We start from the raw sequence: 58,452 nt of genomic DNA, 5'->3' as shown, positions 1-58,452 counted from the left end.
TTGAAAGTAGATGAACACATAAAACAACAGGCACAGTTTCAACACAGTGGTTTGTTTCTATGTTAACTGCTGTTCTCGGGGTTGTCTAGCGCTTGACTCTCAGATGCAGTCCTTGTGTGGACCAGTGGCCTCAGCATCCCCTGGTTAGTAACGTTCCAGGTCTCTGCCCCCACTCCCTGGACCAGGGTAGCCAGAATTTGCATTTTAGTACTGTCTCCTGATGACTCATGTACCCATTGAAGTCTGAGCAACACTGGCTTCCAACACACTGTTTGGGACACCCTGGCTTTGTCCCTTGAGGCCTTGGCTGAGTGGTTTGTGGATGAGTGAACACTGAGTCTTCAGCTGGGATTCCTCCATATGCCAGCATGCTGCCCAGCAGTGGGAGCTGCCAGGCTGGTTATTTAATGAGTTTTATGATACATTAAATCTTCCAGACCTCACGGCAATTTGACCAATAGAGAAATAACTTTTTTTAAAGGTAGCCCAAAACAAGCCAACTCAAGCGAGTAATGGGATTAGCATGGTGAAATCAGAGTTGGACCACGTGAGTTGCCCTCCATCTATCACGGCTGCTGTCCTCACGACTGATTATGGCACATTGTTTCATCAAATTAAACACCAAAGGGATGTTGTAAAGGCAGCATATGGTCCCCATTCAGAAGTGGTTAGCTTGGCACTGCTCAAGCAGCCCTGTCAGGCTCCTCTGAAACCTTCTAAATCCACACGGGGAGGCCATTTACTTTTGCAAAACACTGTCTCATAAAAGTGGCTGCCTTTCTTTGTGGGCTTGCCATTGTTGGAAGTGGGGCCAGGATGTGGGACATGAAGCCTAGGTGGAAGGGAGGGAGGGAAGAGAATCCCACGTTTCTCCTCCCAGTCGGGTACATCACACATCGGTCACAGTGGAGGATGTGTGCTCACTCCTCCTGGAAAGATGCTGGATGCTGAGAAGTCCCTGGTCCCTCCTCTCTAAGGAGCAAATGAGATTGAGGGTAGGTTTTAAAATGAAGACAAGAATAATTGCACGTGGTTAAAAGATCTGCTGAGAGGGACCGTGTTTTCTCCAGCAATCGTGAGTGGAAGGAGGGAAGGCTTTGTGAAGGAGTCGGTCGGATGAAGGCACATGAAAAGTTTCCAGCGGTTTAGATGGAACCGATCTATGATGCACAGAAGTATGGTCTGGATGCCCAGAGAAAAGTCATTAGGCTGCATTAGGAGCACTGTTTGGTTGCTGTTTTGCATTGATGTGGCTTCCCTTCCCTCCAAGGAGTATGATGCTCACCAAGGTGTAATTAGCAAAAAGCAATCCTCACAACGCCCCCCCCCCTCCCCGAGCTCCACTGGGATGGGGTCAGACAGCCAAGGCACCATTAGCCACCTCCTCTCACCTTCTCAAAGTGTCCCCCAAATAAGATGGGTCCAGCATCCTCAGTGCAGGGAGTTGGAGATGTCACAGGGCACTTTGCATTTTCTGGTTTGTGGATAGTCCTTTGTGACTCCTGGTCACACAGTTGTCCTCAGACCCAGCGGAAACACCAGATTCACAGCCTTAATCTATCACCACTCAAAGGCAAAAAGAATCAATAGAGCCAAGGATCTTTGAAGGGCAACTTCAAAGAAAAGGTCTGTATTATTGTTGTTGTTGTTGTTGTTAGAAAGCAGGGCAGGATCTGTTTGTAAACATTTTTCAAAATTGATTTTTTAAAAAATGAAAGCCATGAAAATTGATGTCTTATCAATTGTCCATTTTCTGTCCAATAGTAACCACTATTACTGGTATGTTGTGTGACTGGGAACTGATCTTACCTGGTACCTGATCAGCCTCCCAGTGGGTACTGGGATCTTCTAGAAGTGCTGAGAACAATCTAAAATCCCCCTGGCCCTTCATCCGGCCAGAACACCTGCCAACTAACACCTACTTTCTTCCAGTCTCTAGGAAACAGTGGTTTTACCCGGACTCATTTGCCTGCCTCTGCTAGGATCATATGGTGTCACGCTATTTCACCCGTCATAAAGTGTACCTAGTGGAGTTCATGTACTTCCTATGAGTAAGCAAAGCATAATCAATAACTAGGTAGCCAGGACAAACAAACTCCACAAGAGTAACATGGTATGGCCTCAGACAGAAGTCCAAATTATTTTCCTTAACCAAATGAAATCTTCACAATTTTGAATCATCAGGAGTAAAATATTGATATAGTTGTCGTCTGCTGGAGAAACTGTGATGCATCAGTTGCTTCTCTGTTGCTGTGATAAAACATGTTGCCAAGGCAACTTATAGAAGGAAAGATTTACTTGGGCTTCTGATTCCAGGGGGACAAAAGTCCATTGTTGGGGGATGGAAGGGCGGCGGCAGCAGGCACGGCCTCAGGGACTGGATGCTGAGAGTCCACATCTTGACTGGCTAGCACGAGGCAGAGAGAATGAACCAGAAGTGGTAGAGACTTCTGAATCTCAGAGTCCACCCCAGTGACGTACTTCTTCCGGCAAGACTGTGCCACCCAGACCTCCCCAAACAATGCCACAAATGGGGACGGCCAAGTGTTCAAGTGCCTAAGACTATAGGGAGACATTGCTCATCCAAACCACAACGGAATAAAAGGGTGTATTTTAAGAAATACAATTTTAAAAACTTAGTTCACACTGAGTTAGAAATGCCAGCATGATGAGATGCCATTGTAAAAGCAAGGGACTTTTACTTCCTCTTTGGATAATGTGAGCGCCTTCATTACAAGTTTAGAATATTATGAGTCTGTCACTTTTACTTTTTAGCAACCTGGTGGCCAGGTTGCCTCTGGGGTAGAATCTACTAGGTGGGCACACATGAGCAGCCTTTGCTGAAAAGATGGCTGTGCTTAGCCAATTTAAATGACCTTAATCAACGTGTAACCCTGACATCCTGGCCACTTTGGGACCTACTGTAGCTGAAACTCGGCAAACAAGCAACCTGCTGGGGGAACACACCTGGGCTGAGCTATTTTTCGGTATCAATTTAGGCCCAAACACTGATGCAATTTGGCCCTCTTTAGAGCTGGCCTGCATCAGCCACTCTCCCCCGTTAATTAGCTGGAGCTATAAGATGTTGCTAATAGCCACACCGCTTGTAAACATGTTGCACAGGCCCGGCCCCTGAAGATCCCCAGCTGGTAAGTGGTATCTCAGCTGGGGCTGGCAGCGCTTGGCTCTCCACCAGGGAGCAGCCACAGGCACAGCCTCCGTGCACAATCAAAACATTGCACCCAGAGGGCATCTTCTTTGTCAGCCTTCCCAGTGGCTCTGTGGCCAGGATGAAGAAGTGGCAAGACCACACGGCTGTGGCTTCATGCCCCCCCACACACACTCTCTGTGCTTGAAGTGGGTTTTTTCTGCCTTGTGTTCAGTCTTTGCATCTACTGATATACTGGGGAAGGTGGGTTAGCCAGGGTTCTTTAGAGAAACAGAGTCAGCAGCGTGCTGTAACTATAAAGGGGGGTTTGCTAGCCTGGCTTACACAACTGGAGGCCAGGTAGTCCAATGACGGTGTCAGCATCAAGAACCTTCTCGGTCTACGAAGCTAGACGCCTCAGGGCAGGAGGAAAGCAGCCCCAGTCCAGTGCTGAAGACTTGGGAGGCCCTGGAGAGTCGCTGGTGTGGGTAAGCGAGGAAGGCTGAGGAAGGAGTCACCCTCGGCAATGGCAGTGGCAATCGACACCTTCTCTAAAGAGAAGAGGGCCAGGGAGTCGGCTCCTCAGGTAAGAGCACTTACTACCAAGCGTAAGGCCTGAGTTTGATTCCTGGAACCCACGTGGTAAAGGGGAGAAGCAGCTGCCCCAAGTTCCCTCTTTAGTGCGCACGCCTGCACACACACACACACACACACACACACACACACGTAAATGCATAAATAATGTAATTTAAAAAAATAGTTTGGGGCTGGAAAGATGGCACAGTGGTTATGAGCACCAGCTGCTTCCCCAAAGGACCTGAGTTCAATTCCCAGCGTTTACACGGTGCTTCACGACCAACTCTAACTCCGTTCCAGGGGGTCTGGTGCCCCCTACTGGCTTCCAACGGCACCAGGCACGAATGTGGTGTACAGACAATAATGAAGGCAAAATGCTCACACGCATAAAATAAACCTAAAAAGCAAAAACACAAACAACAAAAACTAGTAGAGCTGTATGTGCTATCTAGCTTCCTCTCTAGTTCCGTTCCATCTGCGTCCCAGCCTGATGGACGGTGCCACCCACAGTCACGGCGAGGCTGTCCTACTGAGATGTTACACTGAGTGCCAAACATCTCTAGAAACTCCCTCACAGCCACACCAACGAGTGTACTTTAGGAATCTCTTAGCATCTCTCATTCTAATCAAACTGACAACCAAGACTTTCCACCACAAAGGTGGGGTAGGCATGGAGTCAGCGTGGGTACAGAGGCCTGGAGTCAGCGTGGGTACAGAGAGGCCTGGAGTCAGCGTGGGTACAGAGGCTGGAGTCAGCGTGGGTACAGAGTGGCCTGGAGTCAGCGTGGGTACAGAGAGGCCTGGAGTCAGCGTGGGTACAGAGAGACCTGGAGTCAGCGTGGGTACAGAGAGGCCTGGAGTCAGCGTGGGTACAGAGAGGCCTGGAGTCAGCGTGGATAGCTAGCTCAAATTGGTCCCAGTTTCAGTACTGAAAGTCCCATGGCCGAGGAAAGCCTTCAGCCCAGGACAAGACAAGATGGTTGGGTATCCTCTCTACCTGGAGACACAGATGGATATGGTTGAACAAGACCCTAGACCCTTATCCAACTCACTCACAAGCCAAAGCCAGAAAGGTCAAAGAGAGAGAACATCATAGTACTCTCCATCCCCTTACATGACAAACACAGGCACTGTCTGGTAAAGCGGGTAAAATCACCAAAACTGCTACGTGCAAACCTGTTCTAAAGACAAAGGACTGGGCCCAGAGTGAGAGGCACCGCCCCTCGATGGGGTCTTCCTGCTGAGTAGCCCACTGCCGTGTACTAGACCACACGGATGCAGTCATCTGAACGACAGGACTTCATGGAGGATCAATACGCCCATCTGATAGGCGGGAAAAACCAGCTCACAGAGACGAAGGGAGTGGCCTATGACGGTAAGAAGTAGACTTGAAGAGAGGCTCCTCTTCCTGAAAGTCCTTTATAGTGATACAGCCCCGTCGAAAAACCACAAATGCCTGCTGCTCCCAACCAGTGAGAGTAGCAGCTCGAAGATTTCCCTCCTTGGTGTGATGCTACCATGGTCAGCCGAGGGACCGGTGCCCGGCCGACCCAGGGCTTAGACTAGAGACACGCAGGGGCTCTCTTTTCTAAGCTGCCGGTGTCTTGTTTCCACCAGAATCAGAGTAGAAACTCACAGGGACAGAAATACTACTGTCCGGTGTTCTGAGCCCAGGACACACGAGCCTAACCCGTCAAAGGTTTTCAGTATCTATTTGTCAGATGGAGGGAAAGGAAGGAAGGGAGGAAAGGAAGGAAGGAAGGAAGGAAGGAAGGAAGGAAGGAAGGAAGGAAGGAAGGAAGGAAGGAAGGAAGGAAGGAAGGAAGGAGCTCAAAACTCAACATGGAAATGTGAAGTAATTTATATATTTTTATTTTGTGGCCTTTTAAAAAAAAAAATCCAAATCCAACTGTGGAGGATGGAGCAAAGAGGGCATAAAGTTGCATCTGCCACAAAACTTTTAACCAGGAAAATAACTGGACAAGCTCCTAAGCAGGTCTATAGGTTTTGAATTTTTGCAAATCAAATGTTCTTAGTTATACTAATGGGGCATGTTATGTAAAGGAATTCTTTTGTGGTTCCAGCGACAAAATTCTTAGAAAAGTAATAGTGACCACAAAATCATTTTTCAAAAAAGCTTGAAGGCGGATGATTTCATGGTCAAATCCAAGTTCTCCCCCTCTTTTTGGATGTGGCTGATATGCACGTTGGATGCTCAAAACAAAACGATTTTTTAAAGTAATTTATTAATAATTATTTTTGTTTCCTAATTTTACAAAATACTTCTTGTAAAATCAATATCAAATCACTCAAACATCTTGATGCTGATTTTCAAAATAAACCTTAGGGTCACTTCAAACTCATCAATATTGTGTTAAATGAACAGCTTCTAGAAATGTGTCTCTGGTCAGCTTATGCCATGAACATTATCTTTTTAAATGTTATCAAATACAGCCCCAGGCCTTACAACACATTTTACACAAAATGTGAACCACTATACACAGCAGACCACAAAGCAATGCACTAGATTTAGTATCGGATCAGAAAGGAAGCTTAACCCATGGAATGCACGTATACGCTTAATGATCCGGGAAGAAACTCTCTGCTCAGATTGCTCTGCCCTCTGCAGTAGATGAGCTGTTAAGACAGTGATCACATGCCTTCTTTTTATGGTTTCAAGAGGTCCTAATGCCATGAAGAACTGATGAAGTCTGTGCCGATTTCAAGGCAAACAGTTCCTCAAGTAGCCATGAGGAACCGTGCCTAAGCCAGGTTAGCAGATGCAGGAAAGCCAGATGAACTTGGCCTCTTTGGGCTAGTCTTTATCTCTCTGGAGAACTACGGCTAATCCTCTTGAACAACTTCAAATACTCGCCTTCGACACCCATGGCCCTCCATAACAGACACGCGCTTACTTCCTGCCAGCAGGTGACCAGAAGCCACAAAAAGGTGTGTGTGGGAGAGCTGCCTGGCTCCAAGTCCCCACCTCATCCATCGCCAGGATCCATCCTGTCACACAGCCCACTGCTCAGAGGCAGGGGGAGGTCTAGCCTGTAGAGAGGCGGGGAAAGAGAGAGAGAAAGAAAATGGGGGTGGAAGGAGTCATTTAGCTAATCAGGCTGAGAAATGATCAACTTTATTGTGTTCATAGACAGGAAGCATAGTGATCTTTGTAGGACTGACTTCGTAACCGGGCGTTTTATTTAGGTTCCTTAGTCTTCCTGACAGTTTTTCAACACATTTTTATGGATGTCAGAGACTTATAATGATGTCATCTATAAATAATTATCTGTCCATATCTGTCGTGGGTTTTATCTTGTCTAATTGCAATGGATAGTACTTATAGAACTAAATCAAATAGCAGTCTCCACAGTGGCCAGTTACATCTTGACGATAGGAAAATGCTCCTAGCACTTCAACAGGAAGTACTGTAATAGATTTTTAACCACTGTGTTTACATATGCCCATTCCTAATTTAAACTTTTAAGGTAAAATAAAGGGCTGTCAGATTTTGACAATTAGCTATTTGAGCTTCCAAATATAGAATGAAGGGATTTTCTTAAGGTGGTAAGTGATGGTAATGGGTTTCATAATATTAAACATCCTTGCATTCCTGGGGGGAAGCCCACCTCCCCAGGCTCCACACAAGGCTGATATCCCAAGTATCACTGAGATGGCACAACTGGAATTCGGGCTAAGCTGGTGGGCCCAGCCTCTAATCCCTGGTGCCCACCTTTCTGGGCCTTTGCTAGTCTACAGAGCCATGACCCTAGGAGGAAACCCCTTGTCATGTTTAGGCGCTTTCTTATTAGTGGTCTCAAAGTGAGTAGACCCAAGTACAACTACTTTACCCTGTGAAAACCCTAACTCTAAAAACTAAAGGACGTCAGCCAGCTCACCGCGGTATGGAACTATAAACCATACATTAAAAACCACACTGACGCTGGAGGGGACTGCTCAGTGGCCTTCATCCCCCCTTCCCCTTCCCCTCCGCAATACTAGAACTGCCTTATGTTTTGTAACAATTACAGTAGAGGTGAGATTTTGTTTTGTTCTTTGAATTTTCAATCAAGTCTTTAAATATTATAATTTAATTATTGTTATGTGTATTAGTGTTTTGCCTATCATGTATGTTTTGCCATGTACATGCTTGGTGAGGCCAAAAGAAGGTGTTGGACCCCCTGGGACTGAAGTTAGAGATGGTTGTGAGCCACCATGTGGGTGCTGGGAATTGAACCCAGATCCTCTGCAAGAGCAGCCAGTGCTCTTGATGGCCGAGTCATCTCTCCAGCCCTGCCCCCAAGTCTGTCCCCGGCTTTGATGAGGAGTTACTTTTTGTAATGCTTATTTTGAAGGTTACATCTTCATTTCATCAAGTTCATATAGTTGACGTTTGCCCTATGGCTGGTGAAGGTGAAAAGGACATATCACAGAGAAAGAGGGAGAAAGAGGAGAGGGAGAGGGAGAGGGAGAGAGAGAACAGTCTTGGATATGAGAGAACTTGAATTCTGTCCTGCTTTTCTCCAAGAGTGTAGTCTCTGTCCCTTAACCACTCAGAGCCTGAGTCTCTACATCTACAAAGTAAGGTGACTACAGCCCCTCCGAGCCTCCGAGGGCCACCGTAAATCAAGAAGGCTGTTGTGACAACTGTCTCTGAATTGCTGAAACCATACAAGTGGTATTTATGATTAAGACCATTTCCAAATTTTTGAAACTAAAAATAAAGATTCTAGTGAATATTTTCAAATATATAGAAATATATAGCCTTCAATGTCTTCAGATTCTTTGCCAAGGATTCTGGCCAGAGGGAATCACTGATACTGCACTTGAGCTTAGCCGAAGGCCCAGAAGACATGCCAGCAGAATTACTGAATCAAAAACCAAACATTTTTACGGTTCTTAAATCCCAATTTCTTCCTAATTTTCAAATGGATTGAACCGATTTACATTACCACTGGCTTCATGTGGATGTAGCCTTTTGCCAAAGACTTTCTAGGCACTCTCCAGCAGAATCTTGATGTAAAACATATCATCTAATTATGTAAGTTCCTGCCACTTGCCCGGTCTGATCAGTGGTGAAATTTGAATGCTGTGTTTCCTCATGAAAAACACAGCATCAAGGTCACTCTTAAAAGAGGGCAGCTTCCCCAAGGAAGAAGAAAGAGCCACTTAAGTATGAAAGCATTTACAGGCCTCGATCATCCATGTTTCAGCTTCCAAGCTGGGAACGCAGCTTGGTGATAGAACACTTACCTACCAATGCAGGGCTCAGGGTTTAATTCCCAGCGGGGGGGGGGGGGGGGGGGGGGGAATTATATGTGAAGACCAGTAGCCTTGTACAATTTTTTGAGCGTGGTACTGAAATTGTAACATTGGAGTGTTAGCATTTAGATATACTTAAAAATAGCATTAGAATGACAACCCTCGGCTCATATTCCACCAGTGTGATCTCACTTTAACTTATTCGCCCTCAGTTGCTTCATTTGTGGAAGTGCAGTATTGTCTTCCTCACCAGGCTAATGTGAGAAAGAAAACATGTTTACAAAGATGCTTAATGCCTCAAAGCACTTGCATTGCCCACTTCTTATCCTATCTTGTTCATTTTTAAAATTAGAATTTAAGATTTATTTTTTAACGTGTATGAATGTGTCTGTGTGTGGATATGTGAACGCAAGTGCAGGTGCCCATAGAGGCCAGAGGCATTGGACCCCCAGAGCTGGAGTTACACGTGGTTGTCAGGTCTTCTGCTACAGCAGTACGTTAGCCACTGAGCCGTCTTCCCGCCCCCTTGAAATGATTTTTTAAAATTTAACATACAAGGTAATGGGTTTCATTATGGCATTTTCATGCATATATCATACACGTCATCGTACCTTGTTATTATCTGTCCCCTACCCTCTCGCTGGTCCCCTTAACTGACCACCCTTTCCTTGATGGTGCCTTAATGAGTCGTCTTGCATGTAGAAATACAGAAGTTCAGTAGAATCCTATACCTTGGACAACCGAATTTGTGCAAACCGTGTTAGACCTGCTGGGATCATAGAAATCTACAAAAACAGTGCCTTACTTTGTAGGTACAAAGATGGCTAAACACAAAGCAGACGGTGGTGGCCCACACCTTTAACCCCAACAGAGGCAGGCAGATCTCAGGGTTGAGGCCAGCCTGGGCTACGTGGTGAGTTCCAGGACAGCCAGGGCCACACGGAGGGGGGAAAATGGCTAAACATTATGCCAGTTACTTTTCTTACATCTCACAGGACCCTCTAGGCTGTATGTGAGGTCCAGGCCCCGGTTTATAGAACAACGCTGAAGTTTAAGGAAACGCAGACCCTGAGGTGCCATGGGAGTTCAGGCCTGTCTGACCACAGAGCCTGAGCTCGTTCAGTGGTATATCCTGCCTTCCCAGGAGACACAGGGTGGGTAGACAATTTTGGTTGGGTGCTGTTTTGTTTTGGTTTTGTTTGTTTGTTTGTTGTGGTGTCATTGATTTTTTGTTTGTTTGTTTGTTTGTTTTTTGTTCTTGGTTTGGGGTTTGAGTGTTTTTGAGATAGGGAGTCACTCTGTATCCCAGGCTGGCCTCGAGTTCACAGCAACCCTCCAGCCTCAGCCTTCCGGATTCTACAATGGCAGAATCTGGATTCTATAATTCATGCCTGGATGGAGGAGCATCTTGAAAGGCAGAAGTCTGCCCACAGTGCTTGTGGTGGTGGTGGGGGGGATCAGGCTGTCGAGGACCAGCAAGCTCGCTGCTCCACAGACAAGGGAGTGGGGTGCTCGGAGCCCACTGGCCTGGTCATGGAGCTGAAGTTCTATCCAAGGAAGTTTGTTTAGAAACGTGTGTTCCCGTCTACACGGCACATCAGCGGAAACGAGATAAACTTCCATTGCTTACTGCTTCCCTTGGGGTAGACAAGAAGAAACAGATGTAAACACGCTTTGCTATTTGAGCTAATCAATACAAACAGCGTGTTTGTTCAAACAAATTGACAATTTAATGCAGCTTTAAGGCCCTTCATCTTTTAAGCCTTCTGCTGTGGTGTACTTGATAAAAATCTGAAAAAAGCTAAGTAGCAACCAAGAGAGGACTTTTCAGGTAAAAATGAAATTGTTCTTTCCTACTTAAGTGCAGAAATTTCACTTTTAGATTTAAATTCTGTCTTTTAAAACACACGGTTCATATAGATTAGTAAACAAAAATGTCAGGCCTGGACACCTTCCCGTGGCTTTTTGGTCAGGGAGGCGACAGAAGCCATCAAAGCGGTCATTTCTGTTGGTCGCCCACCAGAAGGAAGTGGCGAGATCTATTCAAAACACCACATGCTTTGAGAAGTCATGGCGGAAGTTAGCCGGAAGTTTTCCCTTGCCGTTTAGCTCTGGTGAAGGCTGCTGGGGAATGAGGGAAGCCATCCGTGGCCTTTCACAGCTGTGACCCCCACAAGCTACAACATCAACCTCCCAGATGAGACATATCCACTGGTGAAATAGTGTCGTAAAAAAACTGTATGTTTTCCTGATTGGATGTGAGGCTTGCTCACCAGGATAGAATTCAGGTCTGGTGTTAGAAGCCTGGTCAAGAGCTGTTGGAAGTCGCAGAGGGGAACCTAGCACTGGATTCTAAATGGACATGGTATCAAACTGTCTTCTTACTCGTTAGGTTTGCACACATATGTCCTTGGTAAGAGGAGCTGCTGTTTGCAGTGGGTCAGAGTTGAAGCTGATTTTCTTAGGGTTACTATTACTGTGACGAAACACCGTGACCAAAAAGCAAGTTGGGAAGGAAAGGGTTTATTTGGCTTACACTTCCACATTGTAGTCCATCAGTGAAGGAAGCCAGGACAGGAACTCAAACAGGGCAGGAACCTGGAGGCAGGAGCTGATGTAGAGGCCATGGAGGGGTGCTGCTTACTAGCTTGTTCATCATGGCTTGCTCAGACTGATTATATATTTTTTTCTTTCCTTTTCTCTTTTTTTTCTTTTTAGACAAGGTCTGACTATATAGCTCTAGCTATACTGGAATTCACTCTGTAGATCAGGCTGGCCTTGAACTCACAGAGATCCTCCTGTCTCTGCTTCCCCAGTGCTGGGTGGGGCTAAAGGTGTGTGCCACTATGCTCAGTTTTAGCCTGCTTTCTTATAGAACCCATGACCACCAGCCTAAGGATGGTACCGTCCACAATGGGCTGGGCCCTACCCCATCAATCCCTAATTAAGAAAATGTCCTACATCTGGAACTTATGGAGCTATTTTCTTAATTGAGGTTCCCTCCATTCAAATGGGACTCTGGCTGGTGTCAAGTTGACATAAAACTAGCCAAGACACTAATATACACACCTGGCCACGGCGTGGAGTGTAAGTGACTGTTGAATATTGGTTCTAAATGAGATGGCTCTATCACCCCCTTCAAGGCCCAGAGAACAACCTGGAAGACAGAGCAGGGAAAAAAAAATGTGAGAGCTGGAGGATGGGGGGGGGGGTGTTGTGAAATACCATCTTCTAGACATGGCGTGACTGTTGTCCTCATGAACTCACAATAGCTGCGATTACCTGGGGAAGAGCTGCACAAGATGGGACCAGCCGTCCCATCATGGGTGGGGAGGAGCTCATGGGGGCCCACCTCTCCTTGAGGTGCTAGTGGTAGCTGAAACTTTCCTTGGTGGTATAAAGGCTGGGGAGTTGCTGTGAGCACTCTGGTAAATAGCCTCCACCCGTGTCCATGCACGCAGCCCCAATTAAATTCTGTGGTCACCAAAGAATAAAGAAGCCAAAAAACAGGCAGAAAACACATGAAAACAGGAAAGGACCTTGTCGGGAAGAAGAGGGAGAATGGATGGACGAAAGAGAGTAAGGAGTGAGTGTGTGTGTGTGTGTGTGTGTGTGTGTGTGTGTGTGTGGTGTGTGTGTGTGTCAAAATGCATGGTATGTGGGTGAAATTGTCAGAATTTTTTAAACATATGGTTTGTCTAAAAGGAGCTTTATAACCTCTCACAATTTATCATTAGTTTGTGCTTCTTCCCCAAATAGGCATCAATATCCAAGATCACAAATCTTCCAAGTTAAACGTAACATGCTCTGTTGTTGATACATTCATTTCAGTATAATATTAAAAAGATCATATTTGAGCTATGATTCTACGTGGGCATTTAATAGCTACATAATTTGGGATCTTTTTCAAAATAGTTTCATAAGTTTTTTGTGGCTTTATGTTCATTTTGTATGTATGAGTGTTTGTCTACATGTATGTCTGTGTATTATGTGCAGTGCAGTTCCTGAAGAGGCCACAGAGAGTGTCAGATCCCCTGGGACTAAAGTTATCGGCGGTTGTGAGCTGATGTGAGGATTCTGGGAACCAAACCCAAGTCCTCTGCAAGGGCAAGTGCTTTGAACCACTGGGCCACCTCCCTAGCCCCAAGTTACAAGTTTTTAAAAGATGCCCTTGAATTGTAGCTCATTCCCCATGCAACGAGACACTCTCTGAGGATGTGATTTTTCTCTTCCTTTTCACAAAAAGGAAACCAAAGTTACAGCAAATGAATTTGAAATATGTTTACAATGCCGGTTTTTATCCTATTCCTCCCCCCCCACCTCCTTTTTTCTTAAAGTTTTGTCTTCTCTTGTCCATTATTTCTCCAATCCCCCACAGCAGACGAGGCCTCTCGTTGCTCAATCTGATTCTGAAATATACTGAGATGTTTCATGTTTCATCATCAGTCTGGACCTGCGCATGATTAGCTTCCTGTAAACTGTCAACAGGGCAGAGGACAATTATACAAGTTTGCACCAGGATGAGGCTGGGAAGACAGCTATAAGGCGGCCTTCTTACATTTCCAACCACCATCAGGAAAGGGTGGCTGAGTCGGGACACCATAAGCACCCCAAAGCCCCTGGGCCTGCGAGCAGTATCCCTTCTGGGAGTTTGGCTCAGCAGCCTACCCAGAGCAGGGAGCAACCCAGGAATCCATGGAGCCTTTGAAACAACTGATTGTTTGCATTTCTAACATTTTCCCTCATACTTCGAGCACCATCGAATTACACGGAAAAGAGCAACAGCCTTTCGCAAAGAAGCGTGGCTGTGCACGGCCCGTCGTTCTAAACTTTGCAGGGTGGGAATGCGGCGCTGATGACTGAGGCTGCGTGGGGAAAAGCGGAAGTAACTGCGTGTGATTGCAGCCATATTGACGGCATTGAAGCAGAACGCCAAACTGGCACCGAAACTCAAGTACGCGAGCGTCCCAGAGCCCTCTGGGGAGAAATCAGAGCCCGGAGGGCAATCTCTCCTGCCAGCACGAGGCTCTGGCAGGTTCATCCGGATCATTTGGCATGGAGCCCTTTCTATCCATCTGCCAAGAGGGGTCTTGGCTTTCCTGCGCAGCTCTAAAGCGGTGGTGGTGCTGAAGTACAGGCAACAGGTAAATGAGGTGGAAAATTTGCCCGGGTCTTAGACGCACCTCCCCAGTGTACACACACGCCTATGTACATTCCCGACATTTCAAGTTGCTAACTACCTGCCTTTCTGTTAGTAGTGTTTCAAGCCTCCTCTCTCACACCAGTGTTAGGTGCCTGCAGTTACGGCTCACCCACAAAATCAGGGGGACAGGGATGGAAAGTGGAGGTACCCCTTTGCATGCCAAGCCTAATGCCCCAATGGCAAACCAGGAGTCATGGCTCCAGGCCCTCCAGGAGTTCGTGCCCCAGCCTCCAGCCTTCCGTGTTTGTCCTTTGGGTTTGGGCTCAGTAGAACTGCTTATGTTTGCCTGGTTAGTACACAGTAGCACCAGACCCCAGAACCATCTCTTGATCCAGTGTCTGTCCACCCTCTCCTCCCCCCTCCCCCTTGCAGTGAGCTAAAATCAGTTGCTTCTCTGGGATTTCGTAATGGTTATAGCTACTGCACAAAGAGGAAATGGAAAAATAGGAAGTGACCACACGATGCATCTGCTGCTCTTGCTACTCCTTCCTCTTCTTCTTCCTCCTCCTTCTCTTCTTCCTCTTCTTCTTCTTTTCTCTTGAGTTCTGCAGTTTTCACAGAACAGGTGAAAAGGAACGTTTTCTGGAACATCTGTGTTAGAGCTCTTCACCCAGAATGCGGCCATTTCCCCCTCCACATTCTTTATGTTTACATCTATCTATCTATCTATCTATCTATCTGTCTGTCTATCTATCTATCTATCTATCTATCTATCTATCTATCTATCTATCTATCTATCATTTATTTGTTGGTTTTGGTTTTTCCAGACAGGATTTCTCTGTGTAGCTCTGGCTGTCCTGGAACTCACTCTGTAAACCAGGCTGGCCTCGAACTCACAGAGATCCGCCTGGCTCTGCCTCCCAAGTGCTGGGATTAAAGGCGTGCACCACCACTGCCCAGCTGTTTTGTCTACTTCTTATTGACTTCTTAATGCTTAGCTTCACCTTCCACACCCTTCCCTCCCAATTGCAAGGTCCTCTTATTTATGTGCATCAGTGTGGGACCCTCTTAGCCAACCCAAAAGTCATTTTCTTGTAAACATCTGGTAAGAAAAAATATATATAAAATACTCATGCAACTGATTATCTTTCAGTTGACAAAAATCACATTTTTAACATTTAATGATAAGCCACAAACAACAACAAAGTAAACTGTGTAGTATGACCCCATCTGGACTAATTTTTAAATAGCATCACCCCAAAACTGGATCATTTCTGGGTAGTGACATCATCTTTGGTAGTGAGATCATACACAAATATTTTCAGGTGTTACTTGGCTTCCTGAGATAAAGACTCACTATAAAGTACAGACTGATCTCACACTCATGATCCCCCTGCCTCTGCCTCTCAAGGGCTGGAGTTATAAGCATGTACCACCCCCCATTCCCAGCTTGACCTTTCATATTATCATGTAACACGTTCACTTGTTTTGGTCAGAAGTTGAGATCAGAATGTCTTTGTTTCTTCACATTAGAGACAAGGCTTCTCACAGAACCTGAAGCTCATGGTGTTGACCAGACTGGCTACCCAATAGGGCCGGCCTCTCTGCCCCTCAGGGCAGGGTTTCCAGGCACAGGCTGCTGGGCCAGCTTTTCTGTGGGTGCTGGAGTCTGAATTCAAGTCTCCATACCTGCACGATAATTACTTTATCCACAGAGCCATCTCTCCAGCTCTTGTGTTCTCAGTTTATATTTCTTCCTATTTTCCAAATTGTGTAATAATGAGTAATTTCGTAGTAGCCAAAAGAAGTTTGATTGATAAGATGACAATATAAAATTAGTTGATAATGATGATGATATAAAGACTAGTATTTGCTGGGCTTTTTTCTCTTTGTGGTGTTGGGGATTGAACCTGGGCTCTAGTGAATGCTAAGCAGGGTTTTACCACAGAGCCACACCTCTGAGGTATTTCCTATGTGCTTGGTATTGTAGCAGACACACAGCAGACATTATCTCCCAACCAAGGCTATGAACGAGGATGGTTATCTTATTACTTCGGCTGTACAGATAAAAGAAGCAAGTTCTTGGGCAGCTGAGGCAGGAGGATCAGGAATTTGAAGCCAGCCTGGGCTACACAGGGAGACTTGGTCTTATAAAACAAACAAATGAACCAAGGTCAATATTAGATACAGAAATCAAATCAGGCAGTCTCTCTCCAGAGTTTACCAATTTGAAGACATTTATTGATAAGGGAGAAAATGCTCCTGGTAATTAAAATAATGACTATTTTTTTCATCCTGAGAAAAAAATTAGTGTGGAGCTTGTATGTGGGAATAGAATTAGGGATGATTATATTTTTTCTTCCAATTTTTCTAATAACCACAGGTTATTAGAATGATAAAATAACAAAATAGGCAGTGATATTATGGATTAATTCATAAAACAAACAACCACATAAAACATTTTAGTTTAAAAAAAAACAAGAGCTAGAGATAGCCCAGTAGTAGAGCACTTGGGAGGCCCTGGGCTCAGTGTCTGGCAACACACAGGAAGGGCAGGAGAAAGAGGAAGAGGAGACTAACAATACAGCCCTTCTTACACAGGTTGGCAGTGCCATTTTGTGGTGTTAATGATGATTATACATTGGCAGGACATGGTGGGACACCATGGTTGGGTCCCAACGCTTGGGAGAGGCAAGAAGATCTCTGTGAGTTTGAGGCTAGCCTGGAGCCTGGTCTACATGGTGAGTTCCCGGCCAGCCAGGGCTATACAGTGAGACCTTGGTTCTCTCTCTCTCTCTCTCTCTCTCTCTCTCTCTCTCTCTCTCTCTCTCTCTCTCTCTCTGTGTGTGTGTGTGTGTGTGTTATACAGCAGTGGAACAGCATTTCTTCAGAACCCACCAAGGACCTCTGTGTACACAGCAAGATTCCAGCACACGTTTCAAAGTAGTGTTGTCTCCATAGATACCAAGAGATGAAGGTGGCCATGTGAAAGGGATGCTCTGCAAAGTTCGCTTTTTCCTCACGTCTGTTTTTTTTTAATTTGTTTGTTTGTTTAAAGAAGAGGCAAGATAAGCCTCCTGTGAGGCGAACAGTCCTCCTCACTGAGTCGTGCTCACACCTGAAGCAGCAATGCATTTCTGTCACAATCCAGATTGTTCAAGACAAATGCACGAAGAAAGGAAAAGAAATGCCACTTTCAATCAGGAGTTTAGATACTCCCTCCTAAGGGTGCCCGCTCCCAAGACCTTTCACTGAGGTCAACACTTAAAATCATACCCTCCACTAAGGACCAAACTCTCAGCTTCCCTAGTTGTACGTCAGCCTCGAGGCATCTCGAGGGGGGAAGGCATCTTCTAGATAAAGAGAAGCCGCACAGTTTCTCGTTGGGCTTCTTGAGTGGAAGCAGCTGCCTGGTGCCCGGTGTCCTTTCGAGGAGACCACCACCTTGTCAGGGAGCCTGGGCGGCCAGTCTGGTCTGCAGAGGAACACTGCCATCTAGTGGGAGAAAGCAGCGCTTCTAGTCTCGAGGTTGAAGGTTTACATTCCAGCGTTGCTAGGAAAAGTTTTTGTCTTCTTTTTACTTCAAAAGTTGCACTTCAGTGAACCTATGAAAATGTAACCGGACACTAACCCCTTATGGGAATTCCTGAAAACATAAGGTAGACAGGAAAGGAGCTGGGGCCGGGGGATGGATTGAAGTCTCTGAGCATCACAGTTGGTCATGATGACTCTCCCGTGACCACTTGGTTCTCCATCCTAAGTCCTTTTCAAAGCCTCCTCTGGGCAGCCCCATGGACTCCGGTTTCACAAGTGAAGACCCCAAGGCATATCGGTACGTAGAAGTAGCAAAATTATTTACTCAAATAAATAGATACCTAAATCATAATTAGTTACAAATAAATTAAAAAAATAAATTGTGATAAAGCAAAACTTTAAAACTTTGGGGGGAAATATAAAAACTGCCCGTATAACTTCTCAAGCTCAGATCTCCCTGCGTGCATGATAAACAGTCTACCCACTGAGCGCCGCCCCAGCCCCCAACTCGTTAACCAGTCATTCATCTTTTAAGTGTCCACCCCTTTGTAGTTTTTAAAAACTAGTGTTGGAATTCCCTAATGTTCTGTCTTCGTATTTTTCTATCAGTAACAGGGGCAGCATGTAGGATTGCGGTTCATCTTCCACAACAGATAACACGTTCCGCAGATGTATGTTTTCTGCCACGGAGGATGTGGCTCCTGTGACGGTTTTGCCACCCTATGGTGCTCTTCTTGACTTTATCAGCCAGTGTCACACAGTTGCAGCATTTCCTGCCTTGGCAGGTGCCCTTGCTGCAGGACTGGGGTGTTGAGGCCCCGTGGCGGCTGACTCTGCACCAGTGAGCAGTGTCCGGAGCCGTTACAGCCACCTAAAGCCTTTCATCTCTAAATGTTAGAGATTGGTAAAAGAGAACAAAATCTCTTTTTTAATTGTTGCTATCATATATGAATCATATATAATAATGAGTTTCATTACGATACTTTCATACATGTACATATTATATTTTGATTTCTCCCTATTATATATACATACATGTGCATAATTATTTACATAATATAATATAAATAATAACATAAAGTACAATCATACATTTTTATCTCTCCCTCTTACCGCCTTTAACCTCTTCCCCATTCCTTCCAATCCCAATCCCCTTCCCCTTCCCAACTATGCCCCTCCCGTACTGTCGTGTGTGTGTGTGTGTGTGTGTGTGTGTGTGTGTGTGTGTGTGTGTGTGTGTCCCAATGAGCGTCTTCAGGGCGTCTTACAGTACCTGGGTGCAGGTTTGTTTACAGGAGATGGGCACTTTACCAGTGGCTACACCACTGAAGAAACCGTCTCTCCACCCCCATCAGCTGTTGTCTGTGTATAAATCCCCAGGGTGAGACCCTGTGAGCCTGTGCCCCATTCATCACAGGGTGTTGCAGGTGATCACAGCTGCTGTGAGCTTAAGTGAGTCGACACTCCGCAGTCCCGTGTGCCCGGGAGTCCACACTCCACAGTCCCGTGTGCCCGGGAGTCGACACTCTGCAGTCGCGTGTGCCCGGGAGTCCACACTCCGCACTGCTTCCCCGCATCCTCCAGCTCTCATGTGTATTCCACCCCTTACTCCCCCACAGTCCCTGAGCTGTGGAAAGGGTGGCACGGATGTTCTTTTAAGGGATGGGCATTTAATTTTGACTCATTCTCCATCCTTTGACCAGTTACGAATCTGCACTATCACAGCCCAGCCACACCAAAGCTTCTCTGACTGAAGCCGGAGCAGCATCAAGCTCTTGGCACAAACATGGCTGTCAAAGGCATTTGACAGACACCATGAACAACAGCAGACTCCCCCCTAGGGCCTGTGACACCCCAGCAACAAGTCGCCCCCGTGGCAGAGCTGACTGTTTCCCCAACAGGCTTGTCGTGACTGACTGGCCTGTGTAGTCACTTACAGGGTCCACACCTGAGGAAAACTTTGACGACAGTTCCCAGCAGCCTGAGTCTGGCACTATGAAGCCTAGACAGCATGGAGGCTAACCCAGCTCCAGGTCTATTCTTCTTATTTTAAAGATCTATTGTATTTATATTTATACATATATGTGTGTATGTGTGTATGTATGGTTGTATATGTGTATGTATGTGTATGTATGTATATAAACTATGTATATATTGTGTGCATGTATGCGTATGTACACATGTATGTATGTGTGTATATGTGTGTCTGTGTATGTATGTATGTATGTATGTATGTATGTGTGTATATGTGTGTCTGTGTATGTATGTATGTGTGTATGTATGTGTGTATATGTGTATCTGTGTATGTGTGTATGTATGTATGTATGTATGTATGTGTGTGTATGTGTGTGTGTCTGTGTATGGATGTATGTATGTGTCTATGTGTATATGTGTGTGTCTGTGGATGGATGGATGGATGGATGGATGGATGGATGGATGAACACCTGTGTGTGGGTGCCCTTGGAGACAACTGACTACAGTGTATATGTATGTGTATATGTGTGTCTGTGTATGTATGTGTGTATGTGTATGTGTGTATGGATGGTTAGATACCTGTGTGTGGGTACCCTTGGAGACAACTGACTGTAGTGTATATGTATGTGTGTATATGTGTGTCTGTGTCTGTATGTATGTGTGTGTGTGTGTGTGTCTGTGTATGGATGGATGGATGGATGAACACCTGTGTGTGGGTGCCCTTGGAGACAACTGACTGCAGTGTATATGTATGTGTATGTGTGTCTGTGTATGTATGTATGTGTGTATGTGTGTGCATGTGTGTCTGTGTATGTATGTATGTGTGTATGTGTATGTGTGTATGGATGGATAGATACCTCTGTGTGGGTACCCTTGGAGACAACTGATTGCAGTGTATATGTATGTGTGTATATGTGTGTCTGTGTCTGTATGTATGTGTGTGTGTGTGTCTGTGTATGGATGGATGGATGGATGAATACCTGTGTGTGGGTGCCCTTGGAGACAACTGACTGCAGTGTATATGTATGTGTGTATGTGTGTGTCTGTGTCTGTATGTATGTGTGTGTGTGTGTCTGTGTATGGATGGATGGATGGATGAATACCTGTGTGTGGGTGCCCTTGGAGACAACTGACTGCAGTGTATATGTGTGTATGTGTGTGTGTGTATATTGTGTCTGTGTATGTATGTATGTATGTTTGTGTCTGTGCATGTGTGTATGGATGGATGGATACCTGTGTGTGGGTGCCCTTGGAGACAACTGACTGCAGTGTATGTGTATGTGTGTGTCTGTGTATGTATGTATGTGTGTCTGTGTATGTATGTATGCGTGTGTATGTATGTATGTTTGTGTCTGTGCATGTGTGGATGGATGGATGAATATCTGTGTGTGGGTGCCCTTGGAGACAACTGACTGCAGTGGCCATTGCCCGTACTAGAAAAGCAAATCTCTTACCTGAAGGCAGCTTCTTAGGAGTAATTCAGTCAGAATGAGAAGGGAGATGGTAAGTCACACAGTTGGCCTTTCCACCCTCTCTCCTGACGGAGCCCTCTCACCAGACAGGAAACTGCCTTGTCTGGTTGTATTCTACCAGTACCCACTTATGGCAAAGTTGCCTCTTCGTGTGTCGTGGATAGCACCTGTAACAAGAATCAGCGTTTCTACTAACACGTGGAAATGTCCAGCAGCAGCAGCAGCAGGCAGAAAGTGCGTGGACATTCACGGAAAGGAAGGAAGTTTTGGGACAGCAGGGGTTAGGTCTACCCGTGAGAACCACGTGTCACCAGTAGGTGGCAGACTCGGTCAGACGTTCACAGTCCTGCCCGGCATTCCCGGGTGGCTTGCTCCCCCAAGGTTTGAAGCAGTCTGGGGGGATGCTCATGGTCCAGGTGGTTGGACAAAGACGAGGACGTGGGTGTTTCACCAGGTGAGACATGAGGATAATTGGAGAGGTGAGGCACACCTGAGGACGGTACCACTAGCAGCCCCCATGTCCGAGGCTGCAGTTGCTCTCTTGGGAGACGGAGTTTCATTGTGACATTTTCATATACGTACATAATACATTTTGATCGTATTAGCTCAGTCCTTACTGCTCACCCTTGTAGTCACCTGGACCAAGGGCCTCTCCAGCTAGCTGGCCGATGCCCCGGAACACACCACGCTTAGCCGAATGTACAATCTGCTGAATTTTCAGGACCTGAGTTCGGTGGCTTGCGAGGTTGCTAGCCCTCCGCTGGATCCATAAACCTGTCTGTGCCATTACACTGGTTGTTAATAACCGGACAGTTTGTCGCTCAGTTCTTCTGCCAGTCCCCTCCCTCGTGGACAAATATTTTTACAGACTGGCCTCTTTGCACAATGGGTCATAAGCCGACAGCTTCCTGGCAAAGGGCGCATAGGTTTGCATTCTTTGCTTGAGCTGGGGCCTTGAGCTGGCCGGTTTTACATTGCTGTACACATAGCTGAGATCATCGTCTTGTAAAAGGGAGAGTTTGCTCTTGTTCAGTTTTGGAGGTTTATGTTCACGGCTGTCGGCCCGGCTGTGTGAGGCCTGTGGTGAGCAGTATGTCATAGCAGGGAGTGTGTGGCAAGGCCCAGCTACTCCCTGCATGTGGCGAGCAACGTCAGGAGAGACACAGCCCCATGCTGTCAACAGACACCAAGACTCACCGGTTAGGAACCTCCACTCAGGTGAAGCTAAGCTCTTTTTTTTTTTTTAAATTTTTTTTGTATTTATTTTACAATACTATTCAGTTCTACATAATAGCCACAGATTCCCTTGTTCTCTCCCTTCCTGCCCCCCTCCCCTTCCCCCCAGCCCAACCCCCCCATTCCCACCCCTCCTCCAGATCAAGGTCTCCCCCGAGGACTGGTAGACTCAGTCCAGGCAGGTCCAGTCCCTTCCTCCCAGACTGAGACAAGCGTCCCTGCATAAGCCCCAGGTTTCAAACAGCCAACTCATGCAACGAGCCCAGGACCTGGTACCACTGCCTAGATACCTCCCAAACAGATCGGCTCAGCGGTTAAGAGCACTGACTGCTCTTCCAGAGGCCCTGAGTTCAATTCCCAGCAACCACATGGTGGCTCACAACCACCTATAATGAGATCTGGTGCCCTCTTCTGGCCTGCAGTCATACATGCTGTATACATAATAAATAAATAAATCTTAAAAAAAAAAAAATGAAGCTAAGCTCTTCACCACGGGACAGAAAAGCATCTCAAGAATCTCAGGACCAAAGCAAGGTTTCCTAAGTAGAGACCAGAGAGTCCGGTTGAAGAACGAGCGTGCTGAGACGCCCCTTAGATGTCCTCACAACAGCTGCGTATGGATTCTGTTTTAAAGTTGCATCCATCAAAGAATTGAAAGACGTTTACTAATGAAGTCTGGCCAGGCATGGTCCACACACCTTTAACCCCTATACTCACAAGGTAGAAGCAGGCACATACGTCCCTGTGAGTTCAAGACCAGTCAGAGCTACCTTGTCCCAAAAGAAAAAAGTTGGGCCAAGAAGGTTTGCTTCATGGGTAAAGGTGCTGCCCTGAGTTCAATTCCTGGATCCCACATGGTAGAAGAAGAGGACCAAAAACTCCCAATGGGTGTCCTTTCAGAGAGAGAGAGAGAGAGAGAGAGAGAGAGAGAGAGAGAGAGAGAGAGAGAGAGAGAGAGAGAGAGAATTGAAAACAGAAGTAAAGCTGACGTGAAGTATGCTCTTTAATCTTCTTTGCCAACCTCGATTTAGGATCACCGTGGGAACACCTCTGGGTATGGCTAGGAAGTGGTTAATAGGAAGACTCAACTTAGGAGGAAAGAGCTGCCCTCAAGGAGGGGGATCATTCCACAGGCTGAGGTCTGGCCTCATGAAAGGAACAGGAAAGAGGAGACACCAGGGTTTGTCCATCCCCGCCTCCCAACTGCAACTGCTCTCCCAACACCATGGCCCCCCACCACCATGGACAATAGCCCCCCCAACCTGCACGCCAGGAGAAGCCCCCTCTTCATTAGTTTGCTTTTGTGGGGTATTTTGTCACAGCAGCCAGAAGTAACTAATACAGCTGGCTCATTTACTCCTCTTAGCTTCAAGGGTTCCCTTGTTTAAAAAATGGAATTGTGAGGCAGTTTTATTGGTGCATTGTCAGTTTAGAGGGGAGAGAGGAGTGTTGGGAATGTAAAACTCAAAAGCCACCTACACGCATGGTCTATTTGTGTTTTGGGTTGTGTTGGTAACACTCTTTTCTGGTTTTTCAAGACGGGGTTTCAAGGTAACTTTGTGCCTTTCCTGGAACTCGCTTTGGAGACCAGGCTGGCTTCAAACTCACAGAGATCTGCCTGCCTCTGCCTCCCGAGTGCTGGGATTAAAGGCGTGTGCCACCACCGCCCGGCTGATAACACTCTTGTTGGAGGCAGTACTCAGCAATGCAAGGGATCCTCCACTAGGCAGTCTTCCTTGATTCTGTCCATTGGTTTGAAATGCTTGATGCTCAGCCATCGAGGAAAGCAGGCCTGACTGGGGGGAGGGGCTTTTCTCCAGCCTCCCATCCCCTTTTCCGGCATCAGTGCGCATGGTCTCACCGAGTCCTCAACTCAGCCTTTCCGAAAAGCCTCACACCCCAACTTCCAAATGAGGAAGTGGAGGCTCAAAGTTGTCAAAACTGTGGAAAAAGGTAATGGAGTCAAGACCTGAACCAAGGTCCGAGCTCCACTATGCCGTGTATAGTGTGTGTAATAGTGTGTGTGGTGTAAATAGTGTGTACAATAGTGTGTGTGGTGTATATACCGTGTGTAATAGTGTGTGAGGTGTGTATAGTGTGTAAGTAGTATGTGTGGTGTATAATAGTGTGTGTTCACATTGGCTGAGGTTAGACTTTTCCTGGGAAGATAGAACGCACACCTGACTCCTCACTCCAGAAAGAGAAACCGCAACAGGCCAAAGTAACAAAGTAACAATCACACCAGTAGGCAACCTGGTGAGCCACTGACTAGTTTGGTTGCTGCTGTGTTTTCTTTTGTTTTAGTTTTTTGAGACAGGGTTTCTCTGTGTAGTTTTGGAGCCTGTCCTGGATCTCACTCTGTAGCCCAGGCTGGCCTCGAACTCAGAGATCCGCCTGCCTCTGCCTCCCGAGTGCTGGGATTAAAGGTATGTGCCACCACCACCACCTGGCTACCAGTGAGTTTTTATCAGGGTCACTAACAGGAACGGGGTGAAGGGTTACTCACAAGGTACAGGGGTGACACAAAAAGACCTGCATTTTGGAAAAGCCCAAGCCAACACAGCGGCTGGCAGAGCTGTACCCTCCCTGGGCCCTGCACACTTTGCAGATCCACAGGCTGGTCAGTCTGTTCCCTGCCAGCTGATTATCGACTTTTAGATGCTGGCAAGGTGCCCTGGAGCACCTTCCAAGTTTCCGTTCTCCCACGAGCACGGTCTCCTCTTTACCTCTCGGACCTCCCTGCCCTCCTGAGGCCAAGGTTTCAGCTGGGAGGAAATTGCCATCAATGGGACCCCAAACCAGCAAGAGCAGACACTTGCCGGGTCCCTTTGTCCTGACCGTGGTCTGGTGGCTTTCAGAAGAGCTCACTAGGCCTGGGACTGCCATCTCTAAACCTAAGCTCTAGCATTTGCCCAGTTGTTTGAGGACCTGGACCCCCCGGGATCCATGAGAAACCACATGTCGGGAGAGGAATACGCAGGTAAAGTGCTTGTTATGTGAGCATGAGTCCCAGTTCAAGACCCCAGAGCCCTTGTAGAGCCGGCTGTGGAGTGCCTGTGCCGGATTTCAATGCCCCTGGAGGGAGGAGAGGAGCAGGGAACTTCTGTCCATCTAGACTAGGGTACACAGCAGGGGCGGGGGGTGGGGTGGGGGGAGGGGAGAGAGAGAGAGAGAGAGAGAGAGAGAGAGAGAGAGAGAGAGAGAGAGAGAGAGAGAGAGAGTCAAACAAGGTGGAAGGTAAAGGCCAGCATCTATCTGAGATTGTCCCTTGACCTTCAGGCGAGTGCCACAGCCCCCAACACAAACTTTTCCCACCCCAGTCCTGGCCCTCTTTTAGGGCCCTGATCAAATGGTACCGTTCAAATTCCCATCTCCCTGGCTAAAGGAATCCACTCCATCTCTAACATGTGCACGTATTATTTTTGTTCCTTTCTTCACATGTTTATCACAGTGAGCTTGTATAATCCCTCCTATTTATCTCCATGTCCTTCAAGTCTCCTGGACTTGTGTGTGGTAAGGTCTGTGGATGGATAGATGGATGGATGGATAGATGGACAGATGGACAGATGGATGAATGGACAGATGGACAAGTGCTACTCTCTTTGGAACACTGTTACTCCACATCCAAGCAATTATCCATCCAATTCTCTGGTCCCATAGTGCTTTATATTCGTGAGACCTGCCTCCATCCGTCTGACTCCTCCCATACTTAGTAAACCCTCATTGGTCACTAAAGACCAGATGTTACGGCACAAGGTGGAGCCTTCATGAATGGGGTTAGTAGTCAAAGAAGAGCTGTGAGAACATGCCTAGAAGATTGGCTGTCTATGAGCCTAGACATGCCACACACACACACACACACACACATACACACACATACACACACAAACACACAATCAGACATTGAAGTCTGGAGCCCTTCCCCCTCCCCCCTTAAGTTTCCCTGTCTCCAAAGACTAAGATACAGTTTCTGTTTTTAAGCCTCATGGTTTAGAACATTTTGTAGGAGCCCCAATTGGACTAAGCCATGATTTAACGGACACAGATTCTTTTTTTTTTTTTCATATTTACTTATTTCCTGGCTTCTAGCATTTAAAAATATGAGTTAATGAGAGAGAAAGAGACTTTTAGAGCAATCACAGTTTATACCAGCTGAGGCACTCACCACCAGTAACAATTTATCAGGCTTACTTAAGAGAGTGGAACAAATCGTGGATGTAAAAGTATCGAGGCATCTCCTCAGTCCACTATTAATCCATCCAATTTCCTGCCAGGGTAGACTTTCTCCCATTTGCGCTTCTCCTTTGGGGTCAGTCTACAGCAGCAGTACCCTCAGTTTCTTCTGGAAACTTCCCGGCTTACAGCCCCAGAGAGACAGGTTCTCTCCCGCTGTGTGGTTAATAAAACTGGTAGGCCAGCCAGCTTCCTTCTGGTTGCCACGGAAACCACCAGGCCGCTGGCCCTCTGGAAACGGAAAAGAACAGCAAGTGAGAGACCACGAGACCACGCATTCCACCCCGGCTTGCAGATGAACCCAGCTGTCCAGCCAGGGTGAAGGATCAGTGGCCAGGGACGAGATCCGCAGGCTGCAGATGGGAGAGGCAAGGCCCGGCGGCGGAGCCGCGAGACGTGAGTAGCGCCTCTGCTCTGTTTAAAAAGCCTGTCCGCTCAACAGACAACTTTAATACCTTCAGGCTTTGGGCTGCCTGGCCGGAAAGTTCCGAGTCTGCTGGAGGGGCTCTATCAAGGGCAACCTCCTCGGAACTGCCACAGCCCCCGAATAGGTCCCGGAAGGGTGGTGGGCACCACCAAACGCTCGGGGCTTCCAAGCAACTGGATAGCTTTCCACCGTCCTCTGCCTTCTAAAGGAAACACTTTTCAGGGCATTAAGCAAGGAATGAAATGGACTTCTCATTAGTCCCTAAATAGACAGGAATCTGAACTTGTTTCTATTTTTAAAGATTTGGTTAGTCTCTTCTGTCAGGAAGTCTTTTCTACCTAGTAACAAGGAAAGCAAGCAGACCCAGATCCCGTCTCTTCTCTGTAGTGAATCACAAAGAACTTCAAGAGCTGGGAAGGAGCGTAGCCTGGGATGCTTTGGCGCTTTGCTTTTATCCTTCAGTGGTGTCTACATCCCACTTACATGTCAGGGTTTATGGAGTTTACTCCTCAGACAGCACGAAATGAAAAAGCAAACAGTAAACTTCTTAAATAAGCATCACAAGGCAGATTGTCTAGCTAACTTAAAAAAAAATGATGCTTTTATGCCAAAGTGGGGAAATGAGATAAATAACAAACAAGACGAGTGTTTGAATGCAAGTCCCATAGTCCATACGCACTCCTTCATCGATTTTATTGTTTTATAAACATGCTCTTGGCAGATTTTAGCAAAAAGGATGGTGGTATATGTGGGGTGAGGAGTGTGGTTCAAGCATTGTATGAGATATTTATAGGGGGAAGTCCTTATAAAATACTGAAACTCCAAACTTCAATTGTTCACAAACTTGTTTTGAATTTATTTATTTATTTATTTATTTATTTATTTATTTATTTATTTATTTATTTATTTATTTGTGTAAGAGAGGGAGAGAGAGGGAGGGAAAGAGAGACAGAAAGGGCGATTCTTCAGAAGTTCTTAACTTTTATTTTTAGATTGAATAATGCAATATGTTTGGAGGGGAAACAATTTTTTCATTAATTTTTTTGACAGAAATAGGTCAGTTTCTGAGAATAATGGTTTCAGTAAAGTGTTTATGGAAATTAGTGCTTTTCAACGGCTCAGTCGTATTTTCCAGTTTTCCTTTCCACACCGGTTTTTCATTGCTTAAAACTGGCGAGTGATCAGCTTGGAAGATCCGGTGCCCAGTGGCTGGTGTCTGTGCCTTTAAGAGACAAGTAAGAGGTCAGCAGCGTGGACGGCAGTCAGTCCAAACAGCCCGACCCTGTCCAGTGGGCAGCTGGGCAAAGCCATGGGTTCGAAAGCCAGTGAATAGATTACCTGAGCATATTCCAGGCCACTCCAGGGGGAAAATGGAAGGTTTTGCTCACTGCCAAATCTGTCATGCCCAGGAGAGGTAACCACCCATTTTTGTGAGAGATTCCTGAGGTTCCCACTGACCTGTTCTTTGTACCACACTCCATACCCACATTAGTTGAAGCAGCACGTGGCTTATATTAGCTTCTCTTCTAATGAAGAGTTTGAACCTCTCTGATTTATGCCAGCTTTTTTTTTTCCAAAGGGCGTTTCTGAAGTGTTTATGTAAAACAGAACCCACTTAATTCATCTCATTAAGCATACGATTTCCATAGACAGTTCAGTTAGAGGCCTCAGAGTCTAGCAATAGATTACGAGGTGTGGGACATCAATGGAGTCTGCCCATGGCCTTGGGCTCAGTAACAGCACTGTGTTTTCACTTTGGCTCCTTATGGTGCATTTGGCTGTCTGGGTTAAAGTCTGAGCCATTATTAACTAGATCTTGGATCTCTGACAAGTTATCCAGCCACTCTGTGTCTCCATTCTAACAGGATAGTGGGCGTCTGCTATCTATTTACAGGGTTATTGCAAGTCGTCAGTGGCCTGAAGACCTAAGCAGCACCTGGCACATTCCATGTTAGCATTACTAAGTCAAGCCAGGTGTGTGTCTGTGGTGCCGACTGGTCCTGTGGAAGGATCACTCGAGTTCAGGAGTTCAAGACCAGCCAGAGCAACATAGCGAGACCTATTCCAAAATAAAACTTAATAATCTAGTGAATAAAAAATATGGAGAGTACTTGGCCTGATGTCAGTCAGTTTCGGCAGGCTAGAAGGCTGTCTGTCACTTTGTAAAGGACATTGCCTTCTATTGGCAGCCATTTTTCTTCTTTGTTGGTGGTGGTATCTTTTTCTTCTCGTTGTGTTTATTATTCCTTTGAGAATTTCTTACAATGTGTTTTGATCATATTCATCCCTTCCCCGAGTTCCTCCCTGATCCACCTCCTCCCCTACCCACCCACCCAACTTTGTACCCTTTAAAAGAAGATAAGCCAGTTGGTGCTGCCCATGTGTTCTATAACGTGTGGTCTTTCACTGGGGCACGGGTGACAGACCAGGGCTACCCTGACCCCCCCTCTGGCTCCCAGCGGTTATCACTTGCCAACTCCTGCTTGGCTAGGAGCAGGACTTGTGTCCGCCTTCTCTCTCCACGCTGGGGTTTTTGTCTGACTTGAACTTGCAAACATCTTGTGCATACTGTCACAACCCTTGTGAGTTCACATGTGCGTTGGCCCTGATGTATCATTGTTTCCCTGCGGTCATCCACTGCCTCTAGCTCTTAGAATCTTTCTGACCCCTCATCTGTAAGAAATCATTACAAGTCTTTTTAATGCTATGTCAATTTAACATAATAAAGTAATAGGTTATCCTCGAGGGCCTATGACCTATCCAACCATGGTTTCTTGGCCCCAGTAACAGTGAGGACCAGGCCTTAAATTTGATCAGAAAGTGGTTGGTTACTCTCATGATGTTTGTGCCACTATTGTACCAGTGGCCACATCTGGCCAGGCTGGTTGTGGTGGTTTAAATAGGAATGGCTCCCATAGACTCGTGTGTTTGAATGCTTGGTCCATAGGACATGGCTGTTAGGAGGTGTGGCCTTGTTAGAGGAAGTGTGTCACTGTGGGGTCAAGCTTTGAGGTCTCATATGACCAAGTTATGCCCAGTGTGGTGCACAGTCTCCTGCTTCTTGTAGATCAAGATATTGAACTCTCAACTCCTCCAGCACCATGTCTGCCTGTACACCACCATGCTTCCTTCCCACCGTGATGATAATGGGCTAAACCTCTGAAACTGTAAGCCAGCCCCAGTTAAATGTTTCCTTTATAAGAGTTGCTGTGGTCATGGTGCCTCTTCACAGTAATAAAAAATCAATCAAAGACATTGGTCATTGCCATAGTTTGCAAGGTTCCTAGCAGGTTTAGGCTATTGACTACTTTTCTCCTCTAGTAGCATGCTTAAGACCTTCCAACACCATGAAAATCAGCTGAAGCTCCAGGTTAGCACCAGCTCAATTTTTCCATGTTCTATGGCTCGAGTGTGTAGTGTCCTCAACAACAGGGTCTTTCATAGTCTAGAGAGTAGACCAATCTCCATCATCCTAGACCCTATACCCAAAACCATGGCCTATAGCAATGACGATGACTTGTAATTTTTAAAGGTCCATGGGACTTCACTGGCTAACAACTCCAAAAGAGGAAACCTATTCTTGGCACTGGGCTTTTTATTTGTTAGCCTGAGATGTCTATTAGGGGCTTTGCTGCCCCACTACAGAGAAATCCTACCTCAACTCTTCATATCCATTATGTATTTTAGGAACTTTCTACACTCATAAGACTGATTTTGAAAGGGTTTCCATATAACTGTTTTTGAAGTCTTTAGTGTTATTTGTCATTCCTGGTATTCATTCTTCTACCCTGTCCTCCAATCCCCTCAACTCACATTTAACCCTTCCTGTTCCATTAGTCTCTCTTAATCTTTCATATCACTTCATTATATCTATCCTCCATTGAGAGCACCCCATGGTCCATTACTAATTTCCTGATCTCTATAGGTATTCCCAATGAAATACTCATATCTGTAGATTCAAAGCTAACAGAAATATGAGAGAAAACACCAAAGGTTTATGTCTTAGTTTCGGTTTTTCTTGCTGTGAAGAGACACTATGACTATGGCAACTCTTATAAAGAAAAGTTTTCACTAGGATTACTTGCTTACAGTGCAGAGGTTCAGTCCTTTATCATGGCAGAGTGCATGGCGGCGTGCAGGCAGATGTGCTGGAGCTGAGAGTGCTACGTCTTGCAGGCAACAGGAAGGCAACTGACAGTCACAGTGAGGGAAGCTTGAGCAAAAGAGACCTCAGAGCCTGCTACCATAGTGACATACTTCCTCCAACAAGGCCATATCTAATAGTGCCACTCTCTTTGGGGACCATTTTCTTTCAAACTACCACAGTTTCTCTTTCTGGATCTAGGCCACTTCACTCATAATGACTTTCCCCAGCTCCACCATTTACCTGTGGTTTTCCTAATTTGTTTTTCTCATCACTGGATAGTATTCTATTGCACAAATGTGACACATTAATTATTCATCCGTCAGTTCTGGACATCTGGAATGATTACATTTCTTGGATGAGCAGCGATAGCTGTCTTTACAGAGGACGTGGAGCTTTAAGGATGATATACCGACTTGTGGTGGATCTAGTTAGAGCTTTTTGAGTAACCGCCACACTGACCTCCATAGTAGATGCACCAGTTTTCACTCCCACCAGCAGAGAAGAAGCATTATTCTCTCTCCACATCCTTGCCAGCATTAGGCGTCGTTAATTTTTTTCTGATAGTAGTCATTCTGACTGGAGTAAGATGGAATCTCAAAGTAATTTTAATTTATATTTCCCTGATGGCTAAGAACATTGAACATTTAAAAATGTTTTTCGGCCATTTGTATTTCATCTTTTGAGAGCTCTCTGTTCAGTTTCATCCTCAGTTGTGAATTGGGTTGTCTGTTTTCTTGATGTTTAATTTTTTCATTCTTTGAGTATTCTAGACACTAACAACCTCTGTCAGATGTATTGCTGGTGATGGTTTTTTCCATTTTGTAGGCTGCCACTTCACTAGAATGATGGTGCCCTGTGTTCAGAAGCTTTTTAGTTTCGTGGGGCCCCATTTTGTGATACCAGGGTCCTGTCTGGAAGGTCCTTTCCTTGGCCTATGGGTTCCAGCTCAGTCTCGATTTCTTTCTCTATCAGAGTCAGGGTATTGGGTCTTATGCTGAAGTTTTTTTTCACTCATTTGGAGTTGAGTTTTATGCAGGGTGAGAGACAAGCACTCGATTTCATTCTTCATGAAGTTCCCCAATTTAACCAGCAGCGTTTATTGAAGATGCTGTCTTTTCCCTATTGTTTATTGTTGGCCTTTTGTGAAAAATCAGGCATCTAGGGGAGTATGGACCTATATGTGGACCCTCAGTTCTATTCCACTTATGAATGTGTCTGTTTTTATGCCATATTATGCTATTTTTAGTTACTATAGCTCTGTAGTATATCTGGAAATCTGGGGTGGTGGTACCTCCTAGTTTTTCAATATTGGATATCCTGGGTCTTTAGTATTTTCATATAAAATTTAAGATGATTTTTCCATTTCTGTGAAGAATTTTTGAGTTTTGATGGAGATTGTGTTGAATCTATAGATTGCTTTTGTTAGGATGGCCATTTTCACAAAATGAATCTTACCAATCCACGAGCATGGGAGGGCTTTGCATCTGCTGGTATCGTCTTCGCTTTCTTTTTCAGTGTCTTAAAGTTTTCACTGTGTGAGTCTCTGGCTTCCTTGCTGAAGCCTATTCTAAGGTATCTCTAGACTATTGTGCCTGGCACTGTTTCCCAGAGTATCTGTGTGTTTAGGAAGACTACTGATCCTTGCAGGGTAATTATGTATCCTGCTACTCTGCTGAATGTGTTTATCAGCGGTAGCAATTCCTGGTAGAGTCGTGGGGGGTCTTTTATGAATAGTATCATTATATCAGCAAGTGAGGATATTTTGACTTTTCCTTTCCTATTTGTACCCTTTTTGTCTCCTTCATTTATCTTCTTGCTCTAGCTCAGACTCCAAGGATTTTATTTTACAGGAGGAGGGAAAATAGAATCCTTATCTTGTTCCTGATTTCAGTGGCTATGCTTTTGAGTTTTTCTCCATTTAACAAGATGTTAGCTGTGGACTCACTATATATTAACTTTATTATGTTGAGGTATGTTCCCTATATCCATAAATTCTTTAGGATTTTTATCATGAAGGGATGCTGGATTTTGTCAAAGGCCTTTCGTAGTTTCTATCCATGAGTTTCTGTATGTGGTAGATTACATGTACTGACTTATGTATGGAACCATCCCACCATCTTTGGATGAAGCCAACTTGGTTATGGCGGATAATCATTTTAATGTGTTCTTGAGTCCAGTTTGCAAGTATTTTGTTGTTGAGAATTTTTGCATGCATGTCCAATCAGAGAGACTGGCCTATCATTTTTTGTTGATACTGCATCTTTGTCTGGTTTTGGTGTCCAGGTAATACTTGCTTTGTAAAAAGAACTTGTAAATATTCCTTCATTTTCTATTTTACAAAATAATTTTAGGAGTGCTGGAGTTGGTTCTTTGAAGGCCTGGTAGAATTCCACACTAAACCCAACTAGCTGGCCCTGGGGTTTTTTCAGATGGGAAATTATAATTACTGTTTGATATCATCTGATATTATGGATCTCTTTAAATTATTTATTTCATCTTGCTTTAAATCAGGTAAGTTGTATATATCTAGAAATGACTCCTTTTCATCTCTAATTGTATTAATTTCTCTCTCTCTCTCTCTCTCTCTCTCTCTCTCTCTCTCTCTCTCTCAATTTGGCTAAAGGTTTGTTGATCTAGAGTCCCAAGTGACAGAGAATGGCTGGGAAGAGGTGGTAGTCTCTGGAAGCAGCTGTGAGAATTTGGGACATGAATGGAGAGTGGCTGGGAGGGAGAGCATAGATAGCCTACTGGGGTCTACACCACATGGGCTGACTGGAGGGTCTCTGGTGGGAAGCAGCCTGGAATCTGGTGAACCCAAACATGACTATCAGTTTTTATGTTTAGCCTTGAGAACACAGAGCTTAGGGACGGTAAAAAACTGGCACTAGAATTTCTCCTCTACCTAGAAATCTGAATTTACTTGGGGAAAAAATGAGCTGTGTGTTTGACAAATGCTTACTAAACCTTCAGGAAGAACTTTCATGTCAAATACTCTACATCTGAGCCTGAAACCTAGGGAAGAGGTTAGGAGATCAGAGAGGTTAGATGATCGTCAACATGGATGAAGTAGAAAGCCAGGAACATCATGAAAACCCTGGGGAAAGAGGTTGCACTAGAAAAAAGGAATAGGCCATGAGCTTGAGCATCCAAGGACAGGGGAGGGGGGTGAGACAGAAGGAGAAGCCATGGGCACAGTAAAAAGCTCAGGAGCCACGGTGCCACAAAAGAATAGAAAGCTCACTCTAGAAGGGAACAGGAGCACCCAGGAGACAGAAGGAAGCAAATGTCTGAGTTTGAGACCAGCCTGTTCTACATAGCGAGGTCAAGGTCAGCTAGGGCTACATAGTGATACCCTGCCTTAGAAGAAGAAAGAGGAGGCAGAAAAGGAGGAGGAGGAAGAGGAGGAGGAGGAGGTAGTTAACTATGTCAAACTGTGGCGATACGTCAGCAGCAGTGAGACCAGAGAATTAGCTGTTGGATTGGGAATGTTGTAGGGCGGGTCTCTGAGAAACTGATGGGATTGTTCTAATGGTGTAATTACAAAACCAAGCCTGACTGAAGAGGCTCACAATGCTCACACAGGTAGCAGGCTATACGATCACAGGTCTGCTTAGCAAGGCTGGTTTTTAGCGTATTTTATTGTAAACTGGTTTGATGCTCAAAGAAAAGTAAGTTTGGAGCAAGCACTGTCCGTCTTCTGTGGTAATAGCCATGTTGCCAGCCTAATAAAGTTCCCGGAAAGACATGAGAGCTGAAGGCAACTTAAGAAACGGACACGGTTTCTCAGCAGATACAAAAAATAAACCGTCCCCAAACTGAAGAGGCAATGTAAGCAACACGCAGGAGAAATCAAGTCAGAACTGGAAAATAAAACATGCTGGGAGCCCAGAGATGCAACTCCTCCCTGAATACACACCACTCAGGGTTCATCCCAAGACATTCCTTCATGCCTCTGCCCTCCTCGTTTGGGGCAATTCCTAAGAGTCTGCTTCCCACTTGCATCTCTGAAGTGCCTGGCCTCCACTATTACTGTTGTAGTTCCTTTTCCTGTTGTTCTGATAAAATACTCCACAAAAGCAACTTAAAGGAGAAAGGGCTGATTCTGGCTCACAGTTCCTGGGTACCATCCATCATGCTGGGAAGGTCAAGGTGGCAGGATGCAGAAGTAACTGGTCACATTGCTTCCAATCAGGAAGCAGAGGGTGATATACGTCTGCTGCTGCTCAGCTTCCTTCCTTCCTTCACTTAGTCCAGGAGCCCGTCTAGGGAATGATACCGCCCAGAGTGGGCAGATCTTCCCATCCCAAGGAGCACAATGAACATAATCCTCCACAAGCATACCCAGAGACCAATCTCTGAGGGGATTCTAGATTCTGTCAAGTTAGCAGCTAATACTAAACATTACAGCCATTAAGAAAGCCAGAATCTTCTCTGTGGCTATAAGTCTGAAGAATTCATTTGGAGTACTTCCTACCTACTTTGTGGGCATTTTGTTTAGCCCAAATTGTGATACTTAGATTATCTCATGGAGCTCCTGCCATCACAGAAGAATGAGTTTTGAAGAGTCAGGATGCACTACTTTTAATAAGCATGTTTTAGAAGAGTTAGGTTTGCCATAAAGAACATGCAGATAGCACAGAGGGGCACTGTGTGGAGAAAACATCTTACCTTAGTTCATTTGTTACAACTCATGATCCAGTATCAATGCATCACTGTAGCAAACCGAAGCTGCTTCAATTTGATCAACTGTCTTTGTTCTTTTCCCAGATGTCATGTTAGTTTTAGTCGTAACATCCGGAAGTAATTTTAAAACTCCTTTTAAAAAAATCATTCAAAAAAGGAATAAAGTTTAAATGTCCTTTGCTTCCAATATTTGCATCTTAAGTCACCCAAGGAAAACTCTATTGTTACTTTTCTTTCAAAGTCTGATGGTTGGACCTTGAACTTGAAGGCAGAAGAAAACAAAAAGCCTAAGACTCATAGGTAACAACTAGCTGGAGAGACTGGAAATGTAACAGTGGTCGACTACAAGTGAGGGACCCGAAACCCCTCATTGTTCTGGAAACAGGCAGATAACATGGGAAAGGCCCGGCAGCCTTTCTTGTCTCTCACCTCTTTTTTTTTTTTTTTTTTTTTTTTGGTTTTTCGAGACAGGGTTTCTCTGTGTAGCTTTGCGCCTTTCCTGGGACTCACTTGGTAGCCCAGGCTGGCCTCGAACTCACAGAGATCCGCCTGCCTCTGCCTCCCGAGTGCTGGGATTAAAGGCGTGCGCCACCAACGCCCGGCTTCTCTCACCTCTTAACAAAGTGATCAGGATCCTCCTTAGGCCTTTGGCAGCCTCAGCCAGGATCCTAGCCCAGCGTTTGAGCAAGGTTCTCCTGGAGTTAGTTTATAGACCACGCTCCTAACAGGTTGTGGGAGGGTTTCACAGCAGTGGCCGTCACAATCCCTCAACCTAGGATAAGGACAGGGTTTTGTCCTGCTCATCAGTGTCTGTGAGAACTGTATTGTTGGCTCTCTGAATCCACAGGTTCACTATCTGTAGACTCAATCAGCCTCAGATAGGAAATATTCATGAAATATTTTGATGTCTATACTGAACATGCAGTGTCTAAATAATGCAGCAAGATGACTATATAGCATTTATATTGCAGTTTAGTACAATTTTAAGTATACAGGAGGATGTGTATATATGTTATATGCAAATATTGTCTCTATATATGGCTTATATATAAAGTCTACAGGTTTGGCTGTCTTCAAGACTGTGAGGCAGGGTGTTAGAATCCCTTCTTGGATATCGTGGGGGCATCTGTATACTTATTAACTCTCTGTTTCTCAGGCTCAAGAGGGTTGTGGTAGGAGATGTAAGCACTCAAGGCCTCTGACATGGGGCTCATGAACCCCATTCTAAGCAAGTGTGCTTAACCCCATTCCCTCATCAGATTCATTGGGAAGGTCTGAGGCCAGCTCAAACCCAGGCTAGACCTGCTGGCAAAGTTTCAGAAGCTTGAGGGAAACATTTGCCCAATACATATGGCTTTTAAGATGATGCAACACCCAATAGATAAGACAGTGACCTCAAATGCTTACTGTCTCACACCCACACAAAAACTCATCATGGTTTCCCTGTCGTGGCTGAGCCACGGGATGAAATTCTTGCTAAAGAACAAAGTAGATTTTGCTTTTTTGTTTTTTGTTTTGTTATTAGAGACTGGGTCTCTCTATGTAGTCCTGGCTGTCCTGGGACTCACTATGTAGACCAGGCTGGCCTTCAACTCCCAGAGATCTGCCCGCCTCTGCTTCTTGAGTGCTGGAGTTAAAGGTGTTCACCACCATACATGGCAGGATTTTGCTTTGTTGGAGCCAGAGCTTTGCTATGTTGCCCTGGCTGGTCTGATCTTGCCCCTGCCTCAGCCTCTGGAGTCACTGAGATGGCAGGTATGTGAAACCCTGTCTGGCCTGCTTACTGATTTGATGACGTGATACATTCCACAGTTCTAGAATATCAAAGTCAAAAAGGAAACAAAGACCAAGCAGGTCCATCTTTGGCTTAGCTGTGGTGGGGGATCATTAGAATAATACACTCAAGGCACTCCTGTCCATCAGGGTCTGTGCTAAGGGCTGGAGACCAGCTGTCAGCAAGACAGTCAGGGCTTTGTCACAATAGAAACCTGATGTCCACAGCACATCTGCCCAGCATCTCCCCAAACAAACAAGTGGGCCAAGCCCATGCCTGAAGGGCTGCTTCTTTCAGGAAACCTCCAGGTCTCCCCTTTGCCTGTGGAGCTCTTGGAGGCTACGCACACTTCCTGTTTTGTAGTCACAGAACGGTCACTGCCTTTTTCTTTCCCGTCTCTTCCTGTGATCTTTCATAAGGACCCCAGTGAGTATGGTCAGCTCCCTATCTTTAGAGCCTTAACTTAATGCCAGCTGAGAAGTCCATCCTGCCATTCTCTATGGTTTGAATGGGAAATGTCCCCCACATGCTCATGTGTTTGAACATTCGGTCCCCAGCTGGGGGTGCTTGTTTGGGAGACACTGTAGAACATTCAAGAGAAGGAGTTGGAGAGATGGCTCAGAGGTTAAGAGCACCGACTGCTCTTCCAGAGGCCCCGAGTTCAATTCCCAGCAACCACATGGTGGCTCACAATCATCTATAATGAAATCTGGTGCCCTCTTCTGGCGAGCAGGCATACATGCAGGCAGAACACTGAATACATAATAAATAAATCTTAAAACACACACACACACACACACACACACACACACACACACACACACACACACACATTTAGGAGATGGGGCTTAGCTGGACACATATTACCACTTTGTAAGCTTATCTATCACATCTACGGGGATTGGGATAGAGGCATCTTTAGGGGCCACTGTTCAGTCTGTCTATCATTTGGTGGGACCAGGAAATCAGAAATTGTGTTTGGGGATTGGTAAGATGGCTCAGTGGTTAAAAGTGCTTGCCACCAAGCCTAACAAACTGAGGTCAATGCTCAGGACCCACATGATGGAAGGAGAGAACCAACTCTCCCAAGTTGTTCTCTGACCTCCACACTCACTGTTGCAGGTGGGCACCCCCCGCCATGTACAAAATAACTAAAGGTAATTTAAAAAATAATGTATTTTATTACATCTGTACTCCTGCAGTTCCTTTAAATATTACACACACACACACACACACACAGACACACACACACACAGACACACACACATCTGAATTAGTAGATATGGGAATGGACAATTAATTCCTTCAGTTCCCAGGTTAGCTCACTAATAATTTCAGAACTCCCTATTTCCATACTTGGTTGTAAATCTGAATTGACTTGTTATAGAAAAATATGAGGCAAAGAGGGGAGTTTTCCACTGAGACTGTTCTTGAATCAAGCTGTTGGTACAAGATGCAGTGAACATGCCAGGTGCTTCTAACTTTGAAGTGGCTTCTGGGTATGTCTTGACAGGGCATGCTGACAGAGTTCTAATACTACTACTACTACGATTTTGGCACTGGGAAACTTTGTAGTTTGTGAACAGAGCTTAGTACCATGATTGTTACAATGTATTTATACATAGCAGTAATAGTGCTAATGAACATTTGGTTTGTTCTGTTTCTAACCTGTGTGGTAGGAGTGTCATTCGGCACCACATGGAAAGACATGGGACCCAGAATGGCTCTCAGGCTGGCCCAATCACAACTCTGTGAACAGTCACAAAGACATTTTAAGTTGAGTTCAATAATGACTCAAATTGTAGCTGAAGCTAATTTTGCCAAAATTTCAATATTCGAGACATAAATTTTTACTTTCCTTTTTTTTCATACTAACAAGTTTGTGAGATGATAGCAAATAGTTTACTATTAAATATCGAATTTAAGCAAAGAGTTTAAGTCGCCCTACATGCCGACTGCACCAATGATGGTGTGCTTGGGTCCTGCCTCACTGTGAACCCTGTAAGCCACAGTGACAGAGAGATGCATGATCTTCACCCACAGAGGGGTGACTTCAGTGTCTGGCACTTTGGAAGGTCATGTGACAATGCAGTGGCTCATCCCTTGTGCTATTGTGGAATGTGAAGAAGAAAGAAAAAACAGCACATTAAGAAAAGGTCAGCAGGAGATCCAAGTTCACTGAACTTTCTGCTTTATGAGTTCTGAAATATTAAGCAACAAGGACATCATTCCCCTTTAACACCCACCACCCTGTTTATCTCTGACCTGCCCCCTGCAGGGGGTTCCTGGAACTCACCCAGAGAAAAGGGAAGTGCTGGAAACTCAAGAGGCTTTCTGGGATCCTACCCTAAGACTTCCCAGTGCCCCTGTGAGCGTCTTGCCCACTGTTACCTGAGCTTTTCCTGGGGAGACGTGAACAAATGTCTACTCACCCCAGTAGGGCACCAGTGACAGGCAAAGCCCCATCTCACCCAAGGCCAGCTTGCTGAACCAGTGAACCTACTGGGCTTGCTCACAGGTGTCGTCATCGCAAAGACACAACTCTGGTTGCAAATGAGATAAAAGTTTATTCTGGAGCCGAATATGAATGACCATGGCCTAGGAACACAGATTTAGGTTACCCATAATTCCACATTCCAATGTGGTAATGTTTGATGAGGCCTTATAGTAACAGAACAGAGACAGTCATAAATCAAGGCAGTTTTCAAATTCCTTGGTGGAAACATTCAGTAGGTGGTGTGGTGGTTTGAATGTAATTGGCCCCCATAAGCTAATAGGAAGTGGCACTATTAGGAGGTGTGGCCTTGTTGGAGTAGGTGTGGCAGTGTTGGAGGAAGTGTGTCTAAGTTCACTTCCTGTTGCCTGTGCATAAAGATGTAGAACTCTCAAGAACTTTCAGCTACCTCTCCATCACCATTTCTTCCTGCATACTGCCTTACTTCCTACCATGATGGTAATGGACTAAACCTCTGAAACTGTAAGCCAGTCCCAATGAAATGTTTTCCTTTATAAGAGTTGCCATGGTCATGGTGTCTCTTCACAGCAATAGAAACTCTAACTAAGACAGAAAGAAGTGAGAACCAGGAGTGGGGTGTTTCTGTGATAGGTCTGACCAGTTTTTTGTTTGGAGGACTATGGAGTATGGGACTGTGGATTAGAAAATCAGTTGAATGCTTTAAGTGTGTTTTAATGGGCTGTAATAGTAGGGACATGGAAGACAGTGGTGCTGAGGGTGATTTGAACTGTGGGGGGCTGGCCCAAGAGGTTTCAGAGAAGATTGCAAGTATGTGGCTTAGAGACTTGGGATATTTTGGTGAAGAATGTGGCTGCTTTTTGCCTTTGTCTGAAAAGTCTGCCTAAGGCTAAAGTGAAGAGTTTTGGATTAATTCCATTGGCAGAGGAAATCTCAAAACAGTCTAGTATTGATATTATTGTGTGGTTATTACTGGTCACTCTTATACATATTTATAATGAAAAGGAACAAGCTGAGCAAGGAAAAAATACAAAATGTACAATTTGAGGAGGAAAGGAGCACCAGGAAGTGGAATGGAGCTAAATCCTGTCTTCAAGGAGATAAACAGATTAAGAAATGGAATAAAGGGAGAGGTGACCTCAGGGCAAGATCTCACCCAGCTAAGCTTCCAATTTGTGAAAAAGAATTAAAGAAAAGCTTAGAGTCAGGTGTGGTGGTGCACGCCTTTAATTCCAGTACTCCAGAGGCAGAGGTAGGTGGATCTCTGAGTTTGAGGCCAGCCTGGTATACTGAGTGAGTTCCAGGACAGCAAGCTTAGGCAGTGAAGGAAACCATTGGAAACGGAAAGCTAGTGAAGAATTAACTGAACGAGGGACATGTTCCAGCCCCAGCAAGGAGCAGAACTTGGCAGCTTCAGCCATGTGGTTCTAGCTTTAGAGTCTAAGGTAGAGAAAGGGGGGGTTGGAATCTTCTTCCTTCAAAACTAAAGAAAGCTGCTGAAGCCAGACATGTGTCAGGGGTATCCCTGAATGGAGGCCAAGAGAGGCCATTATGTAAAGCTGTGAAGGTGAAGCCTGGATTGCCTTGGACACCCCAAGATGTTAGAGATGCTAGAGTCGTGGGGTACCCACTGAGGAGAGATACAAACGGGGAGTAGAACCAGCCCAAGAGACAAAGTGTATTGCAGTGTAGCCATAAGTTTCTCCTGTCCCACCCAGCCCTGGAGTCCCACAGCTGCTTATAAAATAATCACTCAGAGGCTTAATATTAATTGCAAATTATATGGCCTATGGGCTCAGGCTTCTTGCTAGCTAGGTCTTACAACTTAAATTAACCCATTCCTATTGCACTATGTTGCCACATGGCTGGAATATTACTGGTCTGCTGGCATCTTGTTGCTCCTTGGCCAGTGACTGATGTCTCTCCTCCTCTCCTTTCTTCTCTCTCTTCAGCTCAAATGTACCACCTAATCTTATTCTGCTTGCCATTGGCCAAACAACTTTATTTATCAACCAACCAGAGCAACACATAGTCACAGTATACAGAAAGACATCCCACAGCATTGCAGTCAATAGAGTTGAAAGGAATTGAAGATCTGAAGAATGGTTTGACATCAGGCATGGAGATGCAGAGTTTGGAGTTTGCCCAGTTGGTTTTTGGTCTTACTTTGATCCAGTATTTCCTTACTATTCTCCCTTTCCTTCATTTTGGAACAGTAATATATATCTTATGCCATTATATGTTGAAAATATATGATTTGGTTCTTTGATTTTGATTTTATAAGGGATTACAGTTAAGAAATTGCATGAATCTCAGAATAGACTTTGAACTTTGCACTTTTAAACATTGTTGAGACTGTGATAGACTATGGGGACGTTTGGAGTTGGACTAAAGGCATTTTGCATTATGATATTGTTATAGGCTTATGGTGGGGCAAGGAGTGGAATGTGGTAGTTTGAATGTAATTGGCCCTCATAATCTCATAGGGAGTGGCACTATTAAGAGGTGTGGCCTTGTTGGGGTAGTTGTGGTAGTGTTGAAAGAAGTATGTCAAAGGTCATTTCCTGTTGCCTGTGGATCAAAATGTAGAACTTTCAATCACTGCCTGGGGACCAGCCCCCAGCAACACAAGGCTCAAAGGGAATCCACAGAGTCGGAGTGTACTATGACTTTCATATCTGAAGGTTTAGGGAAAAAGAGACTCACACTCTCTTGATGGTTACCTTCTTTATTCTTTGTCTGTATTCTCTCTATTCTTTATTTTCCTGGTGATTTCCTTCCTCATTCCTGATGCTTTCCTTCTAAGTCTATCTTTATTCTTGATGTTTTCCTTCTAACTCTCTCATCCTTGATGTTTTCCTTCTAGTTCATTTTAATCCTATCTTTGTTTTTTCCCTTACAGCTTATATACCCCAGCAAAATCTTTCAGGCAATATAAAAATTACAATGTGGTTACATTCTGTTTCTCAAGTGAATGTTTACAATGAATACAAAACAAACAGTAAAAGACAGCATGTTTTCCAGATCCCTTACATGATCAAACATTTTAAGTATTACAGGTGATAAAGAAATTATCCCAAGAACCCATGTGCATTCATACCCAAGCAACTTGCTATAGACTAACTGTGTAGGCAAGCAAGATATTCTTCTCAGGTCTTTTACTGGCAGGCTGCATTTTGCAGTTACAAAGAAAGGGCCAATTACTTTATTGCTTATCTTGAAAGGTAATCTTATAAGGAATCTTAAAGGAATCACAAACCTAAACTTTTATATATGAAAAATAATCACTCAGCTCTACTTTAAATATTTAGGATATGTACTCACTCATTAATAGTTTCTTTTTATATCAGGAGATTGAGGCCAAAAATAGGAACAAGGAGTAAATCATCATTTTTGGTCATCAAAACCTAGCAAGAAAGGCAAATCAGCTAATAATAATTGGGCTGCTTTGTTCTTGTTCCCTGATCCTAAAAAATTTCTCATTCAACTATGTGCCTTTCTAATACTTTAGATTATCTTCTTGGGTTTTTTTTTTAACCTCAAAGCTATTTGACAAAACATTTTAGTCTAATTTTGAGTTATTTCCAAAGCCTGTTTCAGCTATGACACACTCTGAAACCTGTGAACACATCTCCCAACCTTAAGGTTAAAAGAATTTAAGCTAGTTGGGTTACTAGGACTCAATTGTTTTTCTTAATCATTAACCTAAGCCACAGTCTATATGGCTCCTCAATAGAAACTCATGTGTTCTAGCTGTGTGACACTTCCTTTTTTTTAAATCATCAACACTCTGTACAGCTTAAGAAAAAAAAATCATCTTCATCATAGTCCACAGGCAAAAATCCCCAGTAGAACTGGATGTTTCCATGAGATAAACACACTACATTACAGGCAGAGGATCTCTTCACAGCAACAGAAACCCTAACTAGAGATGACAGACACCTGTTCATACTATTCCAGATACCAGAGAAAGATAGCAGCAGCAAACATGTGAAGGCACAGCAGAAGCAAAAGACATTCTGGGGCCTGTGGTCTCAGGCCTTGCCTATCCAAGATTCATCCATCAAGGAGTTGCTTCCTGGTGGGGCTGACACCTTGAACTTCAATTGGCACCTGCTGTTCCTCTGACACCTCAGCCACCAGCAACTCTCAGCTACCTCTCCAGCACCATGTCTGCATGCACGTTGTCTTGCTTCCCACCATGACAATAATGGACTAAACCACCTGAAACTATAATATAGCCCCAATCGAATGTGCTTTCCTTTACAAGAGTTGTCGTGGTCATGGGGTCTCTTCACAGCAACAGAAACCCTAACTAGAGGTGACAGACAGCAAAGTGGGGAAATCTCTGCTACAGGCCTTGGGTGCTATCTGATGACATTCTTAGCATCTTTGTAGTGGAAGCTAGTGGTCTGTTAATACATTCTAAAAAGGTTTTACCTGTTAGTCACAAGGATGTTAGGTCAGACACAGACATGGAATAATAGACAGGAAATCTATTAAGGAGGCTGAAAATAGCCTAGGATGAATTGTAATTAAGGCTCTGAACCTGCAACATTCCAACCGCTTCACAGTCATTAAAGTGCACCTGTGTGCTGCCTCACTGTGAACTCTGTAATCCACAGTGAAAGAGATAGACACGATCTTTCTAATCAAGTAATCAGCCTTGTAGAAGGTTCAGGGTAGAGTGTGGTTCCTTCCAGGGTCGTCTGTTCATATAGAGGATGGGTTCCAAGGAGTCACATACAAGGACATGGGTGACCTCAAAACATCACTGAAAAGTCCCACTCCAACACGCATGATAACATCCCCAAAGCTGCACAGATAGTTAGCCTTCCACACTCTATACTCTAGCACCTACCTTCTCTTTCAGAGAAGCTCCAGAGGGGTGTAGACACTGAAGAAGGTACACAGGCCAAGCCAGAGGGATACAGATGGAGATATGAAAACTTTCATTTTCTTATCTCAAATGTTTAAAATTGTATTTGGGTATTGTTTACAGTGTAGACAATACGTGTATGGTTTTTGTAAATAAAGTATCATATCTATTTGGGAAGATTTTCCATTTTTTTTAACTGATGAGATAATTTTAGACTAGTTTGGAGACCAAACTGCTATCAGCATAAAATCTAAATCGCTCAGCTTGGCCAGCAAGGTCCTGTCTAGACTTGCACTATGTATGTTCTCAGCTCATGGGCCCAGGACATCTGATGTGTGATGTGGTCTGAACACACCAGGCACTTCAGTTATTCTTTGCACTGCATGTCTCTCCTAACCTAGCCCCCGTCTTCCCAAAGTCCAACAGTGCCCACCCCGAATGCTTCATCTGCATCTTTACCGAGTGCTGCCAGAGGCTCGTCTTCTCATTGACTGCCTGGCTGCTGTTTCCTAAAGTGTATTGTTCCTTGGGAAACGTCAAGATCTGTGAAGGATGTGTGGTACCTTCCTTCTTTTGGATTCCCATGATTAGAGTGTTTTATGTTAGTCTGATATCGAGTAAACGCCCTCTAAACATTGGTCCACCATTGTCTGGGTAAAGAGGATCTAGTTGTAAACACTGGCATCACCAATTGGTGCTGCATATCTGCTCGGAGATTGGCACCAGTGTGCAAATGTCCAAATATCTGTGGCTTACAGCAGTGTCTTACATCACAGCCCAGTGACACTTAAGGAGGGGTGTCCTCCTCTCCACAGTCATCCGAGACGCAAGCTTTTCTTGGTAGTTTTGACATCTTCTAGAGCTCTTGGGTCTTCCTCAGAATTTCCTTCTCTAGTCAGTCGATTGGAAGTCAATCGCATAGCACCGTACCATTAAAGGGAACTTAGACAAGAAGCCAGGCATGCCAGGAGGGGAGAAAAGAGGCTGGGGTACTGATGGGCAGAGGACTTTCGGTACCCAGGTCAGCAGGCAGATGAGTGGAGAGCTGACAAAAATTCAGAGAGCATCAGCAGACATGAAAAGTTCTAGCAAAGCGGTAAAAACTGTGTCCGCTCATGAGATCTGAGACTTTAAACCACTGTTGAGATTTTAAAGTCTGAGGGACTATTGAGACTTAGCTGAAGAACTCTCAGTAGCAAAGACTTTTGAATTAAGTAGATACGGACCTCAGTTGCTTCAGCACAAATTCCACAGAGATTCCTTCTCAATCTAGGGTTACGCCCAGGGTTTAGAGCATGTTTAGACTTGGCTCCCAAAGTCTTAAACTGGAGGAGTTGCATTTGTGAGAAGATACTGTGTACGAGGGAGGAGAGCTTCTGGAACATGCACCCCAAACATACTTGGAATGTCGTAAATAATGATGTTTTGAATTCTGTAAACTTAATGAATGTAGAGGACAGAAGTATGCCTGGAGAAATGCAGTACCATTCTTCAAATCATTGCAACAATTAAAAATCAAATGTGATCTAAAAGTTTATTTCAGAAGTATATTTAATTTGAGGTCAGAAGGGATTTTTATTCAAAAATGGAAAGGAACTCGGGAAATGACCCCAGTAAAGAAAATGGGGGAATGCAAAGAGCTAGAGGTTGATAAGGGCTCCAGTCTGAGCTGGGGTACTGAACATAAGCGCAGAAAACAGGCAGGGCCCAGGACCCCAAGAAACACATTTTAAGCCAGTATTTGGGGAGCTAGCAAAGAAGTCTGTCACAAATGTAGTTCCCAAAGTGTTACAGCAAAAGCATTTGAAGATTCTGAGGAGGCAAAAGTGAAGGGCCATGCAATAAAGAGGACACCAAATACATCCCACAAAGTCTATCAGTTTGTTTTCCATTACTATAAGGAAATATCTGAGGCCGAGAGGTTTATAAAGAAAAAGAGGTTTCTTTACCTCACAGTTCTGAAGGCTAAAAATACAGTAGCACTGCACTAGCTCTTGTAAGCACCCCATGGCAACTGGCATCATGGTGGAAGCATGTGGGAGAGAGAAACTGTGGTGAGAAAGAAAGCCAGAACTCAGAGGGGGGTCAGACTCCTTCCTTTTTTAACAGCCCTCTCACCAGAACCAATCAGAATCCAACAAGCCTTGCATTGCTATCTGAGAGCAAGGCCCTCAGTGGCCTAATGATCTCCAGGCAGCTCTGCCTCTAAAAGGCCCCACCGCCTCTAACACGGCCACATTAGAGACCCACCGAGACAGGAACTCTTGACAGTGAGCCACAGGATGGAGCGTGTCCCCGCATGGTTGGCACACATTTTACCAGTGCTTGCCGAGAGCTTGAGGGACAGCCTGAGGGACAGCCGGTCAGCTTACACATGAGTTTTGAGGGCATACAGGGTCTGCTACCCTTTCTCTGGTCCTACTCTTTGATTTCCAATTATGCAGCCTGCATTCTACCCGCCCCCCCCCCCCCCGCCCCAAGTCTACTGCCCCAGCCCCTTATCCTGCTCCTCAGCCCCAGGGTGGAGCGTCTGACTCAGGGAGAAGACACATTTTGTCTCTATCTATTGGGAAACTGGAAAGACAGTCAGGTCTCTTCAACTGATGGTTTCAAAGGCTAAAAATACAAATCCTCTGTAGGTTGCTCAACTGAAAAAAAAAAAAAAAAAAGCTGTCTCTAACACCCTCTTGTCCCTAGAAGGTAAGAGCTTGTCTGAGAATCCCGCCCATGGGGGAGGAAGACTGAAGCTTGATAACCTACCGTCCTGAGCAACAGGATCAAGGCATGCTTAAAAGGCATCCGCGACTCTTTAGACATGTCAGCCAATCTTTTTCACTCCGGTAGTGTGAACTGTCTTCCTGTGGCTGCCATTTGTGGAGCTGTGCTTTTCCATTCAATCAGCAGAACTGGTTTGAGTCCTTGCTACATGCAAAGCACCTCACTAGAAACAAAACACAAGGCCAAACCAGAGCCCTTTCATCAGGGTCGGGGCTCTTCTCCCACTAGAAAACACCTTTAAGCCAGTAATCAGAGTAGACTGCCACAATTCCAAGTGACTATTGGTGCAGCGTATTAAGCCTGTGTGTAACTACACCTTGGGTTTGAAGACATCGAATATTCTTCACTGAGGAGGTGATATTTGAGCAAGGGACTATTTCTTCTTTTCTTTTGAAAAAGAAGCATGCTATGCTTAATGTTGCATATATGTAACCCCCATAAATCTAAGAGAAGTCATTTTAAGTAGTGTTTTCCTAATCTAATTATGTTGCTTTGATAAGTCATGGTATATATTAATTATACACAATGAGTTTATGGCATTCACATACACATGCCTACACACACGTTTTTTTACACATCTTCCTTGTCTCTTCCTACTCCCTCTGATTCTGAGGAGGGGACTATTTCCAAAGAGAGGAAAAAGGAAGATATATGACACCCATAATATCAGCATAGAATGAAGAGGATTTGGAAAACCTCAGAGGACAGAAAACTGAGACTACGGCAGTAGGGTGGCAGTGAGGAGGGAGAGCCCCGAGGTCCGGTTGGGCTGGAACCCTCTGGCCATGTGGACGGGACACGTCCTTTTCTCGGCATTCACCTCCTCTTGGCTCTGCCGTGCAGCATTTGTCCCTCTGTCACAGTAGGACCCCTCTTGTGCTACCATAAAATGTAGGTAAGGTAACTGAGTTGTGGCCATTCTGTTTATAGCCTGGGTACAAACCAGTGACCACGCAGCGAAGCTAGGGTCTTCACAGTCTGTGATTAACAAGCACGCAGAAAGAAATTCCTGGAGAACTGGAGGAGGAACAGGTCGAAATGGAGTGAAATGACTAGCAGGACATTTGCCCCGTCCTTACACCCTTAGTGAAGCTTCCAGCAGCTGGCCACCTCATCCTGGCCTTTGGGCCCCCTGGTGTCTAGGGGCAGGGATTGTCTGAGTCAGGCCCTGACCATTGTAAAGAGAGTCCCAAATCTCCTTGGAAACTTCTGGTATCCGTTTTCCAGCAAACAGCCATGCTTTTCCCTTCCTGTCCCCTCTCTTCCCGGCATGCCCTGCACAGTATGGGCACCTGACAAATGTCACTTCCTCCCAGGTTGTGGCTGATGCATAGATGGACTCTTACCAACCCTGTTCCTGTGACTGTCTCTTTTAGGCAGGGGTCAGAGAGAGCCAGTGATATTCACAGTATTCCTAGTGTCATGAGCACAAGGTTACTGGGATGTGGAGTCCCAGAAACCTCATAGAATCTGGGACAACTATTGTCTAAAATGATCTTGTAGTTGATAAAGTCCCTCCTGTCCTTACAAAGTGGGATAGTCAGTCACCTATGCCTTCTGATGACATTTAAATCAGGCAAGCCTCTTGTTCACGAAACACACTGGCCCCCAAGTTTCTCAGAGCTTTTTACTCACAAATAAACCTTTCAATAAACTTTCAGAATCTCCTATGTCTGCTTCAAAACAAACACAAGACACTACAAAAAAGCTTATCCAGTCCTGCAGTAAAGCAAGTCATGCCTCTACTGCCTCTCTATAGCCATCTCTGTGTTCTGGTAACTAGTCTCAGTTCGGCTCTGTTCATCTTCTTCCATTGAGTATAAGGCTTGGAAGGCAGCACACAGCTGCCATGGATTGCTGTGGGATGGTCTGTATGTCGAATTGCTCTGATTGGTCAATAAATAAAACACTGATTGGCCAGTGGCCAGGCAGGAAGTATAGCGGGACTAACAGAGAGGAAAAAAGAAAGAACAGGAAGGTGGGAAGAGACACTGCCAGCCACCGCCATGACAAGCAGCATGTGAAGACGCCGGTAAGCCACGAGCCATGTGGCAAGGTATAGATTTATGGAAATGGTTAATTTAAGATATAAGAACAGTTAGCAAGAAGCCTGCCACGGCCATACAGTTTGTAAGCAATATAAGTCTCTGTGTTTACTTGGTTGGGTCTGAGCGGCTGTGGGACTGGCGGGTGACAGAGATTTGTTCCGACTGTGGGCAAGGCAGGAAAACTCTAGCTACAATGCATAGTTGTTTCTTCTGCTTGGCCCGGTCCAGGGCTTGGCACATGGCACCTGCCTGACTTCTGACCGGGCTCCCTCCTTGTTCCCCATTGTTGCAGCTCTGGGTCCTCCCATGAAGGTCTGGCTTGGCCATGGGCTCTGATGTCACAGCGAAGAAGAAGAATCAAGTTCATTACAACAAAAGCTCCATGAAGGCAGAACCCTGAAGGGTCTGAAGTCTAAGCTGTTTCTTTAGGGCTAGCAAAGTGCCCACCAACTAATAAACAGTAGATGTGAACTGACTGGATGACCATGTTAATAAACTGTAGGTGTGAACTGACTGGATGGCTGTTAGTACACTAAGTGTGAACTGACTGGATGGCTGTATTAGTACACTGTAGGTGTGAACTGACTGGATGGCTGTGTTAGTACACTGTAGGTGTGAACTGACTGGATGGCTGTGTTAATACACTGTAGGTGTGAACTGACTGGATGGCTGTGTTAATACACTGTAGTGTGAACTGACTGGATAGCTGTATTAGTACACTGTAGGTATGAACTAAGTGGATGGCTGTGTTAATACACTGTAGGTGTGAACTGACTGGATGGCTGTGTTAGTACACTGTAGTGTGAACTGACTGGATGGCTATATTAGTACACTGTAGGTGTGAACTGACTGGGTGGCCGTGTTAATACACTGTAGTGTGAACTGACTGGATGGCTGTATTAGTACACTGTAGTGTGAACTGACTGGATGGCTGTGTTAATACACTGTAGTGTGAACTGACTGGATGGCTGTATTAGTACACTGTAGGTGTGAACTGACTGGATGGCTGTGTTAATACACTGTAGGTGTGAACTGACTGGATGGCTGTATTAGTACACTGTAGTGTGAACTGACTGGATGGCTGTATTAATACACTGTAGGTGTGAACTGACTGGATGGCTGTGTTAGTACACTGTAGGTATGAACTGACTAGAGGGCTGTGTTAATACACTGTAGGTGTGAACTGACTAGAGGGCTGTGTTAGTACACTGTAGTGTGAACTGACTAGAGGGTTTTATTAATACACTGTAGGTGTGAACTGACTTGAGGGCTGTGTTAGTACACTGTAGTGTGAACTGACTGGATGGCTGTGTTAGTACACTGTAGGTGTGAACTGACTGGGTGGCTGTGTTAGTACACTGTAGGTGTGAACTGACTGGATGGCTGTGTTAGTACACTGTAGGTGTGAACTGACTGTCTGGCTGTGTTAATACACTGTAGGTGTGAACTGACTGGATGGCTGTGTTAGTACACTGTAGTGTGAACTGACTGGATGGCTGTGTTAATACACTGTAGGTGTGAACTGACTGGATGGCTGTGTTACAGTTGCTGCCAGTGCCTTCCTCCAGTTCTTGACTTGGCTGAGCCCATTTCTACCCTCCATGTAGCCTGTGCCTGTCTGTCGGAGCCCTGGCATATTCAGCTTCGCCTCCTTCCAGTTTCTTGGTGCCTGTGGCCTCACCTTGCACCCTCAGTGTGTCCCCTTCCCGCTCTCATCATATTCTTTGGACACACATTTAGCACCTCAGAATAACCTTCTCTGGCTTCCCCATCCCTTTTTACGGTGTCCCTGCACACAGCTCCGATCTTCCCTGTCATGTACACCAAGTATCACCCCATCCCTTTAGTGTTCAGTATGCACAGTGTTCGGTTTGCCTTTAACTGTCAGGTAAGTCAGGAGAAACTTCAATTGTTCGCAAAACTGAACCCTGACGCCTTCTGCCACAATGCTTGTTTTCCTCCAGAGACACCACAAGAGGGAGCATCATCTATTATAGCCTGGCCAGTCACTCATTTTCCCCAGGTACTCTTTAAAATACAAAGGTTTCCCATTTTTCTTCCCCAGTTTATTTTTTCAGTGCTTATATATTGCTTTGTTTTGAGACCCCACAAAAAATTTTTGACAAAATTGAGTCATAAGATTTGTTCTGGGATAGAAGCAGATAATTGATTAAAATTGGCAGCTGATTAGTCTTTTTATTATCCCTTCACATAGTTACAATGGACTCTGGTACATGAGTGCTTTGTAGGACCAGAGAAGGGATTACTGTGTTGGCGGAGATGAGGGTCGTAAGGAAGTTTACCATTAAATGTTTCATGGCTGTTCACATTGTGCTGGTTAGACAGCATGCATGGGTAGGCAGCCAGCGTGCGTGGGTGGGCAGCCAGGGAGTGTGGGTAGGCAGCCAGCGTGCGTGGGTGGGCAGCCAGGGAGCATGCGTGGGCAGGGTACTCCTACTAGGAACTGCTTGTCTTTGAATTCTAGGAAGTCAGATCCAGAGTGGGAGAAGGGCATGTGCTTGCTCTGGGTTGTACAAGTACAGGTAGGCAGTCCTGGGTGTTGGCAGGGTGTGCTCACTGAAGTAACTCCAAGTCCCTGCAGTAGACAGAATGTGGTAGCCCCTCTGCTGACATCACCCCAGCTCCCCTGACACGCTAGTCTTGCTGTCAGCACATATCTCTGGGAGTTTTATGCCTCAACTGAGCAGAGTTCAGAAGTCTGGCTGCTGCTTCTCATGAAGTGCCAAGATAAAAGCACTGCCTGTCTCAGTCGGAACTGCAGGACAGGAAAGTTTACAGCTGGTGGTCTGGGATGTTTTCCCAGCAGGGTGTGCGTTCTGAGGAGGCTGTGATAATAAAGCTTCAGGATTCCTTTCAGGTGACTTCCACCCAACTGGCTCATGAAGGAGAAACAGGAACACACCAGTCCATGCTGGACAAGAATGACCCCACCTTCCAGCCTCTGCCTGCTTCTGCTCGGAGCACTGGGCATCTTTGCACTTGGCCGCTTCACAAAAGGTCAGAAGAACAGCACGCTGATCTTCACAAAGGGAAATACCATTCGGAACTGCAGCTGCCCTGTAGACATCAGAGACTGTGACTACAGTTTGGCCAACTTGATGTGCAGCTGTAAATCTGTCCTTCCTTTCGCCATGGAGCAAACTAGCTATCATGACCAGCTGACCATCTGGTTCACAGATACGTCCACATTGGGCCACCTGCTGAAGTTCACTCTGGTCCAAGACTTGAAGCTTTCCTTGTGTGGTTCCAACACCCTCCCTACCGAGTACCTGGCTATCTGTGGGCTAAAAAGGCTTCGCGTCAATGCTGAGGCCAAGCATCCCTCCCGGGAGCAGAGCCTGCTCATCCACAACAGAAGGGAAGGCGGTTCCTTGTACAAAGGCTGGCAAACATGTATGTTCATCTCACTCTTAGATGTGGCTCTTTTCAACAGGGACTCATCTTTAAAGTCATACAGTATTGATAACATTTCTAGCCTCACCAGTGACTTCCCTGGTTTTTCTTACTTTAAAGCTTCCCCAATGCCAAACAACAAAAGCTATGTTGTCACCATCATCTACTAGCACCCACCCACCAGGAACTCTCAGAAACTGACAGACCATTTGAAGAAGGAGTCTGGGGAGAAGGCCATGAGACAGGTGTGTTTATTCCATCTCTCAGCCTCCATTTACAACAAAGCCACACCTAAGAGCAGCGGGTTTCCTCTGCTCCGCTTCCAATGCGGGGAGCTCTCTGACTCCTGAGACATGTCCTGGGGGCCAGCGCGAAGCTAGGTCTTTATAACTGTCAGCCTGCGGAGAGATGCCAGGCTAGAAGGGAGGGAGCAGTGCACACCGGGCACTATTTATTGGAGCCCAGTGTAGGCATGGCCCCAAGGAAGGGATCTTTTCTCAGAATACAGTAATCCTTCCTTACCTGTGTGGGTACATTCCAGGACCCTGAGGATGCCTGATTGAGCCAACAGGACTAAACCCTGTGCCTACTGTATTTTACCTAAATGTAAGAGACATATGACAAAATCTAACTTATAAATTAAGATCACTGTGGGACTAACAAAAATTGTAACATACTGTAAGAAAGTTATGCAAACATGCTCTCACACACTATTACATAGTATGCACTCTTTCCATGACGATGGCTTCTCTTTGGCGTAGCATTGCTGCTTTGCGTGTGATGGCAATTATGGAGTAAAACATGGACTTCTGAATACTAACATGGTAGTCACAATAGTCAGTTTAATAACAGAGACAAGCCACTGAGTGCCTGATGGTTGGGAGTGTATATAGTGTTTCTGTGACAGGCAAAGGGATGATTCACGTCCCAGGTGGAATGGGCAGGACTACATTCTTCACACTCCTCAGAACAACTCAAAGTTGACTTCTGACTTCTAAGTGAAACTACAGATCAGGGACCACTGTGCCTTTTTTCCTTTTCTTCATTTTGTGACATGGCCTGGAATTCCCTGAGTCAAAAATGATAGATTTCAGAGGTTTGAGGACCTAAATTCCTCTAAATGACAAATTCTCTCAGGCCGATATTTTCCAAATAGTTGTGAAGAACAAATGCATTGAGAAATTGGCATTTTAAAATTGTATTTATGGATATTGGAAAAGTAGAATGTCAAGGACTGGGTGGAACCTTAACACTTAAGAATGCTTTGGGGTTCTAAGAGAGGGCATATGAGTGAAAATACACCAGACAACCACACACTTAACCTCAAACTTCTGCACAAAGTGCTGCTCCAGGCAAGGTTCTTTTCTGGTCGTCCCGCCCCCCCCCCCTTCACAGAGCACAGCCTGGACAAGGCTCTCTGGTCCTTCCCTTTCACAGAGCACAGCCTGGACAAGGCTCTCTGGTCCCCCCCCCCCTTCACAGAGCACAGCCTGGACAAGGCTCTCTGGTCCCCCCCCCCTTTCACAGAGCACAGCCTGGACAAGGCTCTCTGGTCCCCCCTTTCACAGATCACAGCCTGGACAAGGCTCTCTGGTCCCCCCTTTCACAGATCACAGCCTGGACAAGGCTCTCTGGTCCCCCTCCCTTTCACAGATCACAGCCTGGACAAGGCTCTCTGGTTCCTCCCCCCTTTCACAGAGCACAGGCCGGACAAGGCTCTCTGGTCCCCCCCCCCTTTCACAGAGCACAGGCCGGACAAGGCTCTCTGGTCCCCCCCCCCTTCACAGAGCACAGCCTGGACAAGGCTCTCTGGTCCCCCCTTTCACAGATCACAGCCTGGACAAGGCTCTCTGGTCCCCCCTTTCACAGAGCACAGGCCGGACAAGGCTCTCTGGTCCCCCCTTTCATGTTCTCTACTTTGGTTCGAGCATCTTTGTTCCCTCTCTACCCTGACCCCTGTCTCTCTCTTATCACTTCCCCTCCCCTCCTTCTCCCTCTTGCTCCAGAAATCAGAACTTGGGTTACTGTCAGGAGAACTGTTAAGCCACATTATGGATAGCTTGGGGATCTAACAATCACTTCTAACACGATGCTCAAATTATAAAGATTTAATTTTAAAATGAAATTTTGGTCCTGAGTCCATCTGGAAGCTTAAGATGAGAAAGTAAAGATACTTCATAGTTAACACAAATTCATTATACTTTGATAAAAGGAACCAGAACAACTAAAATTAACTAAATTGGTTCACCATTACACAAAGAAAAGTTTCCCTTATAGAGACCCAATTTACCATTGATGTGCAATATTTTTAAATACCCATGGTTCAAAGCTCAAGAGCATGCACTGCTCTTCCAGAGGCCACGAGTCCAGTCTCCAGCATCTGCACTGGTTTGCTCGCAGCCATCTGTGGGCTCCGGCTCCAGAGGAGCCAACAGGAACTTGTACATATGTGGCACACACACACACACACACACACACACACACACACACACACACACACGAATAAGGACTAAAACAAACCATTTAAAACCCATGCCAGTAGTGATACATATGTCTGAATTTAGAATAAAACAAAGTGGAAACATTTCTGAATTCATGATACCATAATGGTAAGAAATAATTTTACTGTAAGATCACAAGTTAGTCACATTTATCATATTTTTTTCCATCTTAACCTTAACATAAAATAACTCAACCTGAAATTTCTACATTTGCATAATTGACAAGGGATTTGGCCATTCAGACTAATTAATATGGGTCTACAAGGTCAGCATTTAAATTAGGTCAAACAAAGTCTAAACTACAGATTTTAATAGAAAATGCCATGGCCTCATTACTGATATAGTTCATAGGCAACATTAAAATGAGGAAAAGACAAAGAGTTGGTAAAGAAAAAAAGAGAAGGCAAGAAAGATGCAAGTAAAATGATAAATTTTATGTCTTCACCATCGCTACTGAATACATTACACGCTGAATTTGGATGAAAACCTATTAACAATGTATGAAAAAGTGAAGTTAGAAATTACATGTGCCCATAAAGGCCTTCCATCTGGGAACTGCTGCTGGCCGAGAGGCTTTCACATGTGGGTTATGTGATTTTTATGAGAACTGTTGTGGGCCACGTTGGTCCGGACCAGCAGTTTGTCACCTGCAGCCAGCTGGTTCAGGGTTAGCCATCATTTTGAAGATCAGGAAGACAGATATCTTCCTCATATACTCAAGGGGTAGTAAACATTGTGAAGATCAGGAAGGCAGATATCTTCCTCATATACTCAGGGGGTAGTAAACATTGTGCCGGTATACAGTTGTGAAGCACACAACTTATGAATAATAATAGTAGATATTATCCTTTATCTTAAGCTCTGTGTACAATTCTCAAAGAATGTTTTGTTTGATTTTTGCCAAATTCTTGTATCTAATGGTTGGAATTGGTGAGAAAATAAGGGTCTCATATAGACCCCATTTGATATTTTCATTTACATTAGAGATAAATGTAACACTAAGATACAAAAATATGTGCTCACTTCGGCAGCACGTAGACTAAAATTGGAACGATACAGAGAAGATTAGCATGGCCCCTGCGCAAGGGTGACATGCAAATTCGTGAAGCGGTCCATATTTTAAAAAAAAGATACAAAAATACATATGAATATCACTTGTTAGTCAATGACGTAAATACTTTTTACAGAATCCAATAGTATTTTCAAAAACTACAGGAATTTCCTTAATTTGGAAGACTATTTGCAATGTAAAGGTTATAGATATGACAAGTTATAAATTTAATCTATTTTCTATCATATCCAACAAAATAAAAAATAAGACCGTATGCAGTTCTTTCCGGTTTCAGTTATGCAAATGTTGACTATTATTAGTTTCAAGCTATTAAGAGAATTGAGAAAAGCCTCAGTGTGCTGAGATATAACTCAGCAGGAGAGAGCTTGCCCATACAAGCCTGCCTGATTTAAATCCCCAGCACGACACACACACACACACACACACACACACACACACACATACACACGCACAGTGCATGCCCCTTGTAGACGCAATACTCACACATAACTTCAAGAGCTTGACTACAAGTGCAATATAGTTAAGAAAATTACAAACCCATGAATTTTGCTGTTACAGGGTGTGACTATGACTTTCTCCCATGAAATCCAGAACTGATGAGAAAGAGAGCAGGCAAGAAGAGGGTAGACAGTAGACAGTGCAGAGTTTGTTGGAGGTAGAGTAAGTGAATTGCTCAGACAGGGTGGCGCAGCCAGCTGTTGGAGAGGACTCAGTTACTCCCAGGGACTTGGGTTAGGGGCCAAGCTGCAGCCGTCAGGCAGGTGGCTGAAGTGGAGTGGTAGTGAGGAGGATTATTAAAACTGGTTTAGGCAATCAAGAAGGTGAGGAGGTCTCACTGGAGTACCGATGGAGCTAAGAATAAATGAAAGAATGTTCATGAGCAGCACCGAGAAATGCAGTTAGAGTGTAGCTAAGATGATAAGCTGTGTTGTCTTCATCTTCTCCATTTTTAAAGTGCAGGCAATGTTTTCAGCTAGAAAAGCTTACTTAGAAGTCCACTTCAGTTTTAATAAATTCAAAGCTCTATCTCATTCTTCTTCCTATAATCATGCTATATACTCTTCCTGAATATTTATTACACAGCTTTGCTGGCTTCTGGTAAAACTCAAAATATATATACACACACAAAAAGAAATACTAATTCTGTTTTATACCCATAGAGGATATTTATAAACCTGTTGTCTTAAAAAAATTTATGCACTTTAAAATTCTCCCACAGTGGGGAAATAACAAATAGATGACAGTAATATAACATAGGCCATAGGTGGGTTCTTTTGAGAAAGGATGCATTGATAATTTTGCTTTTGCACTGGTCATACATGCACTTAAAGTATGCATTATGAATTAGATTGTATTCATTATATTTAGATGATACTGAATATAGTCTAAATCTAAATAATTCTAAAAGTAAGCCTGAATCGAAAAGAACTCTGGTTCTGAGTTACTCTGCTTCTGAGATGTGAGACACTGACCTGGATAGACACTGACCTGGATAGTCAATGCTCATTTTGTACGACATGTTCTAGGAAAAGGACTTCAGGAGACAGGTACTCTGGAGTTACTGTTAATTGTCATGCAAGATAATGTCCTGTCTTCATTCTGGATATCCTTAAACACTTTCTAACAATAAAGATACTTGATGGCCATTGGTACCTGTGTTAATTTTTTTTAATGACAA

At 45.0% G+C, this 58,452-nt stretch overlaps 1 protein-coding gene, 1 long non-coding RNA gene and 1 other non-coding gene across 9 annotated transcripts; 2 read left to right on the top strand and 1 right to left on the bottom strand.

The window, feature by feature from the left end:
• The first annotated feature begins 25,052 nt into the window (after positions 1–25,052).
• On the top strand, positions 25,053–57,027 carry Epcip (exosomal polycystin 1 interacting protein). 7 transcript variants are annotated; one of them, XM_042259528.2, is made up of 4 exons: positions 26,780–26,974; positions 50,080–50,190; positions 51,752–51,810; positions 52,666–57,027. In XM_042259528.2, exon 4 carries the CDS (start codon positions 52,688–52,690, stop codon positions 53,369–53,371), a length of 684 nt encoding a protein of 227 aa, XP_042115462.1. In that variant the 5' UTR covers positions 26,780–26,974; positions 50,080–50,190; positions 51,752–51,810; positions 52,666–52,687; the 3' UTR covers positions 53,372–57,027. The 7 variants fall into 7 exon arrangements, with proteins under 7 accessions (XP_076405314.1, XP_042115462.1, XP_042115461.1 ...); XM_042259527.2 differs by having other exon boundaries at positions 50,080–50,285; XM_076549198.1 differs by having other exon boundaries at positions 50,080–50,289.
• LOC143268162 (uncharacterized) lies at positions 26,471–38,040 on the bottom strand. Its single transcript, XR_013043860.1, has 3 exons — positions 37,620–38,040; positions 35,821–35,967; positions 26,471–26,809 (listed from the first exon to the last, which is right to left on the bottom strand). It is a non-coding gene; the product is annotated as an uncharacterized LOC143268162 (long non-coding RNA).
• Positions 56,718–56,824, top strand: LOC121821847 (U6 spliceosomal RNA). Its single transcript, XR_006062724.1, has one exon. It is a non-coding gene; the product is annotated as a U6 spliceosomal RNA (small nuclear RNA).
• Positions 57,028–58,452: the final 1,425 nt, after the last annotated feature.

This window comes from Peromyscus maniculatus, chromosome 12, assembly GCF_049852395.1.
Source record: "Peromyscus maniculatus bairdii isolate BWxNUB_F1_BW_parent chromosome 12, HU_Pman_BW_mat_3.1, whole genome shotgun sequence".
Classification (NCBI taxonomy): Eukaryota; Metazoa; Chordata; class Mammalia; order Rodentia; family Cricetidae; genus Peromyscus; species Peromyscus maniculatus.
The sequence above is the reverse complement of the archived record's forward strand: the minus strand, read 5'-3'. Positions and strand labels throughout refer to the sequence as shown.

Excerpts from the sequence above, each read along its gene's own strand:
- Epcip (XM_076549199.1), top strand. The coding sequence starts at position 52,688 with ATGAAGGAGAAACAGGAACACACCAGTCCATGCTGGACAAGAATGACC.